General features: G+C 53.3%; 1 long non-coding RNA gene across 1 annotated transcript; it reads right to left on the bottom strand.

The window, feature by feature from the left end:
* Positions 1 to 54,185: 54,185 nt before the first annotated feature.
* LOC119947558 lies at positions 54,186 to 57,316 on the bottom strand. Its single transcript, XR_005456505.1, has 3 exons — positions 57,238 to 57,316; positions 56,718 to 56,767; positions 54,186 to 54,240 (listed from the first exon to the last, which is right to left on the bottom strand). It is a non-coding gene; the product is annotated as an uncharacterized LOC119947558 (long non-coding RNA).
* Between the last annotated feature and the right edge of the window lie 13,455 nt (positions 57,317 to 70,771).

Below are 70,771 nucleotides of genomic sequence, written 5' to 3'. Positions count from 1 at the left end.
ATCTCCAGTGGCTACCAATCAATCTGCGCATCAGGCAGAAACTCCTCACCCTGGGCTTCAAGGTTCTCCATCACCTCGCCCCCTCCTACCTCACCTCCCTTCTCTCCTTCTACAGCCCAGTCCGCACCCTCCGTTCCTCGACCGCTGACCTCCTCACTGTACCTCGCTCTCGCCTGTCCCGCCATCGACCCCCGGCCCACGTCATCCCCCGGGCCTGGAAGGCCCTCCCTCTGCCCATCCGCCAAGCTAGCTCTCTTCCTCCCTTCAAGGCCCTGCTGAGAGCTCACCTCCTCCGGGAGGCCTTCCCAGACTGAGCCCCTTCCTTCCTCTCCCCCTCGTCCCCCTCTCCATCCCCCCCGTCTTACCTCCTTCCCTTCCCCACAGCACCTGTATATATGTATATATGTTTGTACATATTTTTTTACTCTATTTATTTATTTATTTTATTTGTACATATCTATTGTATTTATTTTATTTTGTTAGTATGTTTGGTTTTGTTCTCTGTCTCCCCCTTTTAGACTGTGAGCCCACTGTTGGGTAGGGACTGTCTCTATATGTTGCCAATTTGTACTTCCCAAGCGCTTAGTACAGTGCTCTGCACATAGTAAGCGCTCAATAAATACGATTGATGATGATGAGGAGGAGGAGGAGGAGGAAGAGGGCTAGGACCACGCTAAAGGCGAGAACCAAGACCAAACAGAGGATGAGGGCCAGCTCCAGGTGGAGGAGCCAGATGGGGAAGGGGAGCCAGGACCAGGCAGAGGAGGATGGCCAAGACCAGGTCTGTGACGAGGGTCAAGACCATGTGGAGGAGGAGTGCCAGGCCTAGGCGTAGGAGGGGAGTGAAGATCAGACAGAGGAGGTGGGAAAAAGATCATTGGGAGGAGGAGAACCAGGAGCAGGTGGAGGAGGAGGCCAAAGACCAGACGGAAGAAGGTGGGCCAGGACCAGGCAGAAGAAGAAGAAGAAGAGGATCAGCAGAAGAAGGAGGTCCACGATCTGGAGGAGAAGGAAGTCCAGGATGAGGCAGATGAAGAGGACCAGGATCGAGGGAGGAGGAGGGCCAAACCTAGGAGGAGGAGGAGGCGAGGTAGATTTACGAGGAAGGCAAGTACCAGGTGGAGGTCCCAGGAGATCCAGGATCTGGCCGAGGACGAAGGCCAAGACCAGGAGGAGCTGGTGGGCCAGTGTTTGGTGGAGGAGGATTACCAGTACCTGGAAGAGTTGGAGGGCCAGGAAAAGAACGAGTAGGAGGCCAAGACCAAGAGAAGGAGAAGGCACAGTATCTAGCCGAGGTGGAAGGCCAGGACCGGGCAGAGGAGGAACTGGATCATGAGGAGGAAAAGGTTAAGACCAGCCTGAAGGCTAGAACCAAGACCAAGCAGAGGATGAGGGCAAGTGCCCGGTGGAAGAGCCAGATGCGGTAGGAGGGCAAAGACCAGGCAGTGGAGAATGGCCAGGACCAGGTGGGTGAGAACGGTCGGAACTATGTGGAGGATGGGTGCCAGGCCCAGGCGAAGGAGGGGAGTGAAGATCAGACAGAGGAGGAGGCAAAAATATCATTTGCAGGACTTGAGCTAGGAGCAGATGGAGGAGGAGGCCCAGGACCAGATGTAAGGAGGTGGGCCAGGACCAGGTAGAAGAAGAGGACGAGGATCTGGAGAAGGAAGAGGGCCAGGATCTGGAGGAGGAGGAAGACGAGGATGAGGCAGTGGAAGAAGGCCTGGACCGAGGGAGGTGGAGGTCCAAGACTAGGAGGAGGAGTGCCAAGACTAGGAGGAGAAGGAGGCGACCTAGACGGACGAGGAAGGCAAATACTAGGTGGAGGACCGAAGGGAGCCAGGATCTGGCCGAGGACGAAGGCCAGGACAAGGCGGAGATAAAGGACCAGTGTGTAGTTCAGGAGGATTACTAGTACCAGGAAGAGTTGGAGGGCCAGGAAAAGAACAAGAAGGAGGCCAAGACCAATATAAGGAGGAGGCGCAGAATCTAGCAGAGGAGGAGGACCAGGACCAGGCAGGGGAGGAACTGGATCATGAAGAGGAAGAGGGTTAAGACCAGGCTGAAGGCGAGAACCAAGACGAAGCAGAGGTTGTGGGCCAGGGTCAGGTGGAGGAGCCAGATGGGGTAGGAGGGCCAGGACCAGGCAGAGGAGGATGGCCAAGACCAGGTGGGTGAGGAGGGTAAGGACCATGTGGAGGAGGGGTGCCAGGCCCAGGCGAAGGAGCGGAGTGAAGATCAGAAAGAGGAGGTGGGAAAAACGTCATTGGGAGGAGGAAAGCCAGAAGCAGGAGGAGGAGGAGGCCCAGGACCAGACGAATAGGGGTGTGTCAGGACTAGGCAGAAGACGAAGAAGAGGATCAGCAGAAGGAGGAGGGAAAGGGTATGGGGGAGAAGGAAGGCCAGGATGAGGCAGAGGAAGAGGACGTGGAACGAAGGAGGAAGAAGGCCAAACCTAGGAGGAGGAGGAGGCGACCTAGATGGAGGAGGAAAGCAAGTACTAGGTGGAGGTCCCAGAAGAGCCAGGATCTGCCCGAGGACGGAGGCCAGGGCAAGGCGGAGCTGAAGGAGCAGTGCTTGGTTCAGGAGGATTACTAGTACCAGGAAGAGTTGGAAGGCCAGGAAAAGAACACGAAGGAGGCCAAGACCAAGAAAACGAGGAGGCGCAGGATCTAGCAAAGGAGGAGGGCCAGGACCAGGCAGAGGAGGAACTGGATCATGAGGTGGAAGAGGGTTAAGACCAGGCTGAAGGCAAGAACCAAGACCAAGCAGAGGATGAGGGCCAGTGCCCGGTGGAAGAGCCAGATGGGGTAGGAGGGCCAGGACCAGGCTGTGGAGAATGTCCAAGACCAGGTGGGTGAGGACGTTCAAAACGATGTGAAGGAGGAGTACCAACACCAGGTAGGTGAGGAGGGTCAGGACCAGGTGGAGGAGGAGTGCCAGGCTCAGGCGATGGAAGGGAGTGAAGATCAGACAGCGGAGATGGGAAAAAGATCATTGCGAGGAGGAAAGCCAGGATCAGGTGGAGGAGGAGGCCCAGGACCAGACAGAAGGGGGTGGGCCAGGACCAGGCAGAAGAAGAAGACGAGGATCAGCAGAAGGAGGAGTGATAGGGTATGGGGGAGAAGAAAGGCTAGCATGAGGCAGAGGAAGAGGACGTGGAACGAAGGAGGAGGTGGGCCAACTAGGAGTAGTAGGAGGCGACCTAGAAGGAGGAGGAAGGCAAGTACTGGGTAGAGGTCCCAGAAGAGCCAGGATCTTGCCGAGGACGGAGGGCAGGACAAGGCGGAGCTGAAGGGGCAGTGTTTGGTTCAGGAGGATTATTAGTACCAGGGAGAGTTGGAGGGCCAGGAAAAGTACAGGAAGGAGGCCAAGAACAAGAAAAGGAGGAGGCGCAGAATCTAGCAGAGGAGGCGGGCCAGGACCAGGCAGGGGAGGAACGGGATCATGAAGAGGAAGAAGGGTAAGACCAGGCTGAAGGCGAGAACCAAGTCCAAGAAGAGGATGAGGGCCAGTGTCAGGTGGAAGTGCCAGATGGGGTAGGAGGGCCAGGACCAGGCAGTGGAGAGTGTCCAAAACCAGGTGGGTGAGGACGTTCAAAAGGATGTGAAGGAGGAGTACCAGGCCCAGGCAAAGGAGGGGAGTGAAGATCAGACAGAGGAGGAGGCAAAAAGATCATTTGGAGGAGGAGAGCTAGGAGCAGGTGGAGGAGGAGGCCCAGGACCAGACGGAAGGGGGTGGGCCAGGACCAGGCAGAAGAAGACGGAGAGTATCAGCAGAAGTAGGAGGTCCACGATCTGGAGGAGAAGGAAGGCCAGGATGAGGCAGACGAAGAGGACCAAGATCGAGGGAGGAAGAGGGCCAAAACCAGGAGGAGGAGGAGGCGAGGTAGATTTACGAGGAAGCCAAGTGCCAGGTGGAAGTCCCAGTAAATCCAGGATCTGGCCGAGGACGAAGGCCAGGACAAGGCAGAGCTGATGGGCCAGTGTTCGGCGGAGGAGGATTGCCAGTACCAGGAAGAGTTGGAGGGCCAGGAAAAGAATTAGAAGGAGGCCAAGATCAAGAGAAGGAGGAAAGGACCAGGCAGAGGAGGAACAGGATCATGAGGAGGAAGAAGGTTAAGACCAGGCTGAAGGCGAGAACCAAGACCAAGCAGAGGATGAGGGTCAGTGCCAGGCGGAGGTGCCAGATGGGGTAGGAGGGCCAGGACCAGGCAGAGGGGGATGGCCAGGACCAGGTAGGTGAGGAGGGTAAGGAACATGTGGAGGAGCAGTGCCAGGCCCAGGCGAAGGAGGGGAGTGAAGATCAGACAGAGGAGATGGGAAAAGGTTCACTGGGACGTGCAGAGCCAGGAGCAGGTGGAGGCGGAGGCCCAGGACCAGACGGATGGGGGTGGGCCAGTACAAGGCTGAAGAAGAAGAAGAGGACCAGAAGAAGGAGGAGGGCCAGACTCTGGAGGTGAAAGAAGGCCAGGATGAGGCAGAGGAATAGGACCTGTACCGAGGGAGGAGGAGGGCAAGACTAGGAGGAAGAGGAGGCGGCCTAGATGGACAAGGAAGGCAAGTACCAGGTGGAGGTCAAAGGTGAGCCAGGATCTGGCCGAGGACAAAGGTCAGGACTAGCCGGAGAAGGAGGGCCAGTGTTTGGTGGAGGAGGATTTCCAGAATCAGGAAGAGTTGGAGTGCCAGGAAGAGAAAAAGAAGGACGGCCAGGACCCAGAGAAAGAGGAGGCGCAGGATCTTGCAGAGGAGGAGGGCCAGGACCAGGCAGAGGAGGAACTGGATCATGAGGAGGAAGAGGGTTAAGACCAGGCTGGAGGCAAGCACCAAGTCCAAGCAGATGATGAGGGCCTGGGTCAGGTGGAGGAGACAGATGGGGTAGGAGGTCTAGGACCAGGCGGTGGAGAATGACCAAGTGCAGGTGGGTGAGGGGGTTCAGGACCATGTGGTGGAGGAGGGCGAGGACCAGGCCAAGAAGCAGAGAGTAAAGATGAGACAGAGGAGGTCGGGAAATGATCACTGGGAGGAGGAGATCCAGGAGCAGGTGGAGGAGGAGGCCCAGGACCAGACGGAAGAGGGTGGGCCAGGACCAGGCAGAAGAAGAGGATCAACAGAAGTCGGAGTTCCACGATCTGGAGTAGATGGAAGGCCGGGATAAGGCAGACGAAGAGGACCCGGATCGAGGGAGGAGGAGGGCCAAAACGTGGAGGAGGAGGAGGCGAGATAGATTTACGAAGAAGGCAATTACCAGGTGGAGGTCCCAGGAGATCTCGAGGACGAAGGCCAGGACAAGGCGGAGCTGGAGGTTCAGTGTTTGGTGGAGGAGGATTACCAGTACCAGGAAGAGTTGGAGGGCCAGGAAAAGAACGAGAAGAAGGCCAAGACAAAGAGAAGGAGGAGGCGCAGGATCTAGCTGAGGAGGAGGGCCAGGACCAGGCAGAGGAGGAACTGGATCACGAGGAGGAAGAAGGGTACGTCCACGCTGAAGGCGGGAACCAAGACCATGCAGAGGATGATGGCAAGTGCCCGGTGGAAGGTCCAGATGGGGTAGGGGGGCCAGGACCAGGCAGAGGAGGAAGGTCAAGTCCAAGTGGATGAGGAGGGTCAGTGCCATGTGGAGGAGGAGTGCCAGGCCCAGGCGAAGGAGTGGAGTGAAGATCAGACGGAGGAGGTGGGAAAAAGATCATTGGGAGGAGGAAAGCCAGGAGCTGGTGGAGGAGGAGGCCCAGGACCGGACAGATGGAGGTGGGCCAGGACCAGGCAGGAGAAGAAGAAGAGGATCAGCAGAAGGAGGAGGGATAGGATATGGGGGAGAAGGAAGACCAGGATGAGTTAGAGGAAGAGGACGTGGAACGAAGGAGGAGGAGGGCCAAAACTAGGAGGAGGAGGAGGAGACCTAGATGGAGGACGAAGGCAAGTACTAGGTGGAGGTCCCAGGAGAGCCAGGATCTGGCCGAGAACGAAGGCCAGGACAATGCGGAGCAGAAGGGCCAGTGTTTGCTTCAGGAGGATTACTAGTACAAGGAAGAGTTGGCGGGCCAGGAAAAGAACAAGAAGGAGGCCAAGACCAAGAGAAGAAGGCGCAGGATCTAGCAGAGGAGGAGGGCTAGGACCAGGCAGAAGACAACTGGATCATGAAGAGGAAGAGGGTTAAGACCAGGCTGAAGGCGAGAACCAAGACCAAGCATATGATCAGTGCCAATTCCAGGTGGAGGAGCCAGATGGGGTAGGAGGGCCAGGACCAGGCAGTGGAGGATGGCCAACGCCAGGGGGGTGAGGAAGGTCAGGACCATGTGGAGGAAGAGTGCCCAGCCCAGGCGACGAAGGAGAGTAAAAATGAGAGAGAGGAGGTAGGAAAAATATCAACGGGAGGAGAAGGGCCAGAACTAGCCGGAGAAGGAGGGTCAGTGTTTGGTAGAAGGGGATTACCAGTACCAGGAAGAGTTGGAGGGCCAGGAAGGTGAAAGAGAACGACGGCCAAGACCTAGAGAAAGAGGAGGCTAGGATCTGGCAGAGGAGGATGGCCAAGACCAGGCAGAGGAGGAACTCTATCATGAGGAGGAAGAGGGCTAAGACCGGGCTGAAGGCAAGAACCAAGACCAAGCAGAGGATGAGGGCCAGTGTCAGGGGGAGGAGCCAGACGGGGTAGGAGGGCCAGGACCAGGCAGTGGAGAATGGCCAAGAACAGGTTGGTGAGGACGTTCAGGACAATGTAGTGGAGGAGGGCCAGGCCCAGGCGAAGGAGGAGAGTAAAGATGAGACAGAGGAGGTGGGGAAAAGACCATTGGGAGAAGGAGCACCAGAAGTAGGTGGAAGAGTAGGCCCAGGACCAAACGGAATAGGGTGGGCCAGGACCAGGCAGAAGAAGAAAAAGAGGATCAGCAGAAGTAGGAGGTCCACGATCTGGAGGAGAAGGAAGGCAGGATGAGGCAGACGAAGAGGACCAGGATCGATGGAGAAGGAGGGCCAAAACTAGGAGGAGGAGGAGGCGAGGTAGATTTACGAGGAAGGCAATTAACAGGTGGAGGTCCCTGGAGATCCAGGATTTGGCCGAGGACGAAGGTCAGGAGAAGGCGAAGCTGGTGGGCCAGTGTTTGGTGTAGGAGGATTACCAGTACTAGGAAGAGTTGCAGGGCCAGGAAAATAGTTAGAAGGAGGCCAAGACCAAGAGAAGGAGGAGGCGCAGGATCTAGCTGAGGAGGTGGGACAGGACCAGGCAGAGGAGGAACAGGATCATGAGGAGGAAGAAGGTGAAGACCAGGCTGAAGGCGAGAACCAAGACCAAGCAGAGGATGAGGGCCACTGCCCGGTGGAGGAGCCAGATGGGGTAGTAGGGCCAGGACCAGGCAGTGGAGAATGGCCAGGACCAGGTGGGTGAGGACGTTCAGAACGATGTGGAGGAGGTGTGCCAGGCCCAGGCGAAGGAGAGGAGTGAAGATCAGACAGAGGACGAGGCAAAAAGATCGTTTGGAGGAGGAGAGCTAGGAGCAGGTGGAGGAGGAGGCCCAGGACCAGACGGAATATGGTGGGCCAGGACCAGGTAGAAGAAGAGGAAGAGGATCAGCAGATGGAGGAGGGCCAGGATCTGGAGGAGGAGGAAGGCCAGGATGAGGCAGAGGAAGAGGACCTGGACCGAGGGAGGAGGAGGGCCAAGACTAGGAGGAGGAGGAGGCGACCGATATGGATGAGGAAGGCAAATACCAGTTGGAGGTCCCAGGAGGGCCAGGATCTGGCCGAGGACGAAGACCAGGAGTAACCGGAGTAGGAAGGCCAGTGTTTGGTAGAGGAGGTTTACCAGTACCAGGAAGAGTTGGAGGGCCTTGAGAAGAACGGGAAGGACAGCCAAGACCAAGAGAAAGAGGAGGCGCAGGACCTAGCAAAGGAGGAGGGCCAGGACGAGGCAGAGGAGGAACTGGATCATGAGGAGGAAGAGGGTTAAGACCAGGCTAAAGGTGAGAACCAAACCAAGCAGAGGATGAGGGCCAGGGTCTGGTGGAGGAGGCAGATGGGGTAGGAGGGCCAGGACCAGGCATTGGAGAATGGCCAAGCCCAGGTCTGCGAGGAGTGTCATGACCAGGTGGTAGAGGGGGGCCAGGCCCTAGCGACGAAGGAGAGTAAAGATGAGAAATAGGAGGTGTGGAAAAGATCACTGGGAGGAGGAGAGCCAGGAGCAAGCGGTGGAGGAGGCCCAGGACCAGACGGAAGATGGTGAGCCAGGACCAGACATTAGAAAAAGAAGAGGATCAGCAGAAGTAGGAGGTCCACGATCTGGAGGAGAAGGAAGGCCAGGTTAAGGCAGACGAAGATTACCTGGATCAAGGGAGGAGGAGTGCTAAAGCTAGGAGGAGGAGAAGGCGAGCTAGATGGACGAGGAAGGTAAGTCCCAGGTGGAGGTCCCAGGAGATCAAGGATCAGGCCGACGAAGAAGGCCAGGACAAAGCGGAGCTGGAGGGCCAGTGTTTGGTGGAGGAGGATTACCAGTACCAGGAAGAGTTGGAGGGCCAGGAAAAGAACGTGAAGGACGCCAAGACCAAGAGAAGGAGGAGGCGCAGGATTTGGCTGAGGAGAAGGGCCAGGACCAGGCAGAAGAGGAACTGGACCATTAGGAGGAAGAGGGTTCAGACGGGGATGAAGGCGAGAACCAGGTCCAAGCAGAGGATGAGGGCCAGGGTCAGGTGGAGGAGCCAGATGGGGTAGGAGTGCCAGGACCAGGCAGTGGAGGATGGCCACGTCCAGGTGGGTGAGGAAGGTCAGGACCATGTGGAGGAGGTGTGCCAGACCCAGGCGAGGGAGGGGAGTGAAAATCAGACAAAGGAGGTGGGAAAAAGATCATTGGGAGGAGGAGAGCCAGGAGCAGGTGGAGGAGGAGGCCCAGGACAAGACGGATAGGGGTAGGCCAGGACCAGGCAGAAGAAGAAGAAGAAGAGGTACAGCAGAAGGAGGAGGGCCAGGATCTGCAGGAGAAGGAAGGCCAGAACGAGGCAGGGGAAGAGGACCTGGATCGAGGGAGGAGGAGTGCAAAGACTAGGAGGTAGAGCTTGCCACCTAAATGGGCGAGGAAGGCAAGTACCAGGTAGAGGTACCAGGAGAGCCAGGATCTGGCCGAGGACGAAGGCCAGGAGTAGCCGGTGTAGAAGGGCCAGTGTTTGGTGGAGGAAGATTACCCGTACCAGGAAGAGTTGGAGGGCCAGGATAAGAACGAGAAGGAGGGACAAGACCTAGAGAAGGAGGAGGCGCAGGACCTAGCAGAGGAGTAGGGCTAGCACCAGGCAGAGGAGGAATTGGATCATGAGAAGGAAGAGGGTTAAGACCGGGCTGAAGGCCATAACCAGGACCAAGCATTGGATGAGGGCCAGGGTCAGGTGGAGGAGCCAGATGGGGTAGGAGTGCCAGGACCAGGCAGTGGAGAATGGCCATGACCAGGTGGGTGAGGAGTGTCAGGACCATGTGGAGAAGGGGTGCCAGGCCCAGGCGAAGGAGGGGAGTGAAGATCAGACAGAGGAGGAGGGAAAAGGTACATTGGGAGGAGGGGAGCCAGGAGCAGGTGGAGGAGGAGACCTAGGACCAGACGGAAGGGGGCGGGCAAGGACCAGGCAGAAGAAGAAGAAGAGGATCAGCAGAAGGAGGAGGGCCAGGTTCTGGAGGAGAAGAAAGGCCAGGATGAGGCAGAGGAAGAGGAGCTGGATCGAGAGAGGAGGAGGGCCAAAACTAGGAGGAGAAAGAGGCGATTTAGATGGACGAGGAAGGCATGTAGCAGGTGGAGGTCCCAGGAGAGCCAGGATCTGGCCGAGGACGAAGGCCAGGAGTAGCCGGAGTAGGACGGCCAGTGTTTGGTCGAGGAGGATTACCAGTACCAGGAAGAGTTGTAGGCTCTGAAAAGAACGATAAGGAGGTCAAGAGAAAGGAGTTCAGAGAAATCCCTCTCTCTGATCATAATCTTCTCACCTGCCTCCTCACTCACACTCCTTTCCCCTGTAAATCCATATTACTCCCTCACAGAGATCTCCGGTCTGGTGACCCCATCCATCTTTCTGAGCGCCTCACACCCCACCTCGCCTCCCTCTCCTCTCTACCCAGTCTTGTTGATCAGATTACTGCTCTCAACTCTACCCGTTCTACTCAGCTAGATTCACTCGCTCCCCTTTCCCTTCGCCGCTCTCGTACCACTAACCCACAGCCCTGGATCACTGCCATGGCCCGCCTCCTTCGCTCTTATGCTCGAGCTGCCGAACGCTGCTGGCGAAAGTCTAAACCCCATGCCAACCTCGTTAACTTCAAGTTTATCCTCTCCTGCCTTACCTCAGCCATCTCCTCTGCCAGACAAAACTATTTCTCCTCCCTTATTGACACCCATGCCCATCATCCCCGTCAGCTCTTCCGTACATTCCTCTCCCTTCTCAGGCCCCCAGTTCCTCCCCCTCCTCCTTCCCTCACCCCCAACGATCTGGCCTCCTACTTCATTAATAAAACTAAATTAATAAGGTCCGACCTCCCCAAAGTCACTCCCCGCCCCCCTTCTCCAAGCCCCCGGCACTCAACACTCTCTGCTACTCTCCCATCCTTCCCAGCAGTATCCTCAGAGAAGCTCTCCTTCCACCTCTCAAGGGCTACTCCGGCCACCTGTGCTTCTGACCCCATTCCCTCTCATCTTAAGAAATCTCTCGCTCCGTCCCTTCTCCCCTCCTTAACTTCCATCTTCAACTGCTCACTCTCCACTGGTTCCTTCCCCTCTGCCTTTAAACATACCCATGTCTCTCCCATCCTAACAAAACCCTCTCTTGACCCCACCTCACCTTCTAGTTATCGCCCCATCTCCCTCCTACCATTCCTTTCCAAACTGCTTGAACGAGTCGTCTACACGCGCTCCCTCGAATTCCTCAACACCAACGTTCTCCTCGACCCCCTGCAGTATGGCCTCCGACCCCTACATTCCACGGAATCCGCCCTCTCAAAGGTCACCAATGACCACTTGCTTGCCAAATCCAACGGCTCATACTCTATCCTAATCCTCCTCGACCTCTCAGCTGCCTTCGACACTGTGGACCACCCCCTTCTCCTCAACACGCTATCCAACCTTGGCTTCACAGACTCTGTCCTCACCTGGTTCTACTCATATCTCTCTGGTCGTTCATTCTCAGTCTTTTTTGCAGGCTTCTCCTCCCCCTCCCATCCCCTTACTGTGGGGGTACCCCAAGGTTCAGTTCTTGGTCCCCTTCTGTTCTCGAGCTACGCTCACTCCCTTGGTGACCTCATTCGCTCCCACGGCCTCAACTATCATCTCTACGCTGATGACACCCAGATCTACATCTCTGCCCCTGCTCTCTCCCCCTCCCTCCAGGCTCGCATCTCATCCATCATTCAGGACATCTCCATCTAGATGTCTGCCCGCCACCTAAAACTCAACATGTCCAAGACTGAACTCCTTGTCTTCCCTCCCAAACCCTGCCCTCTCCCTGACTTTCCCATCACTGTTGACGGCACTAGCATCCTTCCCGTCTCACAAGCCCGCAACCTTGGTGTCATCCTCGACTTCTCTCTCCCATTTACCCCTCACATCCAAGCCGTCACCAAAACCTGCCGGTCTCAGCTCCTCAACATTGCCAAGATCCGCCCTTTCCTCTCCATCCAAACCGCTGCCCTGCTCGTTCAAGCTCTCATCCTAGCCTGTCTGGACTACTTCATCAGCCTCCTCTATGATCTCCCATCATCGTGTCTCTCTCTACTTCAATCCATACTTCATGCTTCTTGCCCGGATTTTCTTTGTTCAGAAACGTTCTTGGCATGCTACTCTCCTCCTCAAAAATCTCCAGTGGCTACCAATCAATCTGCGCATCAGGAAGAACCTCCTCACCCTGGGCTTCAAGGCTCTCCATCACCTCGCCCCCTCCTACCTCATCTCCCTTCTCACCTTCTACAGCCCAGGACGCACCCCCCGCTCCTCTGCCGCTAATCACCTCCCCGTGCCTCGTTCTCACCTGTCCCGTTGTCGGCCCCCGGCCCACGTCATCCCCCTGGCCGGCAATGCCCTCCCTCCCAACATTCGCCAAGCTAGCTCTCTTCCTCCCTTCAAGGCCCTACTGAGAGCTCACCTCCTCCAGGAGGCCTTCCCAGACCGAGCCCCCTCCTTCCTCTCCTCCTCGTCCCCCTCTCCATCCCCCCCTTCTTACCTCCTTCCCTTCGCCACACCGCCTGTATATATGTATATATGTTTGAACATATTTATTACTGTATTTATTTATTTATTTTACTTGTACATATCTATTCTATTTATTTTATTTTGTTAATAAGTTTGGTTTTGTTCTCTGTCTCCCCCTTCTAAACTGTGAGAGCACTGTTGGGTTGGACTGTCTCTATATGTTGCCAACTTGTACTTCCCAACCGCTTAGTACAGTGCTCTGCACACAGTAAGCGCTCAATAAATAGGATTGATTGATTGATTGATTCAAGACCAAGATAAGGAGGAGGCGCAGAATCCTGCAGAGGAGGAGGGTCAGGACCAGGCAGAGGAGGAACTGGATCATGACGAGGAAGTGGGTTAGGACCAGGCTGAAGGCGAAAACCAAGACCAAGCAGAGGATGAGGGCCAGTGGAGGAGGCCGATGGGGTCGGAGGACCAGGACCACGCAGTGGAGAATGGCTAAGACCGGGTGGGTGAGGAGGGTCAGGACCATGTGGAGAAGGAGTGCCAGACCCAGGCGAAGGAGGTGACTGAAGATCAGACAGAGGAGGTGGGAAAAAGATCATTGGGAGGAAGAGAGCCAGGAGCAGGGGGAGGAGGCGGCCCAGGAACAGAGGGAAGAGGGTGGACAAGGACCAGGCAGAAGAAGAAGAAGAAGAGGATCAGCAGAAGGAGGAGGGCTAGGATCTGGAGGAGATGGAAGGCCAGGCAGTACAGGATGGGGCAAGACCAGGTGGGTGAGGAGAGTCAGGACCATGTGGAGGAGGAATGCCCGGCCTAGGCGAAGGCGTGGAGTGAAGATCAGACAGAGGAGGAGACAAAAAGGCCATTTGAAGGGAGAGATCTAGGAGCAGGTGGAGGAGGAGGCCCAGGACCAGACGGAAGGGGGTGGGCCAGGACCCGGTAGAAGAAGAAGAAGAGGATCAGGAGAAGGAGGAGGGCCAGGTTCTGGAGGAGAAGGAAGGCCAGGATGAGGCCGAGGTCTTCCTCGAGGGAGGATGAGGGCCAAAACTAGGAGGACAAAGAGGTGATTTGGATGGACGAGGAAGGCATGTAGCAGGTGGAGGTCCCAGGAGAGCCAGGAGCTGGCCGAGGACGAAGCCGGAGTAGGAGGGCCAGTGTTTGGTCGAGGAGGATTACCAGTACCAGGAAGAGTTGGAGGTTCTGAAAAGAACGATAAGGAGGTCAAGAGAAAGGAGTTCAGAGAAATCCCTCTCTCTGATCATAATCTTCTCACCTTCCTCTTCACTCACACTCCTTTCCCCTGTAAATCCATATTACTCCCTCACAGAGATCTCCGGTCTGGTGACCCCATCCATCTATCTGAGCGCCTCACACCCCACCTCGCCTCCCTCTCCTCTCTACCCAGTCTTGATGATCAGATTACTGCTCTCAACCCTACCCGTTCTACTCAGCTAGACTCACTCGCTCCCCCTTCCCTTCGCTGCTCTCGTACCACTAACCCACAGCCCTGGATCACTGCCACTGCCCGCCTCCGTCGCTCTTATACTCGAGCTGCAGAACGCTGTTGGCGAAAATCTAAACAGCATGCCAACCTCGTTCACTTCACGTTTATCCTCTCCTGCCTTACCCCAGCCCTCTCCTCTGCCAGACAAAACTATTTCTCCTCCCTTATTGACACCCACGCCCATCATCCCCGTCAGCTTTTCCGTACATTCCTCTCCCTTCCCAGGCCCCTGGTTCCTCCCCCTCCTCCTTCCCTCACCCCCAAAGATCTGGCCTCCTACTTCATTAATGAAATTAAATTAATAAGGTCCGACCTCCCCAAAGTCATTCCCCGCCCGCCTTCACCAGCCCCCCGGCTCTCACCACTCTCCGCTACTCTCCCATCCTTCCCAGCAGTATCCTCGGAGGAGCTCTCCTTCCTCTTCTCAAAGGCTACTCCGACCACCTGTGCTTCTGACCCTATTCCCTCTCATCTCATGAAATCTCTCGCTCCGTCCCTTCTCCCCTCCTTAACTTTCATCTTCAACTGCACACTCTCCACTGGTTCCTTTCCCTCTGCTTTCAAACATGCCCATGTCTCTCCCATCCTAAAAAAACCCTCTCTTGACCCCACATCACCTTCTAGTTATCGCCCCATCTCCCTCCTACCATTCCGTTTCAAACTGCTTGAACGAGTCGTCTACAAGCGCTGCCTCGACTTCCTCAACACCAACTCTCTCCTCGACCCCCTGCAGTCTGGCTTCCGACCCCTACATTCCACGGAATCCGCCCTCTCAAAGGTCCCCAGTGACCTCCTGTTTGACAAATCCAACGGCTCATACTCTATCCTAATCCTCCTCGACCTCTCAGCTGCCTTCGACACTGTGGACCACCCCCTTCTCCTCCACACGCTATCCAACCTTGGCTTCACAGACTCTGACCTCACCTGATTCTCCTCTTATCTCTCTGGTCGTTCATTCACAGTCTCTTTTGCAGGCTATCCTCCCCCTCCCATCCCCTTACTGTGGGGTTACCCAAAGGTTCAGTTCTTGGTCCCCTTCGGTTCTCGATCTACGCTCACTCCCTTGGTGACCTCATTCGCTCCCACGGCTTCAGCTATCGTCTCTACGCTGATGACACCCAGATCTACATCTCTGCCCTTGCTCTCTCCCCCTCCCTCCAGGCTTGCATCTCATCCATCATTCAGGACATCTCCATCTAGATGTCTGCCCGCCACCTAAAACTCAACATGTCCAAGACTGAACTCCTTGTCTTCCCTCCCAAACCCTGCCCTCTCCCTGACTTTCCCATCACTGTTGACGGCACTAGCATCCTTCCCGTCTCACAAGCCCGCAACCTTGGTGTCATCCTCGACTCCGCTCTCCCATTCACCCCTCACATCCAAGCCGTCACCAAAACCTGCCGGTCTCCGCTCCGCAACATTGCCAAGATCCGCCCTTTCCTCTCCATCCAAACCGCTACCCTGCTCGTTCAAGCTCTCATCCTATCGCACCTGGACTACTGCATCAGCTTCCTCTCTGATCTCCCATCCTCGTGTCTCTCCCCACTTCAATCCATACTTCATGCCGCTGCCCGGATTGTCTCTGTCCAGAAACGCTCTGGGCATTTTACTCCCTTCCTCAAAAATCTCCAGTGGCTACCAATCAATCTGCGTATCAGGCAGAAACTCCTCACCCTCGGCTTCAAGTCTCTCCATCACCTCGCCCCCTCCTACCTCACCTCCCTTCTCTCCTTCTCCAGCCCAGCCGGCACCCTCCGCTCCTCTGTCGCTAATCTGCTCACCGTACCTCGTTCTCGCCTGTCCCGCTGTTGACCCTCGGACCACGTCATCCCCCTGGCCATGAATGCCCTCGCTCCCAACATCCGCCAAGCTATCTCTCTTCCTCCCTTCAAGGCCCTACTGAGAGCTCACGTCCTCCAGGAGGCCTTCCCAGAACGAGCCCCCTCCTTCCTCTCCCCCTTGTCCCCCTCTCTAACCCCCCCGTCTTACCTCTCTCCCTTCGCCACAGCACCTGTATATATGTATATATGTTTGAACATATTTATTACTCTATTTAGTTTACTTCTGCATATCTATTCTATTAATTTTATTTTGTTAATATGTTTGGTTTGGTTCTCTGTCTCCCCTTTCTAGACTGTGAGCCCACTGTTGGGTAGGGACTGTCTCATTATGTTGCCAACTTGTACTTCCCAAGGGCTTCGTACAGTGCTCTGCACACAGTAAGCGCTCAATAAATAGGATTGAATGATTGATTGATTGATTCAAGACCAAATAAGGAGGAGGCGCAGGATCTTGCAGAGGAGGAGGGCCTGGACCAGGCAGAGGAGGAAATGGATCATGAGGAGAAAGAGGGTTAAGACCGGGCTGAAGGCGAGAACCAAGACCAAGCAGAGGATGAGGGCCAGTGACAGGTGGAGGCAAAAACTCCTCACCCTGGGCTTCATGGCTCTCCATCACCTCGCCCACTCCTACCTCACCTCCCTTCTCTCCTTCTACAGCCCACCCCGAACCCTCCGCTCCTCTGCTGCTAATCTCCTCACCGTACCTCGTTCTCGCCTGTCCCGCCATCGACCCCCAGCCCACGTCATATCCCGGGCCTGGAATGCCTTCCCTCTGCCCATCCGTCAAGCTAGCTCTCTTCCTTCCTTCAAGGCCCTACTGGGAGCTCACCTCCTCCAGGTGGCCTTCCCAGACTGAGCCCCTTCCTTCCTCTCCCCCTCGTCCCCCTCTCCACCCCCACATCTTACCTCCTTCCCTTCCCCACAGCACCTGCATATATGTACATATGTTTGTATATATTTATTACTCTATTTATTTTTTTATTTATTTTACTTGTACATATCTATTCTATTTATTTTATTTTGTTAGTACGTTTGGTTTTGTTCTCCTTCTCCCCCTTTTAGACTGTGAGCCCACTGTTGGGTAGGGACTGTCTCAATATGTTTCCAACGTGTACTTCCCAAGCACTTTGTACAGTGCTCTGCACACAGTAAGCGCTCAAGAAATACGATTGATTAATTGATTGATTGATTGGAGGTGCCACATGGGGTAGAAGGGCCAGGACCTGGCAGTAGAGGATGGCCAAGACCAGGGGGGTGACGAGGGTCAGGACCAAGTGGAGGAGGAGTGCCAGGCCCAGGCGAAGGAGGAGAGTGAACATCAGACAGTGGAGGAGGGAAAAGGATTATTGGGAGGAGGAGAGCCAAGAGCAGGTGGAGGAGGAAGCCCAGGACCAGACGGAAGGGGCTGGGCCAGGACCAGGCTGAAGAAGAAGAAGAGGATCAACAGAAGGAGGAGGGCCATGACCTGGAGGAGGAGGAAGGCCAGGATGAGGCAGAGGAAGAGGACCTGGACCGAGGGAGGAAGAGGGCAAAGACTAGGAGGAGGAGGAGGCGACCTAGATGGATGAGGAAGGCAAGTACAAGGTGGAAGTCCCAGGAGAGCCAGGATCTGGCCGAGGACAAAAGCCAGGACTAGCCGGAGAAGGAGGGCCAGTGTTTGGTGGAGGAGGATTACCAGTAATAAGAAGAGTTGTAGGGTCAAGAAAATAACGAGAAGGAGGGCGAAGACCAAGGGAAGGAGGAGGCACTCGATCTAGCAGTGGAGGAGGGCTAGGAACAGGCAGAGGAGGAACTGGATTATGAGGAGGAAGAGGGTTCAGACCAGGCTGAAGGATAGAATCAAGACCAAGGGTGAGGATGAGGGCCAGGGACAGGTGGAGGAGCCAGATGGGGTAGGAGGTCCAGGACCAGGCAGTGGAGAATGGCCATGACCAGGTGGGTGAGGAAGGTCAGGACCATGTGGAGAAGGGGTGGCAGGCCCAGGCGAAGGAGGGGAATGAAGATCAGACAGAGGAGGAGGGAAAAGGTTCATTGGGAGGAGGGGAGCCAGGAGCAGGTGGAGGGGGAGGCCCAGGATAAGACGGAAGGGGGTGGGCAAGGAGCAGGCAGAAGAAGAAGAAGAGGAATAGCAGAAGTAGGAGGGCCAGGATCTGGAGGAGAAGGAAGGCCAGGATGAGGCATAGGAAGAGGACCTGGATAGAGGGAGGAGGAGGGCCAAAACTATGAGGAGGAAGAGGAGACCTAGATGGACAAGGAAGGCGTGTAGCAGGTGGATGTCCCAGGATAGCCAGGAGCTGGCCGAGGACGAAGGCCAGGAGTAGCCGGAGTAGGAGGGCCAGTGTTTGGTCGAGGAGGATTACCAGTACCAGGAAGAGTTGGAGGTTCTGAAAAGAACGAAAAGGTGTTCAAGAGAAAGGAGTTCAGAGAAATCCCTCTCTCTGATCGTACTCTTCTCACCTGCCTCCTCACTCACACTCCTTTCCCCTGTAAATCCATATTACTCCATCACAGAGATCTCCGATCTCTTGACCCCATCCATCTTTCTGAGCGCCTCACACCCCCCTCGCCTCCCTCTCCGCTCTACCCATTCTTGATGATCAGATAACTGCTCTCAACTCTACCCTTTCTACTCAGCTAGACTTACTCGCTCCCCTTTCCCTTCACCGCTCTCGTACCACTAACCCACAGCCGTGGATCACTGCCACTGTCCGCTTCCTTCGCTCTTATGCTCGAGCTGCCGAACGCTGCTGGTGAAAGTCTAAACACCATGCCAACCTCGTTCACTTCAGGTTTATCCTTTCCTGACTTAACTCAGCCCTCTCCTCTGCCAGACGAAACTATTTCTCCTCCCTTATTGACACCCGTGCCCATCATCCCCGTCAGCTCTTCAGTACATTCCTCTCCCTTCCCAGGCCCCCGGTTCCTCCCCCTCCTCCTTCCCTCACCCCCAACGATCTGGCCTCCTACTTCATTAATAAAACTAAATCCATCAGGTCCGACCTCCCCAAAGTCACTCCCCCCACTTCTCCAACCCCCCGGCTCTTAACACTCTCTGCTACTCTCCCATCCTTCCCAGCCGTACCTTCAGAGGAGCACTCCTCCCTCCTCTCAATTGCTACTACGGCCACCTGTGCTTCTGACCCCATTCCCTCTCAACTCATGAAATCTCTCGCTCCGTCCCTTCTCCTCTCCTTAACTTCCATCTTCAATTGCTCACTCTCCACTGGTTCCTTCTCCTCTGCCTTCAAAAATGCCCATGTCTCTCCGACTCTAAAAAACCCCTCTCTGTACCCCGCCTCACCTTCTAGTTATCGCCCCATCTCCCTCCTACCATTCCTTTCCAAACTGCTTGAATGAGTCGTCTACACGCGCTGCCTATAATTCCTCAACACCACCTCTCTCCTCGACCCCCTGCAGTCTGGCTTCCGACCCCTACATTCCACGGAAACTACCCTCTCAAAGGTCACCAGTGACCTCCTGCTTGACAAATCCAACGGCTGATACTCTATCCTAATCCTCCTCGACCTCTCAGTTACCTTCGACACTCTGGACCACCCCCTTCTCCTCAACACGCTATCCAACGTTGGCTTCACATACTCCATCCTCTCCTGATTCTCCTCTTATCTCTCCGGTCGTTCATTCTCAGTCACTTTTGCAGGCTCCTCCTCCCCCTTCCAACCCCCTACTGTGGGAGTACCCCAAGATTCTGTTCTTGGTCCCCTTCTGTTCTCGATCTACACTCATTCCCTTGGTGACCTCATTTGCTCCCACGGCTTCAACTATCATCTCTACGCTGATGACACCCAGATCTACATCTCTGCCCCTGCTCTCTCCCCCTCCCTTCAGGCTCGCATCTCATCCTGCCTTCAGGACATCTCCATCTGGATGTCTGCCCGCCACGTAAAGCTCAACATGTCCAAGACTGAACTCCTTGTCTTCCCTCCCAAACCCTGCCCTCTCCCTGACTTTCCCATCACTGTTGACGGCACTAGCATCCTTCCCGTCTCACAAGCCCGCAACCTTGGTGTCATCCTCGACTTCTCTCTCTCATTCACCCCTCACATCCAAGCCGTCACCAAAACCTGCCGGTCTCCACTCCGCAACATTGCCAAGATCCGCCCTTTCCTCTCCATCCAAACCGCTACCCTGCTCGTTCAAGCTCTCATCCTATCGCACCTGGACTACTGCATCATCATCCTCTCTGATCTCCCATCCTCGTGTCTCTCCCCACTTCAATCCATACTTCATGCCGCTGCCCAGATTGTCTTTGTCCAGAAACGCTCTGGGCATGTTACACCCCTCCTCAAAAATCTCCAGTGGCAACCAATCAATCTGAGCATCAGGCAGAAACTCCTCACCCTCGGCTTCAAGGCTCTCCATCACCTCGCCCTCTCCTACCTCACCTCCTTTCTCTCCTTCTACACCCTAGCCCGCACCCTCCGCTCCTCTGCCGCTAATCCTCTCCCCTTGCCTCGTTCTCACCTGTCCCGCCCTCGACCCCCGGCCCACGTCATCCCCCTGACCTGGAATGCCCTCGCTCCCAACATCCGCCAAGCTAGCACTCTTCCTCCCGTCAAGGCCCTACTGAGAGATCACCTCCTCCAGGAGGCCTTCCCAGACCGAGCCACCTCCTTCCTCTTCTCTCGTCCCCCTCTACATCTCCCCGTCTTACCTCCTTCCCTTCGCCACAGCACCTGTATATATGTATATATGTTTGAACATATTTCTTACTCTATTCATTTATTTATTTTACTTGTACATATCTATTCTATTTATTTTATTTTGTTAATAAGTTTGGTTTTGTTCTCTGTCTCCCCCTTCTAAACTGTGAGAGCACTGTTGGGTTGGACTGTCTCTATATGTTGCCAACTTTTACTTCCCAACTGCTTAGTACAGTGCTCTGCACACGGTAAGCGCCCAATAAATAGGATTGATTGATTGATTGATTCAAGACCAAGATAAGAGGAGGCGCAGAATCCTGCAGAGGAGGAGGGCCAGGACCAGGCAGAGGAGGAATTGGATCATGAGGAGGAAGAGGGCTGAGACCAGGCTGAAGGCCAGAACCAAGACAAAGCAGAGGATGAGGGCCCGTGCCAGGTGGAGGGGCCAGATGGGGTAGGAGGGACAGGAACAGGCAGTGGAGGATGGCCAAGACCAGGAGGGTGACGAGGGTCAGGACCATGTGGAAGAGGAGTGCCAGGCCCCGGCGAAGGAGAAGAATGGAGATCAGACTGTGGAGGAGGGAAAAGGATCACTGGGAGGAGGAGAGCCAAGAGCAGGTTGAGGAGGAGGCCCAGGACCAGACGGAAGGGGCTGGGCCAGGACCAGGCAGAAGAAGAAGAAGAGGATCAGCAGAAGGAGGGGGGCCATGGTCTGGAGGAGGAGGAAGGCCAGGATGAGGCAGAGGAAGAGGACCTGGACCGAGGGAGGTTGAGGGCCAAGACTAGGAGGAGGAGGAGGCGACCTAGATGGATGAGGAAGGCAAGTACCAGGTGTTGGTCCCAGGAGAGCCAGGATCTGGCCTAGGACAACGGCCAGGACTAGCCGGAGAAGGAGGGCCAGTGTTTGGTGGAGGAGGATTACTAGTAACAGGAAGAGTTGGAGGGCCAAGAAAAGAACGAGAAGGAGGACCAATATCAAGGGAAGGAGGAAGCGCAGGATCTAGCAGAGGAGGAAGGCCAGGAACAGGCAGAGGAGTAATTGGATCATGAGGAGGAAGAGGGTTCAGACCTGGCTTAAGGCTAGAATCAAGACCAAGGATGAGGATGAGGGCCAGGGACAGGTGGAGGAACCAGATGTGGTAGGAGGGCCCGGTCAGGCAGTGGAGAATGGCCATTGCCAGGTGGGTGAGGAGGGTCAGGACCTTGTGGAGAAGGGGTGCCAGGCCCAGGCGATGGAGGGGAGTGAAGATCAGACAGAGGAGGTCGGAAAAAGATCATTGGGAGGAAGGGAGCCAGTAGCAGGTAGAAGAGGAGGCCCAGGACCAGACGGAAGGGGGTTTGCAAGGACGAGGCAGAAGAAGAAGAAAAGGATCAACAGAAGGAAGTGTAGGCCATCTAGAGGTACGAGGAAGGCAAGTACCAGGTGGAGGTCCCAGGAGAGCCAGGATCTGGCCGAGGACGAAGGTCAGGACTAGCCGGAGAAGGAGGGCCAGTGTTTGGTGGAGGAGGATTACCAGTACCAGGAAGAGTTGGAGGGCCTCGAAAAGAACGAAAAGGAGGGCCAAGACCAAGAGACGGAGGAGGCGCAGGATCTAGCAGAGGATGAGGGCCAGGATCAGGTTGAGGAGGAACTGGATCCTGAGGAGGAACAGGGTTCAGACCAGGCGTAAGGCGAGAACCAAGACCAAGTAGAGGATGAGGGTCAATGCCAGGTGGAGGAGCCAAATGGAGTAGGAGGGCCAGGACCAGGCAATGGAGAATGGCCAGGACCAGGTGGGTGAGGAGGGTCAGGACCATATGTAGGAGGAGTGCCAGGCCCAGGCGAAGGAGGAGAGTGAACATCAGACAGTGGAGGAGGGAAAAAGATCATTGGGCGGAGGAGAGCAAAGAGCAGGTGGAGGAGTAGTCCCACGACGAGACTGCTGGGGGTAGGCCAGGACAAGGGAGAAGAAGACGAAGAGGACCAGCAGAAGGAGGAGGGCCAGGATCTGAAGGAGAAGGAAGGCCAGGATGAGGCAGAGGAAGAGGATCTGGATCGAGGGAGGAGGAGAGCAAAGACTAGGAGGAAGAGTAGGCTACCTAGATGGACGAGGAAGGCAAGTACCAGGTGGAGGTCCAAGGAGAGCCAGGATCTGGCCGAGGACGAAGTCCAGGAGTAGCCAGAGTAGGAGGTCCAGTGTTTGGTGGAGGAGGATTACCAGGACCAGGAAGAGTTTGAGGGCCAGGAAAAGAACGAGAAGGAGGGCCAAGATCAAGAGAAGGAGGAGGCGCAATCTCCAGTGGTTTCCAATTTACCTGCGCATCAGGCAGAAACTCCTCACCCTCGGCTTCAAGGCTCTCCATCACCTCGCCCCCTCCTACCTCACCTCCCTTCTCTCCTTCTACAGGCCAGCCCGCACCCTCCGCTCCTCTGCCGCTAAGCTCCTCACCGTGCCTCGTAATCGCATGTCCCGCCGTCCACCCCCGGCCCACGTCATCCCCCTGGCCTGGGAGGAGATGGGCAGATGCCCTCCCTCTGACAATCCGCCAAGCTGGCTCTCTTCCTCCTTTCAAGGCCCCACTGAGAGCTCATCTCCTCCAAGAGGCCTTCCCAGACTGAGCCCCCTCCTTCCTCTCCCCCTCGTCCCCCTTTCTATCCCCCCGTCTTACCTCCTTCCCTTCCCCACAGCACCTGTATATATGTATATATGTTTGTACATATTCATTACTCTATTTATTTATTTATTTTACTTGTACATATCTATTCTACTTATTTTATTTTGTTAATATGTTTGGTTTTGTTCTCTTTCTCCCCCTTCTAGACTGTGAGCCCACTGTTGGGTAGGGACTGTCTCTATATGTTGCCAACTTGTACTTCCCAACCGCTTAGTACAGTGCTCTGCACACAGTAAGCGCTCAATAAATACGATTGATTGATTGAATTAGCTGAGGAGGATGGCCAGGTCCAGGTAGAGGAGGCACTGGATCATGAGGAGGAAGAGAGTTCTGAACGGGCTGAAGGCGAGAACCAGGTCCAAGAGGAGGATGAGGGCCAGTGCCAGGTGGGGAGTAGGGCGAGTGCCAAATGGGCCAGGACCAGGCCATAGAGAATGGCCAGGACTAGGTGGCTGAGGAGGGTCAGGACCATGTCGAAGAGGAGTGCCAGGCCCAGGCGAAGGAAGAGAATGAGGACCACGCAGACGACGAGGGCAAAAGATCAATTGGAAGAGGAGAGACAGGACTAGGTGGAGGAGGAGGCCCAGGAGCCGGAGCAGGAGAAGGCCCTGGACCAGGGAGAAGAAGAAGAAGAGATTCAACAGGAGGAGGAGGGCCAGGATCTGGTGGAGGAGGAGTGCCAGGACGCGGCGGAGGAAGAGGACATGGATCAGAGGGAAGAGGAAGGCCAGAACCAGGAGGAGGAGGCGAGCTAGATGGACGAGGAAGGCTAGTAGCAGGTGGTGGAGATGAGCCAGGATCCGGCCAAGGAAGAAGTCCAGGCCTAGGTGGAGGAGAGCCAGTGCCATGTGGAGTTGGCCAGGTCTAGGCATCGGAGGAGGCCCAAGATCCTCTCGAGAAGGAGGGACAGGACCCGGTGAAGGAGGAGGGCAAGAGTGAGGTGTAGGAGGAAGGCCGGTACCAGGCAGAGGTGGAGGACTAGGACTAGGTGGAGGAGGTGGGCCAGAACTAGGCGAAGTAGTACAAAGAGCTGGTGAAGGAGGAGGAGGACCAGGACCAGGCTGAAGAGGAGGGCCAGGACCAGGCTGAGAAGGAGGAGTGGCAAGCTCAGGTATAAGAGGAAGACCGGTACCAGGTGGAGTAGGAAAGAACAGGATGATTAGGAGGTGGAGGTGGTCAGAACAAGGCAGATGGGGGATGTCCAGGAGCAGGCGGAAGAGGAGAGCCAGGTCCAGGCAGAGGGAGAAGGCCAGGGTTTGGAGTAGGAAGGCCAGGACCAGGACGAGGAGGAGGGTCAGGACTAGGACTAGGGGCAGGAGGAGTTAAGTAAGGGTTTTCAAAGCGAGTTGCTTTACAGGATAGCGAGAAACAAGCATGTTTCTTTCTTAACAAGTTAGAAGAAAAATGGTACGTGCGATAAATTAGACTCCCGATGAGCTGCATACTGCAGTGCAAGGATAGGTATTGCTTTCTTCGATTACTCTAAGACATCTTCCTTTACAATATTACTATTGTAGAGGGAGCTGAATTTGTTTTTTCAGAAGAGTTCATATAGTATTTCCTCCCACACCCGTTTCAAAGCAAGTTGCTTGGTAGAATTGTGAGAAACAAACAGACTCCCGATAGGCTGCATGCTGCAGTGCAAGGATTGGCATTGGTTACTTCGATTCTTCTAAGACATCGTCTGTTACAGTATTACTATTGTAGAATAACCTGAATTTATATTTCAAGAAGAGTGCATATAGTATTTCATTCCACACCCATTTCACAGGAAGTGGCTTTGTAAGATTGCGAGAAACAAACAGCTTTCTTTCTTAAAAAGTTAGAAAAAAATGGTAGGTGCGGTAAATTAGACTCCCGATGAGCTGCATACTGCAGTGCAAGGATTGGCGTTGGTTTCTTCGATTCCTCTACCACTATTTGACATGAGACGACAGTTGAATTTTATGATGCTCCCAGTTAAGGGTTTGTGCTACTGGGGTTTCAACGTAACTGAACCTCAGAGAACGGAGAAATCAGCTACTCACACCTCATATTCACTCTTATTTCTCAGTCTAGAGGAAGGTTGACTCATGTGCTGAGCAAGGCGAGACAAGGAACAATGTAGGTCTTTTCTGTTACTATAAGGCTTTATAACATTTATATAGTTCGTTAGGTTGGGGCAAGGTTAGGGTTAGCGTTAGGGCTATGTTTTGGCCTAGGGTTAGGGTTTGGTTTAAGGTTAGTGGTAGGATTAGGGCTAGGATAAGGGTTAGGGCTAGGGATAGATTTAAATTTAGTGGTTTGATTAGTAATAGACTTAAGGCTAGGCCTTAAACTAGGATAATGGTTAGGGTTTGAGCTAGGACTGTGGCTTGCTTTAAGATAAGGTGCAGAGATAGGTTTAGCGTTGAGGTGAGGTTTAGGTTTATGGTGAGGTTTAGTGTTATGGTTAGAGTTAGCAGTTGGGCTCGGGCTAAATTTAGGCAGAGGGTTAGCATTAGGTCTAGGCTTGGGCCTAGGATTAGGGTTATGATTTGGGTTAGAGGTCGGGCTAATGTTACGGTTAGATATACGCTTAGACTTAATGATAGCCTTAGGGCCAGGGTAATGGCAAGAGTTAGAGATAAGGGTGAAGTTAATGTTAAATTTGGGGTTACGGCTGAGCTAGGATTGGGTTATGGATAGGATTGGGGTTAAGGTTAGGACTGGCATTAGGGCTAAGCAGTAGTGTTTGAGCTAGTGTTAGATTTATGGTTAAGTTTATGGCTAGTGCTGGGGTTAGGGTTAGGAATATTGTTAGGGTTAGGCCTGGGGCAAGGGTTAAAGTTAAGGTTAGGGCTAGGCTTAGGGCTTTTTTTAGCATTAGGTGTAGAGATCGGATTAGGATAGGTGTTTGGCTGACGGTAAGGTTTAGAAGCAGTATGGCTCAGTGGAAAGACCCCAAGCACGGGCTTGGAAGTCAGAGATCATGGGTTCTAATCCCTGCTCTGCCATTTGTCAGCTATGTGACTTTGGGCAAGTCACTTCACTTCTCTGTGCCTCAGTTACCTCACCTGTACAATGGGGATTAAGACTGTGAGCCCCACGTGGGACAACCTGATTACCTTGCATCCCTCACTATCGCTTCGAAAAGTGCTTCGCACATAGTGAGCGCTTAAGAAATGCCATCATTTTATTTATTTATTCATTTTTAGTTAAGATTAGCAGTTGGGCAAGGGCTAGGGGTAGGGATAGCGTCAGATCTAGGTTTGGGTCTAGGGTTAGGGTCAAGGTTAGGATTAGGGTTAGTATTAGGTATAGAGTTAGCTTTATTGTTAGCATTAGGGCTAGGTTTTGGCCTAGGGATAGAGTTTGGTTGAGAGTTAGGGGTAGTATTAGAGTTAGGGTAAAGGCTGGGGATAGTTTTAAGGATAGTGTTTTGATTAGGAAGTAGACTTAAAGCTAGGCCTTAGGCTAGGGTAATGGTTAGTTTTGGGGATAGGCCTAGGGCTAGCTTTATGATAACTTGTAGAGATAAGGTTAGGATTGAGGTTTGGCTAGGGCTAGGTTTGGACTAGAGGTTTGGCTAGAGGTTTGGACTAGGGCCAGGTTTATGGAGAGAGTTAGTGATTGGTCTGGGTTAGGGTTAAGGTTAGGGTTCGGGTTTGGGCTAGGAATAGTTTTAAGGTTAGCTTTATGATTGTAGTAGACTGAAGGCGAGGCCTAAGGCTAGGGTAATGGTTAGGGATAGGGTTAGGATTAGGTATACGGATGGGTTTAATGTTAGCATTTCGGCTGGGGCCAGGGCAATGGCTAGCATTAGAGCTAAGGGTAGAGTTAGTGTTAAGGTTGGGTTTAGGAATGATATAGGATTAGGGTTATGGATAAGACTGGGGTTAGGGTTAGGGCTGGGGTTTGTGTTAGGGGTAAGGCTAGCAGTAGTGTTAGAGCTAGTGTTAGTTTTGTGGTTATGTTTATGGCTAGGGATAGGGTCAGGGTTAGGGATAGTGTTAGGGTTAGGCCTGGAGCTAGGGTATTGGTAAGAGTCAGGGTTAGGGATAGTGTTAGGGTTAGGCCTGGAGCTAGGGTATTGGTAAGAGTTAGGGATAGTGTTAAGGTTAGGCCTGGGGTTTGCATTATGGTTAGGGTTAGGGCTAGGGCTTTAGGTGTAGAGATAAGTTTACGGTTGGGTCATGGCTTCTGGTAAGGCTTAGTCTTATGGTTAGGATTCACAGTTGGACTAGGGAAAGGTTTGGGATACGGTGAGCGTTAGACCTAGGTTGGGCCTAGGGTTAGGTTTTTGGTAGGGTTAGGGTTAGGATTAGACCTAGAGTTAGTGTTAGGGTTAGGACTAGGAAAGGTGTTAAGGTTAGTGTTATGATTAGTAGTAGACTGAAGGTTAGGCCTAAGGCTTGGGTAATCGTTAGGATTCGAGCTAGGTTATAGGGCTGGCTTTAGGATAAGGTGTAATGATAGGGTTAGAGTTGAGGTTTGGTTTATGGTGAGGTTTAGTGTTATGGTTAGGGTTAGAAATTGGGCTAGGGCCAGGGTTAGGGAGAGGGTTAGCTTTAGCTCTAGGTTTGGGCCTAGGGTTAGGGTTAAGATTAGGGTTAGAGCTAGGGTTGGGGTTAGGGTTAGGTATACAGTGAGTCTTATTGTTACCATTAGAATTGAGGCCAGGGCAATGGCTAGTGTTAGAGATAAGGGTAGAGTTACAGTTAAGGTTGGAGTTACGACTGAGTTAGGGTTAGGGTTATGGATAGGACTGCGGTTAGTGAAAGGATTAGTGATGAGGGGGGTTAATGAAAGGATTAGGTTTAGGTCTAGGCTTGGGCCTAGGGGTAGGGTCAAAGTAAGAGTTATAGCTAGGTTTACAATTAGGTTTAGGTATACAGTTCGCCCTATTGTTAGCGTTAGGGTTAGGGCTAGGGCAGTGGCTGGTGTTATAGATAAGGGTAGAGTGAATGTTAAGGTAGGGGTTAGAGCTGAGCTAGGATTAGGGTTATGGATAGGATTGGGGTTAGGATTTGGGCTGGGGTATGTGTTACGGCTTAGAGCTAGCAGTAGTGTTAGGGCTAGTGTTAGAGTTATGGTTAAATTCACGGCTAGTGCTAGGGCTAGGCTTAGGTATAATGTCAGTATTAGGACCAGGGTAATGGCTAGCATTAGAGAAAGGAGTAGATTTAGTGTTTAGGATGGGGTTAGGGATTAGCAAGGTTTAGGGTTATGGGTAGGATTGGATTTAGGGTTTGGATTAGTGTTAGGGTTAGGCCTAGCAGAATTATTAGGGCTAGTGATAGTTTTATGGTTAAGGTCACGGCTAGGGCTAGGGCCAGGGTTAGGGTTAGGTTCAGAGCTAGGGCTAGGGTTTGGGTTAGGGCTAGGAATAGTGTTAAGGTAAGTGTTTTGATTAGTAGTAGATTTAATGTGAGGCCTTAGGCGAGGGTAATGGTTAGGGTTAGGGCTAGGCCTAGCACTAGCTTTAGGAAAAGGTGTAGAGATAGGGTTAGGGTTAAGGTTTGGCTTATGATGCAGTTACAGTAAGGGCTAGCAATTTGTCTAGGGCTAGGGTTAGAGTGAATGGGTCTAGGTTTGGGCATAAGGTTAGAATTAAATCTAGGGTTTGAGTTGGACTTGCGCTTAGAGCTTAGCATAAGGTTAGGCTTATTGTTAGCCTTAGGGCAAGGTCCAGAGCAATTGCTAGCACTAGAGTTAGGGGTAGAGTTAGCATTGAGGAAGGTGTCAGGGCTGCGTTAGGGTTAGGGTTATGGATAGGATTAGATTTAGGATTAGGGTTGGGGTTAGTGTTGGGGCTAGAGCTAGCAGTAGTGTTAGTGCTAGTGTTAGTTTTATGGTTAAGTGTATGGCTAGGGCCAGGGCTAGGATCCGGGTTAGGGTGAGGGATATGGTTAGGTATAGGGATAGGCCTGGGGCTAGGGTGATGGTTAGGGTTAGGGCTAGGCCTAGGGCTTTTTTAGCATTAGGTGTAGAGATAGGTTTAGGACTGGTGTACAGGGTGGTGCTGATGGTAAGGCTTAGTATTATGGTTAGGATCAGCAGTTGGACTAGAGCAAGGGGTAGGAATAGGGTTAGCCTTAGGTCTAGGTTTAGGAATAAGTTTTGGGTTAGGGTTAGGGTCAGGGCTAGGGATTGTTTGAAGGTTAGCATTATGATTAATACTAGACCTAAGGCTAGGCCCAAGGCTGTGGTAATGGTTAGGGTTAGGGCTAAACCTAGGCCTAGCTTTAGAATAAGCTATTGAAATAGGGCTAGGGTTGAAGTTAGGCTTATGCTGAGGTTTAGTGTTACGGTTAGGGTTACATATTGGGCTGGGGGTAAGGTGTGGGAGATTGTGATTGTTCTAGGTTTGGGCCTAGTGTCAGGGTCAAGGTTAGGGTTAGAGGAAGGGTTAGGGTTAGGTATACCGTTAGGATTACTGTTAGCCTAAGGACTAAGGCCAGGGCAAAGGTTAGTGTAAGAGTTAGGGGTAGAGGTAGTGTTAAGGCAGGTTAGGTCTGAGCTATGGTTAGGGTTATGGATAGCACTGGGTTTAGGGTTATGGTAAAGGTTTGCGTTAGGGCTAGAATGAGCAGTACTGTTAGTTTTATTGTTAAGTTTATGGTTAGAGTTAGGGTTATATATAGGGTTATTGTTAGGCTTGAGTCTAGGGTGATGTCTAGGTTTAGGGCTAAGGTCTAGGTTTGGGTCTAGCATTAAGGTTGGGGTTAGGGTTGGGGTTCAGGTTTAGGCTATGGATAATTTTAAGGTCAGTGTTGTGATTGGTATTAGACTGAAGGCTATCCCTTAGGGTAGGGTTATAGGATCAGGGCTAGTCCTAGGTCTATCTTTAGGACTAGGATTAGAGATAGGGTTAAAGTTGAGGTTTGGCTTAAGATGCAGTTTAGCGTTCTGGTTAGGATGATGTCTAGGTTTAGGGCTAGGTCTAGGACTAGGTATGGGTCTAGGGTTAAGGTTTGGGTTAGGGTTGGGGTTTGGGTTTAGGTTAAGGATAGTTTTAAGGTTAACCTTATGATTAGTAGTATCTAAGGCTCAGACCTAGATACTTAGATAGTATCTAAGATACTATCTAAGATAAGTATAGATACTTAGGTAGTATCGAAGGCTCAGCCAAATGCTAGGGTAATGTTTAAGGTTAAGGCTAGTCCTAGGTCTAGCTTTAGGAAAAAGTATTGAGATTGGGTTAGGGTTGAGGTTTAGCTTCTGATATAGTTTAGCGTTATGGTTAGGGTTAAAAATCGGACTAAGGCTAGGGTTAGGGAGAGATTTAGAAATGGATCTAGGTTTGGGCCTAGGATTAGAGTTAAGTGGAGGGTTAGAACTAGAATTATGGTTAGGCCTAGGTATTAGGTTGGAATTATTGTTAACATTAGGGCTAGGGCCAGGGCAATGGCTAGTGTTAGAGATAGGGTTAGAGCTAACATTAAGGTTTGGGTTAGGGCTGCCTTAGTGTTAGGTTTATGGATAGGATTGGATCTAGGATTAGTGTTTGGGTTAGTGTTAGGGCCTAGTGTTAGTGTTAGATTTATGATTAAGGGAATGGCTAGGGCCAAGGCTGGGGCTAGGGTCAGGATTAGGGTTAGGATTAGTCCTGGGGCTAGGGTAATGGTTGGGATTAGGGTTAGGGCTCAGCCCAGGGCTTGTTTTAGGATTAGGTAAAGAGATAGGGTTAGGTTTATCTTAAGGTTTAGTGTTCTGGTTAGGATTAGCCGTTAGACTTGGGCTAGGGCAAGGACAGTGTTAGTGTTAGGTTTTGGTTGGGCCTAGGGTTAGGTTTTGGGTCAGGGTTAGGGTTAGGATTAGAGCTAGGTCATGGTTATGGTTAGGACTAGGGTAAGGGTTAGAATTAAGGTTAGGACTAGGCCTGGGGCTTCTTTTAGGATTTGGTATAGAGATAGGGTTAAGGTTGGATTGGCGTTTGGTAAGGTTTAGTGTTATTTTTAGGATTAGCAGTTGGGGTAGGGCTAAGGTGTATAGCTAGTGTTAGGTTGAGGTTTGGCTTTTGGTGAGGCTTAGTGTTATGTTTACGGTTAGCAATTGGATTGGGGCTAGGGTTAGGGAGAGGGTTAGCCTTAGGTCTAGGTTGGCCCTAGGGTTACGGTCAAGGTTAGGGTTAGAACTGGGGTTAGGGTTAGCATTAGGTTTATGGTCAGGCTTATTGGTAGCGTTAGGGCCAGGGCTATGGCAGTGGCTAGCATTGGAGATAATGGTAGAGTAAACGTTAAGGTTGGGGTTAGTGTTGAGCTAGGATTAGGGTTATGGATAAAACTGAGGTTTGGGTTTAATCTTAGGTTTGAGCCTAGGTTTATGGTCAGGTTTAGGTATATGGTTAGCATTATTGTTAGCGTTAGTGCTAGGGGTAGGGTAGTGGCTAGCGCTAGAGATAAAGGTAGAGTTAATGTTTAGATTGGAGATAGGGCTGAGCTAGGATTAGAGTCGAGGGTAGGACTGGGGTTAGTATTTGGGCTGGGGTTAGTGTTAAGGCTTAGAACTAGCGGTAGTGTTCGAGCTAGTGTTAGTTTTATGGTGAAGGGTATGGCTAGGGCTAGGCCTAGGAACAGGGTTAGGGCTCGGGCTAGAGTAGGGTTAGGTCTGAGTCTAGGGTGATGGCTAGGGTTAGGACTAGGTCTAGGGCATATTGTAGCAGTTAGTGAAGAGCTAGGGTTAGGTCTGGTGTTTGGCTGAGATAAGGTTTAGTTTTATGGTTAGGATTAGCATTTGGGTTAGGACTAATGGTAGGGAAAGGGTTAGCATTTGGTCTGGGTTTGGGACTACGTTTTGGGTTAGGGTTAGGGGTAGGGATTATTTCAAAGTTAGCATCAAGATTAATACTAGACTTAAGGCTAGGCCCAAGGCTAGGGTAATGGTTAGGGTTAGGGCTAAACCTAGGGCTAGCTTTGGAATAAGGTGTTGATATAGGGCTAAGGTTGAAGTTTGGCTTATTTTGAAATTTAGTGTTATGGTTAGGGCTAGGGAGATCGTGTTAGTTCTAGGTTTGGGCCTAGGGTTAGGGTCAAGGTTAGGGTTAGAGGTAGGACCAGGCTTGGGCATACAGTTTTGCTTACTGTTAGCGTTAGGGCTAAGGCCAGGGCAAAGCTTAGCGTTAGAGATAGGAGTTGAGTTAGTGTGTTAAGGTAGGTTAAGTCTGAGCTATGGTTTAGGTTATGGATAGCACTGGGTTATGGTTAGGTCTAGGGTGAGCAGTAGTGTTAGGGCTAAGGTGAGCAGTGTTAGTTTTACAGTTTAGTTTATGGGTAGTGTTAGGGTTATAGATAGGGTTATTGTTAGGCTTGGGCCTAGGGTGATTGCTATGTTTAGAGCTAGGTCTAGGTTTAGGTCAAGGGCTAAAGTTGGGATTCGGATTTGGGCTAAGGATAGTTTTAAGGTCAGTGTTATGATTAGTAGTAGACTGAAGGCTAGGCCTAAGGCCAGGGTCATGTTTAGGGTCAGAGTTAGTCCTAGGTTTAACTTTGGGAAATGCTGTAGAAATAAGGTTAGGGTTGAGGTTTGGCTTATGATGTAGTTTAGTGTTATGGTTAGGGTTAGCAATCAGACCAGGGCTAAAGTTAGGGAGAGGGTTAGTGATGGGTCTAGGGTTAGACTTAAGTGGAGGGTTAGAGTTATGGTTAGGCTTAGGTATAAGGTTGGATTTATCGTTAGCGTTAGGGCTAGGGCCAGGGCAATGGTAGCATTAGAGATAGGGGTAGAATTAGTGTAAGGTTTGGGTTAGGGCTGATTTAGGGTTAGGTTTGTAGATAGGATTGGGTTTAGTAGTAGGGTTGGGGCTAGGGCCGGCAGTATTGTTAGTGCTAGTGTTAGATTTATGGTTAAGGGTATGGATAGGGCCAAGGCTAGGGCTAAGGTCAGGGCTAGGGTTATTGTTCGGGTTAGGGCTCAGCCTAGGGCTCGTTTTAGGGTTAGATATAGAGGTAAGGCTAGTGTTCGGGTTTGTCGTATTTTAAGGTTCAGTGTTAGGGCTAGGATTAGCAGTTGGATTCGGTCTAGGGTCAAGGATAGGGTTAGTGTTAGGTCTCGGTTGGTCCTAGGGTTAGGTTTTTGGGTGAGGGTTAGGGTTAGGATTAGAGCTAGGTTAGGGTTATGGTTAGGGCTAGGGCAAGGGTTAAGATTAGGGTCAGAATAGGCTAGGGACTTCTTTTGGGATTTGGTGTAGAGATAGTGTTAGGGTTGGGTTTCAGTTGTTCGTAAGGTTTAGTGCTTTGGTTAGGTGTCGCATTTGGATTAAGGATAGGGGTAGTGATAGGGTTAGTGTTAGGTCTCGGTTTGGGCCTCGGGTTAAGGTTTGCGTTAGTGTTAGAGTTCAGGTTTGGGGTAAGGATAGTTTTAGGTTAGTGTTATGATTAGTCGTATACAGAAGGCTAGGCCTAAGGCTAGGGAAAGGGTTAGGGTTATGACTAGTCATAACACAGAGAAGCAGCGTGGCTCAGTGGAGAGAACGGGTTTAGGAGTCAGAGGTCATGGGTTCTAATCCCGACGCTGCTACTTGTCAGCTGTGTGATTTAGGGCAAGCCACTTAACTTCTCTGGGCCTCAGTTACCTCATCTGCAAAATGGGGATTAAGATTGTGAGCCCCACGTGGGACAACCTGATTACCTTGTATCCCCCCCAGCGCTTATAACAGTGCCTGGCACATAATAAGCGCTTAACAAATACCATCAGTGTTATTATTATTATTAGCTTTAAGGATAAGTTGTAGAACTAGTGTTAGTATTGTGTGTTGGCTCCTGATGAGCCTTAGTGTTACATTGAGGGTTAGCAATTGGATTGGGGCTAGGGTTAGGGAGAGGGTTAGCGCTAGGTCCAGGTTTGGGTTTAGGGTTTGGGTCAAGGTTGCGATTAGAGCTAGGGTTAGGTATATGGTTAGCGTTATTGTTAGCGTTAGGGCCAGGGCTAGGGTAGTGGCTAGCGTAGATAAGGGTAGATTGAATGTTAAAGTTGGGGTTAGGGTTGAGCTAGGATTAGGGTTATGGATATGATTGGGGTTAGGGTTGTTGAGAGGATTGTGTTTAGGTCTAGGTTTGGGCTTAGCTTTAGGGTCAAGGTTAGAGCTTGGTTTACCTTTACCCCAGTGTTTACCACAGTGCTGGGCACATAGTAAGTGTATGATATCTGCCATCATTATTATTAGAAGAAAATGGTGAAAACTTTAATTTTTTTGTCCCAAGCCATGCAGAGACTCCAAGCCCCACTGTTCCCAGCCCATTTGCCTTTCCTCCATTTTCAGAGTTGGGTCTGGTTTGGAAGGAGCAGATTCCCAGGCTCTGCTCCCTGCAGCTGAATGTGACCTCCAGCAGGAGAAAGGGAAAGGGGAGAGAGAGGTCACCAGGTGCCTTGTTTCCTTCTTGTTGTTTTCTTTGGGGATGACCTAGGTGCTGAGGCTGGAGTAAACCAAGGAAGAAATGAAGATATTCCCCTGGCTCTGTCAGAAATGAAATGTGTTTTAGAGGAATGTTAGTGAGAAAAAGAACTGCGGTATTTATTATTATTATTATTATCAATAATAATAATAGTATTTGTGAAGCAGTTACTATGTGCCAAGCTCTGTTATAAGCAGTGGGGGAGATACAAGGTTATCAGGTTGTCCCAGGTGGGGCTCACAGTCTTAATCCCCATTTTACAGATGAGGTAACTGAGGCACTGAGAAGTTATAAAAAGAATAAGGTCAGTTACAGTCTCTGTCCCACACATGGGCTCACAGTCTAGGAGTGAAGGAAAAGTTATTTTATCCCTATTTTACAGAAAAGGAAACAGAGGCCCACAAACGTTGTGACAGTACCCAAGATCTCCCAGCTGGCCATTGGCAGAGCCAAGACTAGGACCCAGGTCACCTGATGTCCAGTTCCCTGCTCTTTTGTTAGACCACAGAAGAGCCACCAAAAGCCCAACGAATTCCCATTCCCCTTTGTTGTGTCAGTCCTTCAACCACCTTAGCAGTTTTATGGAAAGTGGTTATTACATTTATTCATTTACAGCTTCAGAATAGTCTTTTCTGAAGTCTGGAGAAGCAGCCTAGCTCAGAGGAAAGAGCTCGGGTTTGGGTGTCAGAGGCCATGGGTTCGAATCCCAGCTCCGCCCCTTGTCAGCTGTGTGACTTTGGGCCAATCACTTAACTTCTCTGGGCCTCAGTTCCCTCATCTGGAAAATGGGGATTAAGACTGTGAGTCCCATGTGGGAAAATCTGATTACCTTGTATCTCCCCAGCACTTAGAACAGTGCTTGGCACATAGTAAGCGCTTAACAAATGCAATTATTATTATTATTATTATTATTATTATTATTTTCCTTCATTGTATATGCCAATAACTGGAATCTGCCCCCTCCCATTATTTTTCATCTAATAGTAATAATGTTAGTAACTGTGGTATTTGTTAAACACTATTTGCCAGGCACTGTACTAAGTGCTGGGGTGGATACAAATAGGGTTGGACACAGACGCTGTCCCATTTGGGGCTCACAATCTCAATCCCCATTTTATAGATGAGGTAACTGAGGCACAGAGAAGTGCAGTGACATGCCCAAGACCACACAGCAGATAAGTGGTGGAGTTGGGATTAGACCCACATGACCTTCTGACACCCAGGCCCATGCTCTATCCCCTATGCCATGCCTCCTCTCTTCCACCCCATCCCTTCTGTCGCACATTGTTTCTTTTTCCTCAGTTGTTGGGGTTGCTGATCATTTCTCCTCTCCTTCCACCTCACCTCCTGAAGTTCCTATAACTTTTTTATGATATTTGTTAAGGGTTTACTATGTTCCAGTCATTGTACTGAGATTTCATTCATTCATTCGATTGTATTAACAGAGCACTGTACTAAGCCTCGGGAAAGTACAATACAACAATAAAGTGGCATTCCCTGCCCATAACAAGCTCACAGTCTAGAGGCAGGGAGACAGACATCAGTACAAATAAATAAAATTGCAGATATTTACATAAGTGCTGTGGGGCTGGGAGTGGGAAGAGCAAAGGGATTAAGTCAGGGCGATGCAGAAGGGAGTGGGACATGAGACTGTGAGCCCACTGTTGGGTACGGACTGTCTCTATATGTTGCCAATTTGTACTTCCCAAGCGCTTAGTACAGTGCTCTGCACATAGTAAGCGCTCAATAAATACGATTGATGATGATAATGAGGAAAAGTGGGGCCTAGGCTGGGAAGACCTCTTGGAGGAGATTTGCCTTCAATAAGGCTTTGAAGTGGGGAAGAGTGGTTGTCTGTCGGATTAGAGGCGGGAGTGCGATTGAGGCCAGAGGCAGGACGTGGGCTAGGGGCCGGCAGCAAGGCTGGCAAGAGTGGGGCACAGTGAAAACGTTAGCACTAAAGAAGCAAAACATGCGGGCTGGGCTGTAGAAGGAGAGACACGAGGAGAAATAGGAGGGTTCAAGGTGGTGGAGTGCTTTAAAGTCAATGGTGAGGAGTTTTTGTTTGATACAGAGGTGGATGGGCAACCACTGGAGTGTTTTGAGGAATGAGGGTACATGTCCAGAACGTTTTTATAGGAAAATGACCCAGGCAGCAGCATGAAGTATGGACTGGAGTGGGGAGAGGCAGAAGGTTGGGAGGTCAACAAAGAGGCTGATGCAGTAATCCAGGTGAGATAGGATGAGTGATTGTATTAATGTGGTGGCAGTTTGGATGGAGAGGAAAGGTCAGATTTTAGTGAATTTTGTGAATGAGTTCTCTAAGTGGAGTGAGTGTAGATTGAGAATGGAAGGAGGCCCAGAAATGAACCCTGAGGGACTCCCACAGTTAGGGGATGGAAGTAAGAGGAGGAGCCTGTAAAGGAGAATGAGAATGAATGGCTACGGAGATAAACTCTGGGTTAGATATAAGAATATAAGTCTGGACTCAGTCCATGTCCCACATAGTGATTGGTCTTAATCCCTATTTTACAGATGAGGTAACTGAGACTCACAGAAAAGAACTGACTTGCCCAAGGTCACAGCAGAGCTGGGATTAGAAAACCCAGGTCCTTCTGATTTACAGGTCCGGACTCTTTCCACTAGGCCATGCTGCTTCTCTCCTCTCTGCAGTCTCAAATTTCCTCCTGCTTTCAGGACATCTCTATTTGGGTGTCCCCCCCCAACACCTTCAGCTCAAACATGTACTAAACAGCACTCCTCATCTCCCCTCCCAAATATTCTCCTCCACTCAACGTTCCCATCACAGATGACAATACCACCATCCTTACAATCTCTTAAACCCAAAACATTGTCATTGACTTAATCAATCAATCAATGGTATTTATTGAGCACTTTCTGTGTGCACTTGGGAGAGTACAATAGAGGGTGTAGATTCAATCCCTGCACTCTAGGGATTTGTAGTCTATTGGGGGAGACAGCCAATGAAATACAAACAACTACCCCAAAGGTTAATTCCCCTCAGGTTTAATCAATTAAAGCTTGCTTAATGTGAATGTTTAATGTGTGCAGAACACTACACAAAGCACTTGAGAGGGTACAGTACAATAGATATGGTAGAAACATTGCCTACCCAATATGGGCTTACAGTCTAGAAAGTTTAGCTACTTCTTCTGTCTCATTCTGGTCTTTCTTCCTGATAACCTCATGGTCTGGCAAAAACGCCTCACCCTCGGCTTCAGTGCTCTCCATCACCTCGCCCTCTCCTACCTCATCTCCCTTCTTTCCTACTACAGCCCAGAACGCACCCTCCACTCCTCTGCCGTTAATCTCCTCACCTTGCCTCGTTCTCGCCTGTCCCACCGTCGAGCCCCGGCCCACGTCATCCCCCTGGCCTGGAATGCCCTCCTTCCGCACATCCGCCAAGCTAGATCTCTTCCTCCCTTCAAGGCCCTACTGAGAGCTCACCTCCTCCAGGAGGCCTTCCCAGACTGATCCCCCTCCTTCCTCTCACCCTCCTCCCCTTCCCAATAGCCCCGCCTTACCTCCGTCCCCTCCCCACAGCACCTGTATATATGTATATAGGTTTGTACGTATTTATTACTCTATTTATTTTATCTGTATATATTTATTCTATTTATTTTATTTTGTTAATATGTTTTGTTTTGTTCTCTGTCTCCCCCTCCTAGACTGTGTGCCGACTGTTGGGTAGGGACCGTCTCTATATGTTGCCAATTTGTACTTCCCAAGCGCTTAGTACAGTGCTCTGCACACAGTACGTGCTCAATAAATACGATTAAAGGAATGAATGAATGAATCGTATTACATCCCAGCCTACACACTTAGCTCCTCTATTGCCGACCTAATCACTCTACCTCACCTTCGTTTACTTTGCCGCTGAACTCATGCCGATGTGCTACCTGGATCGAGGAAGGAGGAGGGCCAAGTCTAGGAGGAGGAGGCGATATAGATGGACAAGGAAGGCAAGTACCAGGTGGAGGTCCAAGGAGAGCCACGATCTGGCCGAGGACGAAGGTCAGAACTAGGTGGAGTAGGAGGGCCAGTGTTAGGTGGAGGAGGATTACCAGTACCAGGAAGAGTTGGAGGGCCAGGAAAAGAACGAGAAGGAGGGCCAAGACCAGGAGAAGGGGGAGGCACAGGATCTAGCAGAGGAGGAGGACCAGGACCAGGCAGAGGAGGAACTGGATCATGAGGAGGAAGAGGGTTAAGACCAGGCTGAAGGCGAGAATCAAGACAAGCAGAGGATGAGGGCCAGGGTCAGGTGGAGGAGCCAGATGGGGTAGGAGGGCCAGGACCAGGCAGTGGAGGATGGCCAAGACCAGGTGGGCAAGGAGGGTCAGGACCATGTGGAGGAGACGTGCCAGGCCCAGGCGAAGGAGGAAAGTGAAGATCAGACAGTGGAGGAGGGAAAAAGATCATTGGGAGGAGGAGATCCAGGAGCAGGTGGAGGAGGCGGCCCAGGACCAGATGGATGGGGGTGGGCCAGGACCAGGCAGAAGAAGAGAACCAGCAGAAGGAGGAGGGCCAGGATCTGGAGGAGAAGGAAGGCCAGGATTAGGCAGAGGAAGTGGACCTGGATCGAGGGAGGAGGAGGGCAAAGACTAGGAGGAAGAGGCGACCTAGATGGACGAGGAAGGCAAGTACCAGGTGGAGGTCCCAGGAGAGCCAGCATATGGCTGAGGACGAAGGACAGGACAAGGCAGAGCTGGAGGGCCCGTGTTCGGTTCATGAGGATTACCAATACTAGGAAGAGTTGGAGGGCCAGAAAAAGAACGAGAAGGAGGCCAAGACCAAGAGAAGGAGGAGACGCAGGATCTAGCAGAGGAGGAGGGCCAGGAACAGGCAGAGGAGGAACTGAATCATGAGGAAGAAGAGTGTTAAGACCGGGCTGAAGGCGAGAACCAAGACCAAGCAGAGGATGAGGGCCAGTGCCAGGTGGAAGAGCCAGATGGGGTAGGAGGGGAGGACCAGGCAGTGGAGGATGGCCAAAACCAGGTGGGTGAGGAGGGTCAGGATCACGTGGAGGAGGAGTGCCAGGCCCAGGCGAAGGAGGAGAGTGAAGATCAGACAGTGGGGGAGGGAAAACGATCATTTGGAGGAGGAGAGCCAGGGGCAGGTGGAGGAGGAGGCCCAGGACCAGACGGAAGCGGGTGGGCCAGGACCAGGCTGAAAAAGACGAAGAGGATCAGCAGAAGGTGGAGGGCCAGGATCTGGAGGAGAAGGAAGTCCAGGATGAGGCAGAGGAAGAGGACTGAGAGCTCACCTCCTCTAGGAGGCCTTCCCAGTCTGAGCCCCCGCCTTCCTCTCCCCCTCCTCCCCCTCTCCGTCCCCCCCGCCTTACCTCCTTCCCTTCCCCACAGCACCTGTATATATGTATATATGTTTGTACGTATTTATTTATTTATTTTACTTGTACATATTTATTTTATTTATTTTATTCTGTTAATATGTTTTGTTTTGTTCTCTGTCTCCCCCTTCTAGTCTGTGAGCTCACTGTTGGGTAGGCATCGTCTCTATATGTTGCCTACTTGTACTTCCCAAGCGCTTAGTACAGTGCTCTGCACACAGTAAGCACTCAATAAATACGATTGAATGAAGAATGAAAGAGGACCTGGATCGAGGGAGGAGGAGGGCAAAGACTAGGAGGAAGAGGAGGCGACCTAGATGAATGAGGAAGGCAAGTACCAGGTGGAGGTCCCAGGAGAGCCAGGATCTGGCCGAGGACTAATGCCAGGACTAGCCGGAGAATGAGGGCCAGTGTTTGGTGGAGGAGGATTACCAGTACCAAGAAGAGTTGGAGGGCCAGGAAAAGAACGAGAAGGACGGCCAAGACCAAGAGAAGGAGGAGTCACAGTATCTAGCAGAGGAGGAAGGCCAGGACCAGGCAGAGGAGGAATTGGATCATGGGGTTGGAAGAGGGGTAAGACCAGGCTGAAGGCGAGAACCAAGACCAAGCAGAGGATGCGTACCAGTGCCAGGTGGAGGAGCCGAATGGGGTAAGAGGGCCAGGATTAGGCAGTGGAGATTGGGAAAGACCGGGTGGGTGAGGAGGTTCAGGACCATGTGGAGGAGGAGTGCCAGGCCCAGGCGAAGGAGGGGAGTGAAGATCAGACAGAGGAGGTGGGAAAAAGATCACTGTGAGGAGGAGAGCCAGGAGCATGTGGAGGAGGCGGCCCAGGACCAGACGGAAAGGGGTGGGCCAGGACCAGGCAGAAGAAGAAGAAGAGGATCAGCAGAAGGAGGAGGGCCAGGACATGGATGAGAAGGAAGGCCAGGATGAGGCAGAGGAAGAGGACCTGGATCGAGGGAGGAGGAGAGCCAAAACTAGGAGGAGGAGGCGACCTAGATGGACAAGGAAGGCAAGTACCAGGTGGAGGTCCCAGGAGAGCCAGGATCTGACCGAGGTGGAAGGCCAGGACAAGGCGGAGCTGGAGGGCCAGTGCTTGGTTCAGGAGGATTACCAGTACCAGGAAGAGTTGGAGGGCCAGGAAAAGAACGATAAGGAGGCCAAGACCAAGAGAAGGAGGAGGTACAGGTTCTAGCTGAGGAGGAGGGCCAGGACCAGGCTGAGGAGGAACTGGATCATGATAGCACTAGGCGGGGCGGGGGGCAACAGCCCAAGTCGGGGCAGGGGGGATAGCACTAGGCAGAGCAGGGTGGGAAATGGCTCTAGGCAGAGCCGGGTGGATAGCACTAGGCAAAGCAGGGGGGCGACACCTCTAGGCGGAGCTGGGGAGGATAGCACTAGGTGGAGCTGGGGTGGATAGGACTAGGCGGAGCGGAGGGATAGCACTAGGCGGAGCGAGGGGGGGATAGCACTAGGCGGGGCCGGAGGCAGCGACAGCCCCAGGCGGGACCGGGGGTGGTGACAGCCCCAGGCGCGGCGGGGGGCGGCGACAGCACTAGGCGCGGTTGAGGGGCGACAGCACTAGGCAGAGCGGGGGGGATAGTGCTAGGTGGAGCAGGGGGGCAGCACTAGATGGGGGACAACAGCACTAGGCGGGGCGGGGGGCGACAGCACTAGGCAGAGCTGGGGGGATAGCACTAGGCAGAGCTGGGGGGGATAGCACTAGGCAGAGAAGTGGGGGATAGCACTAGGCAGAGAAGTGGGGGATAGCACTAGGCAGAGAAGTGGGGGATAGGACTAGGCGGAGCAGGGGGATAGCACTAAAAGGAACGGGGGGGCGACAGCCCTAGGCGGGGGAGGGGGATAACAACAGACGGAGCGGGGTATAGCACTAGATGGAGTGGGGGAATAGCGCTAGGCGGAGCGGGGGGGGTTAGAACTAGGCGGGGCGGGGGGGCGACAGCCCTAGGTGGGGCAAGGGGATAGCACCAGACGGAGCGGGGTATAGCACTAGATGGAGCGGGGGAATAGCACTAGGCGGAGCGGGGGGATAGCACTAGGCAGGGTAGGGGGGCGACAGCCCTAGGTGGGGCAGGGGGGCAACAGCCCTAGGCAGAGCTGGTGTGAATAACACTAGGCAGAGCAGGGGGGATAGCACTGGGCGGAGCGTGGACGGGGCGACAACCCTAGGCGGGGCGGGGGTCGACAGCCCTATGCGGAGTGTGGGGATAGCACTAGGTGGAGCGGGGGGATAGCACTAGGCGGAGCTGGGGGGATAGCAGTAGGTGGGGCGGGGAGGCAACAGCAGTAGACAGGGTGTGGGGGGCAACAGCCCTAGGCAGGGCAGGGGGGAATCGCACTAGACGGAGCGGGGGGATAGCACTTGGTGTGCAGGGCGATAGCACAAGACGGAGCAGGGGGGTAGCACTAGGCAGAGTGGGGGAAATAGCACTAGGCGGGTCGGGGGGGCCACAGCCTTAGGCGGGGCGAGGGGCGACAGCTCCCGGCGGAGCGGGGGGGCGGGGCGACAGCACCAGGCGGAGCGGGGGGGGGCGACAGCACCAGGCGGAGCGGGGGGGGGCGACAGCACCAGGCGGAGCGGGGGGGGGGGGGGCGACAGCACCAGGCGGAGCGGGGCGACAGCACCAGGCGGAGCGGGTGGCGACAGCACCAGGCGGAGCGGGGGGGCGACAGCAGTAGGTGGAGCGGGGGGCGACAGCAGTAGGTGGAGCGGGGGGCGACAGCAGTAGGCGGAGCGGGGGGCGATAGCAGTGGGCGGAGCGGGGGGCGACAGCAGTAGGCGGAGTGGGGGGCTACAGAACTAAGCGAAGCTGGGGGAAACAGCAGTAGGCGGGGCAGGGGGATAGCACTAGGTGGGGGGATAGCACTAGGCGGAAAGGATAGCACGAGGCGGGAAGGATAGCACTAGGCAGAGCAGAGGGGGGTAGAACTAGGCGGAGCGGGGGGGTAGCAATAGGCAGAGCGGGGGGGATAGCACTAGGAGGGGGGCAACAGCCCTAGGCGGGGTAGGGGGGATAGCACTAGGCAGAGCAGGAGGCGGATAGCACTAGGTAGAGCGGTGCGGGGGGAGAGCACTAGGCAGAGCAGGGGAATAGCACTAGGTGGAGCGGGGAGATAGCACTAGGTGAGCAGGGGCGATAAAACTAGGCAGAGCAGTGGGGGATAGCACTAGTCGGAGCAGGGGGGGATAGCACTAGTCGGAGCAGGGGGGGGATAGCACTAGGCAGAGCAGTGGGGGATAGCACTAGTCGGAGCAGGGGGGGATAGCACTAGTCGGAGCAGGGGGGGATAGCACTAGGCGGAGCAGGGGGGGATAACACTAGGTGGAGCGAGGGGGATAGCAGTAGGTGGAGCGGGGGGGGGCGACAGCCCTAGGCGGGGCCGGGGGGCAACAGCCCTAGGTTGAGCGGGGGTCGACAGCAGTAGGCGGAGCGGGGGGCGACAGCAGTAGGCAGGGTGGGGGATAGCACTAGACAGGGAGGATAGCACGAGGCGGGGAGGATAGCACGATGCGGGGCAGGGGAGTGAGAGCACTAGGTGGGGCGGGGGGGCGACAGAACTGTGGGGCGGGGTGATAGCACTCGGTGGAGCGTGGGGAACAGCGCTAGGCGGGGGGGTGAGCGGGGGGCGACAGCCCTAGGCGGGGCGGCGGGTGACAGCAGTAGGCGGGGGAGGGTTAACACTAGACAGGGAGGATAGCACGAGGCGGGGCATGGGGGTGACAGCACTAGGCGGGGCGGTGGGGTCGACAGCACTGGGGGGGGCGGGGGGATAGCACTCGGTGGAGCGGGGGGGTGAGCGGGGGGCGACAGCCCTAGGCGGGATGTTGGGGGTGACAGCACTAGGTACGGTGGAGGGGTGACAACACTAGGCAGAGCGGGGGGACAGCACTAGGCAGAGCGGGGGGGACAGCACTAGGCAGAGCTGGGGGGGGACAACACTAGGCAGAGCTCGGGGCGAGGGATAGCACTAGGCAGAGTGGGGGGATAGCACTAGACGGAGCTGGGGGGCGACAGCCCTAGGCGGGGCAGGGGGGATAGCACTAGGCGGAGCCGGGGGATAGCACTAGGCGGAGCTGGGGGGATAGCACTAGGTGGAGCTGGGGGGATAGCACTAGGCGGGACGGGGGGGCGACAGCCCTAGGCGGGACGGGGGGGCGACAGCCCTAGGCGGGACGGGGGGGCGACAGCCCTAGGCAGAGCTGGTGGGAATAACACTAGGCAGAGAAGGGGGGATAGCACTAGGCAGAGCCGGGGGATAGCACTAGGCAGAGCGGGGGCGGCGACAACCCTAGGCGGTATGGGGGGCAACAGCCCTAGGCGGGACGGGGGGCAACAGAAGTAGGCAGAGCTGTTGGGAATAACACTAGGCAGAGTAGGGGGGATAGCACTAGACGACGCGGCGGGATAGCACTAGGCAGAGCGGGGGAAATAGCACTAGGCGGGTCGGGGGGGCCACAAACCTAGGCGGGGTGGGGGGCGACAGCACTAGACAGAGTGGGGGGGCGACAACCATAGGCGGAGCGGGGGGGTCACAGCCCCAGGCGGGGTGGGGGGCGACAGCACTAGGCAGAGCTGGGGGCGAAAACCCTAGGCAGAGCAAGGGGGAATAGCACTAGACGGAGCGGGGGGGATAGCACTAGACGGAGTGGGGGGGGTCGTAGCCCTAGGCGGGGCGGGGGGTGACAGCCCTCGGCGGGGCGGGGGGCGACAACCCCAGGCGAGGTGGGGGGCGACAACCCCAGGCCGGGTGGGGGGGCGACAGGCCCAGGCGGGGCATGGAGGGGGGAGATATCTCCAGGAGGGACGGGGGGGGGCGACATCCCCAGGCAGGCTGGGGGGGGGTGGCAACATCCCCAGGCTGGGCAAGGGAGGGCGACACCCCCAGGCTTGGCAGGGGAGGGCGACATCCCCAGGCTGGGCAGGGGAGGGCGCCAGCCCACGCTGGGCAGGGGGGCGACAGCACTAGGCAGAGCTGGGGGGGATAGCACTAGACGGAGCGGGGGGGGCGACAGGCCTAGACGGGGTGGGGGGATAGCATTAGGCAGAGCTGGGGGATAGTACTAGGCGGAGCAGGAGGGGCGACAACCCTAGGCGGGGCGGGGGGCGGCAGCCCTAGGCGGAGCAGGGGGATAGTGCTAGGCGGGGTGGGTGGGCGACAGCCATAGGCGGGGTGTGGGGCAACAGCGCCAGGCGGGGAAGGTGGGCGACAGCCCCAGTAGGGGCACGGGGGCAACAGCACGACAGCCCTAGGCGGGGTGGGGGGCAGCAGAACTAGGTGGTGTGGGAGACAGCACTAGGCGGGGCGGGGGGCGACAGCACTAGGCGGGGCGGGGGGTGACAGCACTAGTCGGGGCGGGGTCCAACAGCACTAGGCCGGGCGGGGCGGGGGCAGCACTAGGCAGAGCTGGGGGATCCCAATAGACGGAGCCAGAGGATCCCACTAGATGAAGCAGTGGGGCGACAGCCCTAGGCGGGCTGCGGGGGCCACAGCCCTAGGCGGAGCGGGAGGATAGTACTAGACGGAGCCGGGGGATAGCACTAGACGGAGTGGGGGCATAGCAGTAGGCAGTGCGGGGGGACTAGCACTAGGCGGGACGGGGGGCAACAGCCCTAGGCAGGGCAGGGGGCCACAGCTGTAGGCAGAGCTGGTGGGAATAACAGTATGCAGAGCAGGGGGAATAGCACTAGGCAGAGACGGGGGATAGCACCAGACAGAGCGGGGGGGCGACAACCTTAGGCGGGGAGGGGGAGTGACAGCACTAGGCGGGGCGCCGACAGCACTAGCCGGGGCGGGCGGCCACAGCACGAGGCGGGGCGACAGCACTAGGCGGGGCGTGGGGGTCCCAGCAGTAGGCAGGGCAGGTGGGGCGACAGCAGTAGGCGGGGCGACAGCACTAGGCGGGGCGGAGGGGGCGACAGCAGTAGGCGGAATGGGGGGGATAGCACTAGGGGGAGCTTGGGGGGATAGCACTAGGTAGAGCGGGGGGGATAGCACTGGGCGGAGCGGGGGAGAATAGCACTAGGCGGAGCGGCGGGGGGGGGAATAGCACTAGGTGGAGCCGGGGGGGATAGCACTAGGCGGAGCCGGGGTGATAGCACTAGGCGGAGCCGGGGTGATAGCAATAGGCGGAGCCGGGGTGATAGCAATAGGCGGAGCGGGGGGGGGGATAGCACTAGCCGGAGCCGCGGGGATAGCACTAGGCGGAGCCGGGGGGGATAGCACTAGGCGGAGCCGGGGGGGGATAGCACTAGGCGGAGCCGGGGAGGGATAGCACTAGGCGGAGCCGGGGGGGGGATAGCACTAGGCGGAGCCGGGGGGGATAGCACTAGGCGGAGCCGGGGGGGGGGTAGCACTAGGCGGAGCCGGGGGGGGATAGCACTAGGCGGAGCCGGGGGGGGGATAGCACTAGGCGGAGCCGGGGGGGGATAGCACTAGGCGGAGCCGGGGGGGGGGATAGCACTAGGCGGAGCCGGGGGGGGATAGCACTAGGCGGAGCCGGGGGGGGGATAGCACTAGGCGGAGCCGGGGGGGGATAGCACTAGGCGGAGCCGGGGGGGGGATAGCACTAGGCGGAGCCGGGGGGGGGATAGCACTAGGCGGAGCCGGGGGGGATAGCACTAGGCGGAGCCGGGGGGGTGGATAGCACTAGGCGGAGCCGGGGGGGGATAGCACTAGGCGGAGCCGGGGGGGATAGCACTAGGTGGAGCCGGGGGGGGGATAGCACTAGGCGGAGCCGGGGGGGGATAGCACTAGGCGGAGCCGGGGGGGGGATAGCACTAGGCGGAGCCGGGGGGGGGGCTAGCACTAGGCGGAGCCGGGGGGGGCTAGCACTAGGCGGAGCCGGGGGGGGCTAGCACTAGGCGGAGCCGGGGGGGCTAGCACTAGGCGGAGCCGGGGGGGCTAGCACTAGGCGGAGCCGGGGGGGCTAGCACTAGGCGGAGCCGGGGGGGCTAGCACTAGGCGGAGCCGGGGGGGCTAGCACTAGGCAGAGCCGGGGGGGGCTAGCACTAGGCAGAGCCGGGGGGGGGCTAGCACTAGGCAGAGCCGGGGGGGGCTAGCACTAGGCAGAGCCGGGGGGGGGCTAGCACTAGGCAGAGCCGGGGGGGAGGCTAGCACTAGGCGGAGCCGGGGGGGCTAGCACTAGGCGGAGCCGGGGGGGCTAGCACTAGGCGGAGCCGGGGGGGGGCTAGCACTAGGCGGAGCCGGGGGGGCTAGCACGAGGGGGAGCAGGGGGGATAGCACGAGGGGGAGCGGGATGGATAGCACGAGGGGGAAGGGGACGGATAGCACGAGGGGGAGCGGGACGGATAGCACGAGGGGGAGCGGGACGGATAGCACGAGGGGGAGCGGGACGGATAGCACGAGGGGGGAGCGGGACGGATAGCACGAGGGGGGAGCGGGACGGATAGCACGAGGGGGAGCGGGACGGATAGCACGAGGGGGAGCGGGACGGATAGCACGAGGGGGAGCGGGACGGATAGCACGAGGGGGAGCGGGACGGATAACACTAGGGGGAGCGTGGGGATAGCCCTAGACGGAGCGGGGGGGGGGGGGAGGCAACAGCCCTAGGCGGAGCGGGGTGGGGGGCGACAGCCCTAGGCGGAGCGGGTGGGGGGCCGACAGCACCAGGCAGGGCGGGGGGCCAGAACACGAGGCCGGGCGGGGGGGGGACAGCACTAGGGAGAACTTGGGGGATAGCACTAGGCGGGGCAGGGGGGATAGCACTAGGCGTGGTGGTGGGGATAGCACTATTTGGGGGACATAGCTCTAAGCGGGGGGTCATAGCACTAGGTGGTACGGGGGGGAATAGCACTAGAAGGAGTGGGGGTATAGCACTAGGCAGAGCTGGGGGGATAGCACTAGGCGCTAGGCGGGGTGGGGGGATAGCATTAGGTGGGGGGACATAGCACTAGACGGAGCGGGGGGGGGATAGCACTAGACGGAGGGGGGGGAGAATAGCACTAGACGAAGCGGGGGAGAATAGCACTAGACGGAGCGGGGGGAGAATAGCACTAGACGGAGCGGGGGAGAATAGCACTAGACGGAGCGGGGGAGAATAGCACTAGACGGAGCGGGGGAGAATAGCACTAGACGGAGCGGGGGGGGAATAGCACTAGACGGAGCGGGGGGGGGAATAGCACTAGACGGAGCGGGGGGGGGAATAGCACTAGACGGAGCGGGGGGGGAATAGCACTAGACGGAGCGGGGGGGGAATAGCACTAGACGGAGCGGGGGGTATAGCACTAGATGGAGTCGGGGGGATAGCACTAGACGGAGCGGGGGGGGGGATAGCACCAGACGGAGCGGGGGGGGGGATAGCACCAGACGGGGTGGGGGGATAGCACCAGACGGAGCGGGGGGGGATAGCACTAGGCGCTAGGCAGGGTGGGGGGGCCACAACCACAGGCAGGACGGGGTGGGCGCGACAGCCCCAGGCGGTTCGGTGGGGGCGACAGCACCACGTGGGGCGGGGGACAACAGCACTAGGCAGGGTGGGGAGTGACAGCAGTAGGCGGGGTGGGGGGGCGACAGCAGTAGGCAAGTAGGGGGGTGACAGCACTAGGCGGGGGGGCATAGGACTAGGCGGAGCTGGGGGGATATCACTAGGCGGAGCGGAGTGGGGATAGCACTAGGCGGAGCGGGGTGGGGATAGCACTAGGCGGAGCGTGGTGGGGATAGCACTAGGCGGAGCGGGGTGGGGATAGCACTAGGCGGAGTAGGGCGGGGGGGCTAGCACTAGGCGGAGCGGGGCGGGGGGGCTAGCACTAGGCGGAGCGGGGCGGGGGGGCTAGCACTAGGCGGAGCGGGGCGGGGGGGTTAGCACTAGGCGGAGCGGGGCGGGGGGGTTAGCACTAGGCGGAGCGGGGCGGGGGGGATAGCACTAGGCGGAGCGGGGGGTGTAGCACTAGGCGGAGCGGTATGGATAGCACTAGGGGGAGCGGGATGGATAGCACTAGGGGGAGCGGGATGGATAGCACTAGGGGGAGCGGGATGGATAGCACTAGGGGGAGCGGGATGGATAGCACTAGGGGAGCAGGGGATGACAGCACTAGGCGGAGCGGGGGGCAACAGCAGTAGGCGGAGTGGGGGCCGACAGCACCAGGCGGGACGCGGGGCCACAACACGAGGCCGGGCAGGGGGGCACAGCACTAGGGAGAACTTGGGGGATAGCACTATGTGGGGGACATAGCTCTAGGCGGGGGGGCATAGCACTAGGTGGTGCGGGGGGGAATAGCACTAGACAGAGTTGGGGGATAGCACTATGGGGAGCGGGGGGGATAGCACTAGGGGGTGCGTGGGGGGGGGGATAACCCTAGACAGAGCTAGGGGGTATAGCACTAGGGGGAGCGGGGGGGATAGCTCTAGGTGCTAGGCGGGGTGGGGGGGGCCACAACCACAGGCAGGGTGGGGGGAAAAGTACATGATGGAGCCGGGGGATAGCACTAGGCGACGCGGGGGGGCGACAGCAGTAGGCGGGGCGGGCGACAGCAATAGGCGGGGCGGGCGACAGGAGTGGGCGGGGCGGGCGACAGGAGTGGGCGGGGCGGGCGACAGGAGTGGGCGGGGCGGGGGAAATAGCACTGGACGGAGCGTGGATATAGCGGTAGGCGGAGCGGGGGGGATAGCACTAGGCGGAGCCGGGGGGATAGCACTAGGCGGAGCGGGGTGGGGGGGGATAGTACTAGGCGGAACGGCGTGGGGGGCATAGCACTAGGCGGAGCGGGGGGAATCGCAAAAGAGGGAGCTGGGGGATAGCACTAGACGAAGCAGGGGGGCGACAGCACTAGGCAGGGCGAGGGGGAATTAGCGCTAGGCGGAGCGAAGGGATAGTGCTAGGCGGAGTGGGGGAATAGCGCTAGGGGCAGCGGGGGGGATAGCGCTAGGTGGAGTTGGGGGGATAGTGCTAGGTGGAGCTGGGGGGTGGGGGGTGCGTTACCACCAGTCTGATCCATGGAGTGGTGCGGGGGTGGGGGTTATAGGACCAGTCCGAGCAGTAGGGAAAGGATCAGATGGTGAATGAGGGATAGATTTAGACAAAGCAGTGGGGGGATAAAGTTTGACAGAGGTGGGGTTTGGAACTAGACGGAGTAGGGGGGGGCAGCACTAGGCCGAGCCGGGGGGCGTGGGGGACAGCAGTAGGCCGAGCCGGGGGAATTGAACTAGACGGAGCCGGGGGGATGGCGCTTGACGGAGCCGGGGGATAGAACTTGAAGGAGCGGGGAGGATAGAAACAGACCTAGGGCGGGGTGTGCTAGGACCAGTCGGAGCAGTGGGGAAAGGACCTGATGGAGCACGGGAGATAGATTTAGACGAGGGTGGGGGTAAAATCTGACAGTGCGGGGGGATAACACTCGATGAAGCAGGGGGGGACAGCACAAGACCGAGTGGGGGGGGGGGCAGCACTAGACCAAGTGGGGGGACAGAAACTGACGGAGCAGGGAGGATAGAAAGAGCGGGGGTGGGGGGGGTAGGACCAGTCGGGAAAGGACCTGACGGAGCACGGGAGATAGATTTGGATGGGGGTGGGGGGGTAAAATTTGATAGTGCGGGGGGGGGACGACAGCACTAGACGATAGAACTTGGGGGGCAGCACGATAGTGGGGGCAATAGGACCAGTCAGAGCCCCGGGGGGGGATAGAATCTGAAGGAGGGTGGGGGATAGAACTAGTCGAAGCTGGGGACGATAGGACCAGTGGGAGCAGGAGGGTGGCGGTAAGACCAGTCGGAGCGGGGGGATAGATCTCGACTGAGCAGCAGGGATAGAACTTGAGAAGTGGGGGGAAACAGAACTAGAATGAGCAGGGAGGATAGAACAAGACCAGGGGCAATAAGACCAGTCGGAGCTGGCGGGGGGTGAGGGGGAGGCCATAGAACCAGTCCAAGCAAGGGAGGGAGCGATAGGACCCTCCGCACCCTCCACTCCTCCACCGCTGATCTCCTCACCGTACCTCGCTCTCGCCTGTCCCACCATCGACCCCCGGCCCACGTCATCCCCCGGGCCTGGAATGCCCTCCCTCTGCCCATCCGCCAAGCTAGCTCTCTTCCTCCCTTCAAGGCCCTACTGAGAGCTCACCTCCTCCAGGAGGCCTTCCCAGACTGAGCCCCTTCCTTCCTCTCCCCCTCTCCATCCCCCCATCTTACCTCCCTCCCTTCCCCACAGCACCTGTATATATGTATATGTTTGTACATATTTTTTTACTCTATTTATTTATTTAATTTATTTGTACATATCTATTCTATTTATTTCATTTTGTTAGTATGTTAGGTTTTGTTCTCTGTCTCCCCCTTCTAGACTGTGAGCCCACTGTTGGGTAGGGACTGTCTCTATATGTTGCCAATTTGTACTTCCCAAGCGCTTAGTACAGTGCTCTGCACATAGTAAGCGCTCAATAAATACGATTGATGATGATAGGACCAGTCAGAGCCAGGGGGAATAGAACTAGATAGAGCAGAGGTGGGGGGGGGGGTGGCGATGGGCCCAGACAGAGCAAGGGGGAAAAGGACTAGACAGAGCACAGGGAATACATCTAGATGGAATAGGGAAGATAAAAAGAACCAGACCGGTTTTGTGGGGGGGAATGGGATCAATCAATCAATCGTATTTATTGAGCGCTTACTGTGTGGAGAGCACTGTACTAAGCGCTTGGGAAGTACAAGTTGGCAACATATAGAGACAGTCCCTACCCAACAGTGGGCTCACAGTCTAGAAGACAGAGCAGGGGGGTGCTACAGGACCAGATGGAGCCGGGGGTGGTAGTAATAGGACAAGATGGAGCGGAGCGGGGTGGGGGGCGCATAGGACCAGTCAGATAGTAGTGAAAGTATTGATTATGCTGAGTAAATTAAGCCCCGGAAGTTGCCTCCTTTAAATCTAGAACAGACGGTCACGGAAATAGGCATTGGAGTCAGTGAGAGAAGGGAATTATTGTTGCGGAGCAGATGACAGACCAAGTTAAATTACTTCTCAACGGCTATGATAACGTTGAGGCGGTTCTATTTCCAATATTTTCCCCAGCACACTGTGTGGAGTGATTGGTCTGATGGTCTGGGATTGTCTTTGTCCAGAAACGCTCTGGGCATGTTACTCCTCTCCTCAAAAATCTCCAGTGGCTACCAATCAATCTGCGCATCAGGCAGAAACTCCTCACCCTGGGCTTCAAGGCTCTCCATCACCTCGCCCCCTCCTACCTCACCTCCCTTCTCTCCTTCTACAGCCCACCCCGCACCCTCCGCTCCTCTGCTGCTAATCTCCTCACCGTACCTCTTTATTGCCTGTCCCGCCATCGACCCCCGGCCCACGTCATCCCCCGGGCCTGGAATGCTCTCCCTCTGCCCATCCGCCAAGCTAGCTCTCTTCCTCCCTTCAAGGCCCTACGGAGAGCTCACCTCCTCCAGGAGGCCTTTCCAGACTGAGCCCCTTCCTTCGTCTCCCCCTCGTCCCCCTCTCCACCCCCACCATCTTACCTCCTTCCCTTCCCCACAGCACCTGTATATATGTATATATGTTTTTACATATTTATTACTCTATTTATTTATCTTACTTGTACATATCCATTCTATTTATTTTATTTTGTTAGTATGTTTGGATTTGTTCTCTGTCTCCCCCTTCTAGACTGTGAGCCCACTGTTGGGTAGGGACTGTCTCTATATGTTGCCAACTTGTACTTCCCAAGCTCTTAGTACAGTGCTCTGCACACAGTAAGCGCTCAATAAATACGATTGATGATTGGTCTGATAGTGCTCCTGCAAGTTGAGAAGAAACTCAAATGATGCAGTTTCTCCAGAGACATTTCTCCAACATCCTGCAAATCAGTCTGGTTTTCAACAGGCATGAGAGAACAGCCACAGAATCCTGAATTCTACACTCTTCCCTACCCCTGCCATTGGATCCCCACACTCCGAGGATGGGAGAGGCCTGGACCTAAACAACAAGTCTCCAGTACAAAGGCAGACTAAACAAGAGGAGTGGTAAGACTTGCAGTACTCCATACCAAAGCCTTCTATGCTCCCTACAAAGATACAAGTTGGAGGCTACAGAACTCCACAGGAGAATAGGATGGGTGGACACACACACACACACACACACACACACACTCAATTTTTCCTTCCAACTCACCCATGCATTTAGTCCCACCCACCAAGCAATGAAGCATTCACCCCACAGAAATTAGGTACATATACTCAGCTCTTTCTCTCATTTGTATTGTCAGCTGGGACTCTTCAGTAAAGTGATGCTGGACCTATAATGTTGAAAAGGAATTATGTTACAATATGTAAGACATACCTAACAAAGTCTCAGGAAAGGAAACACCATAATGAGGAGACAAGTGAGGACAGATGTGCTGTGGTGTCAGGGCTATAGGGAACACACCTTGTAATTCCCCTGCACTGTACTATCCCCAAACACTTAGGTTAGTGCTCTGCATGTAGTACACATTCCAGTATCATTCATTCAATCGTATTTGAGTGCTTACTGTGTGCAGAGCACTGTACTAAGCACTTGGGAAGTCCAAGTTGGCAACATATAGAGACAGTCCCTACCCAACAGAGGGCTCACGTCAATTGACTGCAGGAGCGTAGTGTCTATTAGAACTAATGTAGCCACAGCAAGAAGCTGAAGAACGGAGAGGTGGCCAGGAAGCCTTCCGATATGGAGTGCTAGGCCCGTCACCCCTCCACCCACCCCTGACCCCCAACACAGGCATGAATGAGATCAGTATAGGTGAGGGATGATATTCCCCATAAACAGCCCTGGGGAAAATTGGGGAAATTTCCTGGCCTAGAAGACCTCACGGCTAGCAAGCCAGAAAGCACCTAGCCAGCTACACTCTTAAAAACTATACTCTCCCCTCCTCCCATCCCCCATCCCTCGACATCCCCCCCAACTCCCTCAGAGGCATTCACTGTCATGCACAGAGGGGTTCCAACTCTGGAAGGACTGAGGATGTGGCAGGGTGACCCTGTGGACAGGGCTGTGGGTTCAGGTAGGATTCATTGACCCATCTAAAGAATTGAGGACACTGGGTCTCCTCAGGTCCACCATCACCTTCCCTTAGCGACGGAAACTCAGTTCATTCTTCCTCACCATGGAAATCAGCTCATCTGGGTCCTCACTGAAGGGGACACTTGGACTACATCCATCCACAATCCACACATCCCCCCCCCCCCCCGGAACTCCCACCGCCTACCCACACAGTGGACACATCAGCACTCTCCCAAATCTTTACAAGCCCTACTGAAATTGTTTCTTCTCCAACAAGCCCTCCCTGACTAAGGCTATCATCTCTCCACCCCCGAGACACAAACACACACTTGATTTTCCCTTCCAGCTCACCCATGCACTTACTCTCACCCACTAAGCCCTGAAGCATTAACTCCCCCCCCGTCCCCATTAAGTACGTATCCTTTTACTCAAATCCTTCCCTTACCTGTATTGTACTGTCTGGAAACACCCCCAACCTTCCCCCACTGGACCTATAAAACTGAAAGGGAAAACTCTTAGAATTGCAGACAAGTGGGGACAGCTGTGCTGAGGTGGGTGAGGGAGGGTGGCAACAGGTGTGATAGTTCTGTTGCATTGTATTCCCCTAAACACTTAGTACAGTGCTCTGCATATACTTAGCACTCACACACCGTTGGTGGATTGCAGGAGCCAAGTGTCCTTTAGAACTTCCCCAGCCACAGCGAGAAGCTGGAGAACAAAGAAAGAGCAAGTTTGAGTGGACAGGAAGCCTTAGGCCCTTCAACCTACTACCCTCCCTCCACCCCCAGCGAGAGAATGAGTAAGGTCAACACCCATGAGAATGAAACCCCCAGATAATAGTTCTGCAGGTAGGGCCTTGGGGACATTTTCAAGCCTGGAAGAGCAAGCCAAAAAACACCTGGTCAGCTTTACTGTTAACACTAGGCTTTCCCCCCACGCCCCCATTCCCCCACACTCTCTTAACTCCCTCAGAGGCAGTCACTGTCAAGCACACAGGGGTTCAACTTCTAGAGGAGCTGAGGATTTGCAGGGTGACCCTGTAGACAGGACTGTGGGTTCAGGGAGAAATGACCCTTCTATAGAATTAAGGACCTTATTCTATCCTAATCCTCCTCGACCTCTCATCTGCCTTCGACACTGTGGACCACCCCCTTCTCCTCAACACGCTATCCGACCTTGGCTTCACAAACTCCATCCTCTCCTGGATCTCCTCTTATCTCTCCGGTCGTTCATTCTCAGTCTCTTTTGCAGGCTCCTCCTCCCCCTCCCATCCCCTTACTGTGGGGGTTCCCCAAGGTTCAGTGCTTGGTCCCCTTCTGTTCTCGATCTACACTTACTCCCTTGGTGACCTCATTCACTCCCAGGGCTTCAACTATCATCTCTACGTTGATGACACCCAGATCTACATCTCTGCCCCTGCTCTCTCCCCCTCCCTCCAGGCTCGCATCTCCTCCTGCCTTCAGGACATCTCCATCTGGATGTCTGCCCGCCACTTAAAACTCAACATGTCCAAGACTGAACTCCTTGCCTTCCCTCCCAAACCCTGCCCTCTCCCTGACTTTCCCATCACTGTTGACGGCACTACCATCCTTCCCGTCTCACAAGCCCGCAACCTTGGTGTCATCCTCGACTCCGCTCTCTCATTCATCCCTCACATCCAAGCCGTCACCAAAACCTACCGGTCTCAGCTCCACAACATTGCCAAGATCCGCCCTTTCCTCTCCATCTAAACCGCTACCCTGCTCGTTCAAGCTCTCATCCTATCCCGTCTGGACTACTGCATCAGCCTCCTTTCTGATCTCCCATCATCGTGTCTCTCCCCACTTCAATCCATACTTCATACTGCCGCCCGGATTGTCTTTGTCCAGGAACGCTCTGGGCATGTTACTCCCCTCCTTAAAAATCTCCAGTGGCTACCAATCAATCTGCGCATCAGGCAGAAACTCCTCACCCTGGGCTTCAAGGCTGTCCATCACCTCGCCCCCTCCTACCTCACCTCCCTTCTCTCCTTCTCCAGCCCAGCCGGCACCCTCCGCTCCTCTGCTGCTAATCTCCTCACCGTACCTCTTTCTTGCCTGTCCCGCCATCGACCCCCGGCCCACGTCATCCCCCCGGGCCTGGAATGCTCTCCCTCTGCCCATCCGCCAAGCTAGCTCTCTTCCTCCCTTCAAGGCCCTACTGAGAGCTCACCTCCTCCAGGAGGCCTTCCCAGACTGAGCCCCTTCCTTCCTCTCCCCCTCGTCCCCCTCTCCATCCCCCATCTTACCTCCTTCCCTTCCCCACAGCACCTGCATATATGTTTGTACATATTTATTACTCTATTTATTTTACTTGTACATATCTATTCTATTTATTTTCTTTTGTTAGTATGTTTGGTTTTGTTCTCTGTCTCCCCCTTCTAGACAGGGAGCCCACTGTTGGGTAGGGACTGTCTCTATATGTTGCCAACTTGTACTTCCCAAGCGCTTAGTACAGTGCTCTGCACACAGTAAGCGCTCAATAAATACAATTGATTGATTGATCCTGGATTTTTTCAGTCCCACAGTCAAGTCACAGAACCAGTTCCCTATGCAGAGCCTTAGCCCCAGTTGGTAGAACCAGCCACAGTACTAAGAGTAACACACCCCTCTGTACACCTTGCCCTCCTCCTGCAGTAACCCCTAGTCATGCCCCCATCACCTTCCCTTAGGAATGGAAGCTGAGCTCTTGATTCCTCATCTCCATGGGGATCAGCTGCTCTGGGTTCTCACTGAAGGGGCAACAGTCCTCATGACCAGGAAGGGTGGTGAGAAGCTTCTAGTAGGAGAAATAAATTGGTCCTTCTCATCTACTCATCAGGACTTCTTTGACATCCACCTGGGATTAGGAAAATCCTGAAAGCTCCAGCCAGCTCCTTATGCCTCACCTGGACCAAATCCACCCTCAACCCATCTCAAACATCCTTCCAGCAGGCACTCCCCCCCCCCACCTACCCTATTGACACACAAGGAGTCTTCCACCTCTATGAAAGGCCTTCTGAAATTGTTTCTTCTCTAACAGGCCTTCTCTTAAGTTCTCATCTCCCCATCCCCTCCCTGCAAAACACACTTAATCGTCCCTTCCAGCTCACCAATGCACTTAATCCCACCCTCTAAGCACTGAAGCATTCACCCCACATCAATTAAGTACCCAGAATCTCCCCTTACCTGTATTGTATCATCTGGATCCCAATCCCCTGATTATTCCAATACTGGACCTATAAATTTAAAAGGTAACTATGTCAACATGCACAAGACAGGCCTATCTGAAGGTTTAAGGGAAAGCATCACCGTAATGAGAGCAGAGAAGAGGAGACTGGTGTGTTGAGGTGGTGAGGCAAGGCTGCAAGAAACATGTCTGCTTAATCTGTTCTATTAGACTCCCCCAAACAGTTAGTACAGTGCTCCTCCTGAAGGAAGCTCTCAAATGCTGTTGATTGATTGCAGTAGCAAAGTGTCCCTTAGAAATTCCACAGCCATGGAGAGAAGTGGGAGAACAAAGAGGCAGTTTGAGTGATCAGGAAGCCTGCTAAGATGGAGTAGTAAGCCCCTTAGCCCACTAACCACCCCTGCCCCCTAATGCAGGAATGAATGAGGTCAGAATAGCATAAAAATACCCTCTCAGTCCAGCCCTACAGACCAGATCTTGGGGTAATTAAGTAACCTCAAAAAAATCCCAGCTACTAACCCAGTAAGCAGATCAAAGCCTCCTTCCAAAATCCACCCTTAGTTTCCTAATCCCAGCCATTACTATGATTCAAAGGCAACCAGCCTTAGAGGATGTGGGGCCCTGCAGTCTTATATAGGGCAGGGAGAGTGTGGGGGCGGGGCGTGCGTGCCTTAGTCACTAATTCCCCTGATTGGAAGCAGCTGGGGTAGAGATCAGTTGTCCCTGAGGGAAGGCCAGCTGCATCATTGGATTAGGGTACGGCTGCCAAAAAGATAGAGTAGGATAGGTAGGCCTTTCCAGACTGAGCCCCCCTTTTCCTCTGCTCCTCCTCTTCTCCCCATCGCCCCTACTCCCTCCCTCTGTGCTACCCTGCCCACTTCCCTGCCCCACAGCTCTTGTGTATATCTGTACGTAGTTATTATTCTATTTATTTTATTAACGATGTGTATTTATCTATTCTGATGCTAGTGATGCCTGTCTAGTTGTTTTGTTTTGTTGTCTGTCTCCCCTTCTAGACTGTGAGCCCATTGTTGGGTAGGGATTGTCTCTATCTGCTGCCAAATTGTACTTTCCAAGTGCTTAGTACAGTGCTCTGCACATAGTAAGTGCTCAATAAATACAATTGAATGAATGATTAGGATAGGATGAAAGGGTCTGTCCAGAAAAACACTAATTCCAAACACTTCTCCAGTCAGTCTCATCTCCGGCCCGACCCCCACCCCCCTTTCCTGTCCCGTCTCAGTTCCCTCCTCACAACCCCCATGTCCAGGCTGCTGACACCGGACCCAAGGAATGGCCAGAAAAGCCTGGCCCTTCAAATCAAACAGCCAACCACTCTCCCCACCTTCGGAGCCCTCTTAAAATCACATTTACACAGCACGGATTAGTGGAGAGAGCACAGGCTTGGGAGGCCGAGGACGTGGGTTCTAATCCCGGCTCCTCCACTTGTCTGCTGTGTGACGTTGGGGAAGCCACTTAACTTCTCTGTGCATCAGTTACCTCATTAATAAAGTGGGGATTTAGGTTAAGATTGTGAGCCCCATGTGGGACAACCCTCATACCTTGTATTTACCTCAGCGCTTAGAACAGTGACTGACACATAGTAAGCACTTAACAAATGCCAGAATTATTATCATTATTATTATATCCTCCAAAAGGTCTTCCACAACTAAGTTCTCATTTCCCCCAATTTTTCTCCCTTCTACGTGGCCTGTGCACTTGGATGGTATCCCTCTAAGCACTTGCCAGTCCCACGTGGCCGTTTCCTCTCTTTCTAATTTATTTCAGTGTCTGTCTTCCCCTGTAGACTGCAGGCTCCTTAGGGATCGGGATTATGTCCATCAACTCTATTGCACTGTACTTTCCCAAGCACTCAGTACAGTGCTCTGCACAGAATAAACGCTCAATAGATACGATCGACCGATAACCGATCAATGGTGGCTCGGGCTGCGGGAGGCCAGCGGGGCGACCCCCATATTGCGACTGGCTCCGGTGGCTCGGTCTAGGGTGTGGCAGGGGGTTAGCAAAGGAAACCCCAGGCCTATGGTCTGGACCCAGCCTTCCTGCTCCTGCCTGCCTTCCCTCTTTTCTGGCCTCGAATCGGGGAAGTGTCATCGTCACAATCCCGTGACAATGAAATGTTTTTCCATGAAAAACACAGACCCGGGTCCGGGAGTCAGAAGGTCATGGGTTCTAATCCCAGCTCTGCCACTTGTCTTCTGTTTGACCTTGGGCAAGTCACTTCACTTCTATGTGCCTCAGTTCCCTAATCCATAAAATGGGGATGAAGACTGTGGGCCCCAAGTGGGACAGAGACTGTGTCCAATGTGATCAGCTAGTTTCTGCCCGAGCAATTGGTACAGGGCCTGGTGCATAATAATGACAAAAAATTCCTATGAGTCACAGTGTCTGACCAGGTGCGCCGGAATCCCGGATAGGTGGGCCGAACACAGTTTGACACAGTTCTCATCTGCCCATCGACGGTCTCGGAGACTATATGTGGCAAGGCCTAGTGGATAGAGCTCAGGCCTACGAGTCAGAAGGACCTGTGTTCTAATCCTTGTTCCGCTACTTGTCAACTATGTGTCCTCGGGCAAGTTGCTTCACTTCTCTGGGCTCAGTGACCTCGCTTGTAAAATGGGGATTAAGACTGTGAGCCCCATGGGGGACAGGGACTCTGTCCAACCCAATTATCTCGTATCAACCCTAGCACTTAGAACAGTGCCTCGCACATAGTAAGTGCTTAACAAATACCATTCAAAAAACAAAGTCAAGAAAAAGTCTTTCACCAGTTCCTCTTCTCCCCCCATCCCTTAACCTGTGTGGATCGCTTGAGGGTCTCTTCTGAGACCCTTTCTGTCTGACTTTACACTCACTCCCTCGGGGAGCTCATTCACTTCCATGGCTTTTAACTATTGCTGTTCCAGGTGAGATTTTTGGAAAATACCCTGGGCGATAGAGAGATCGGAGGCAGAGGGACAAGCGAGAAGACGGATACAGCAGTCAAGGTGGGACGGGACAATATTCACCGGACTTTGTGGGCTGTCAGGAGATGACATTTGCAAAATGTTTTGAGCTTCTCATCAGAAGGCCATAAAATACAGCCAAAGCTTGAATACCCATATTAATGGTGAGAAGCAGAGTAGCCGAGAGGATAGAGCCTGAGAGTCAGAAGGACCTGGGTTCTAATCCTAGCTCTGTCACCTGTCTGCTGTGGGTCCTTGGGCAAGTCACTTCCTTCTCTGGGCTTAGGTTCCATCTTCTGGAAAATGAGGATTAAGGCCATTAGCCCCATGTGGGACATGAACTGCATCCAACCGGAGTAGCGTCTATCTACCCCAGGACTTAGTACAGTGCCTGGCACATAAGCGCTTAACAAACACCATAACAAAAAAAGACAAGGCTATCCTGACTTTTGTAAACTCGTTGTTGAGAGCAAATGTGTCCGTTTGTTGTTGTTTTGTACTGTCCCAAATGCTTAGTGCAGTGCTCTACACACAGTAAGCACTCAATAAATTCGATTGAATAAATGACTGAATAAATGAACACGAATCAATAATCCCATTAGGTTCCATTCCTTCTCCCTCTGCCTCCTAAAATCTTTCTAACCAGTGGAAACATGGACTAATTTGATTTTCCCCACGTCTACCTACCCCAGGGCACTTTATCCTTCTAGAGATCCTGCATCATTAGGCCATAAGATCCTAAAAGACCAGGAGGTGTCAGGTCTTATAAGTTTTTTATGCTCCCAGCCATCTAGTAGAGTGCTCTTGCAAAAAGCAGGCATTCAATAAATACTGCTGAGGATGATGATGGATAAGCCTCACTTTTCTTCATCTCCTTCTGCATCGCCCTAACTTGCTCCCTTTGCTTTTCCCTGCCCGCCCCCTCCCACACAGCAGTTATGTATATATCTGTATTTTATCTATTTATATTGATACCCGTCTCCCCTCCACCCCACACCAGACTTTGAGCTCACTGTGGACAGGGATTGTCACTGTTGATTGTTGTATTGTTCCTACCCAAGCACTTAGTACAAGTGCTCTGCACACAGTAAGCACTTAATAAATACGATTGAATGAACGAATTGCTCAAAGGCATTTAATGAGTGCTTACTGTGCGTGCAGGGCACTGGACTAAAAACCTGGGAAAGTACAGTAAAGCAGAGTTGGCAGACATCTTCCCTGTCCACAAGGAGTGTACAGTCTACAATTAAAAGAACAACAAACTGCAATATTTACTAGTGAGTACTTGGCACTATTCTCAGTATTTCAAGCAGGAGAATCAGGATGGCCTAGTGGGTATGGCAGAGACCTGGGAGGCTGAAGGGCCTGAGTTCTAATCCTGTCTCTACAACTTGTCTGTTGTGTGACCTTGAGCAAGTCACTTCACTTCTCTGGGCCTTAGTGACCTTATCTGTAAAATGGAGATTAAGACTGTGAGCCCCATGTGGGACAGGGACTGTGTCCAATCTGACTTGCATCTACCCCAGTGCTTAGTACAGTGTCTGGCACATAGTAAGTAGGTGCTTAACGAATTTCATTAAAAAAAGTAAGAAAATGGTTTGAATGCAGGCAGCCAGGAGGAAACTGATGAGCTCTCAGGTGACAGGGATAAAAATGGAGGTAAAACAATCCTCTTTCCACAGTTCTTATCTTACAGTATAATTACCACGGTATACCATTCGATTCGCAGTGTCGTGAACACCACAAGTATTGAGAATACAAAGGTGCAGATAGGGTCATCAATCTCGTATTCTGGCTAAAAGGAAACAAATCAAGTTTTTTATTATTTTTTTTAATGGGACAGAAACAGAACTTTGGCTCAAGACAAACACTTAAAACACATGAAAAATGAATACAAAATTCCCTCCCTGGTATCTCCAGGGAGCTGTAATTAAGGGAATATATCTATACTGAGTTGGGTACACCCCTACTCAAATTTGCCATATGGTCCAATAAGAGGCCTGGAGGGAACTTTGAGAGGTTGTCTAGAATATTACCCTGCTTCCTGGCAAGGTTACTTTTAAACCATCCCAGACAAACAACATTGAACCCTTCTTTTAAAGATCTCCAAAGGCTCCTCCACTGGGTTCTTGGCTGATGCTTCAATAATTATTGTGGCATTTGTTAAGCCCTTACTATGTGCCAGGCATACTAAACAAAGGGCTGGGACAGAGGACGCCTTGCTGACGGACGAATGGGGCATGAGGGCCGAGTGTCAGGTGATGCATGCTCACTGTCTGTCGGTTTGTCTACACCTCTGTGTGTCTGAACGCTGGTCTGTCTGCCCCACTCTCTGTAATAATAATAATAATAATAATAATAATAATAATAATAATAATAATAATAATAAATTTGTGAAGCACTTACCGTGGGTCAAGCACCGTTCTAAGTGCTAGGGGAGAGACAAAGTAATCAAGTGGTCCCACGAGGAGCTCACAGTCTTCACCCCCATTTTACAGGTGAGGTCACTGAGAAATGACTTGCCCAGAGTCACACAGCTGATAGGTGGCAAAGCTGGGGTTAGAACCCACAACCTCTGACTCCCAAGCCCGGGCTCTTTCTACTAAAGCCGTGCTGATTTTCTAATAAGAGGGTTGGGACACTGTCCTCTCTATACATGAGAAGCAGCATGGCTTGGTGGGTGGAGCATGGGCTTGGGAGTTAGAAAGACCTGTATTCTAATCCCAAACTAGCCACTTGTCTTCTGTGTGACCATGGGTGAAGGGATTCACTTCTCTGTGCTTCAGTTACCTCATCTGTAAAAGGGGGATTAAGATTGGGAGTCCCATGTGGGACATGATCTAATAATAATAGTATGTGTCAAGCACCGTTCTAAGCTAAGGAGAAGCTACAAGATAATCAGGTTGGACACAGTCCGAGAAGCTTGTATCTATCCTTCTGCTTAGTGGACAGCCTGACACACAGGAAACATTGAACAGGTACTGTAAAAAGAAGAACCCAGAACTCAAAATGGTGGCAGATGCCCCTGCCATGGCTGTGGTATTGGGCTCTCCTCCCTTCAAAGCCCTACTGAGAGCTCACCTCCTCCAGGAGGCCTTCCCAGACTGAACCCCCTCCTTCCTCTCCCCCTCCTCCCCCTCCCCATCCCCCACCTTACCTCCTTCCCCTCCCCACAGCACCTGTATATATGTTTGTACGTATTTATTCCTCTATTTATACATATTTATTCTATTTATTTTATTTTGTTAATGTGTCTTGTTTTGTTGTCTGTCTCCCCCTTCTACACTGTGAGCCCACTGTTGGGTAGGGACCGTCTCTATATGTTGCCAACTTGTACTTCCCAAGCGCTTAGTACAGTGCTCTGCACACAGTAAGCGCTCAATAAATGTGATTGAATGAATGAATAAATGCTGGGGTAGATACAAGCTAATCTGATTGGACAGAGTCCCTGTACCCACATGGGACACATAATCCTAATCCCCATTTTCCAGTTGAGGTCACAGAGGTCCAGAGAAGTGAAGTGACTTGCCCAAGGTCAGGGAAGTAGCATGGGAATCAGAAATCATGGGTTCTAATCCTGGTTCCACCACATGTCAGCTATGTGACTTTGGGCAAGTCACTTAACTTCTCTGGGTATCAGTTACCTCTTCTTGAAAATGGGGATTAAGACTGTGAGCACCATGTGAGACAACCCGATTACCTTGTATCTACCCCAGTGTTTAGAACAGTGCTTGGCACATAGTAAGCGCTTAACAAAAAACAAAAAAAAAGGTCACACTGTGGACAAGCAGCCGAGCCTGGATCGGAACCCAGGTACTTTGATTCCTAAGCCCGTATACTTTCTGCTAGATCATGCGCTTCACTGTATCTCTACCCAGCCCAGAATCTTCCTAATGGCTTCAATTTTGAACAGTGTTTGACACATAAGAAGTGCTGAACAAATACCACAATTATTAATTTTTTCACTTTCAATCAAATACTGACTATGAAATGCTCCGGATCATTGTTGCGGTTTTTCGGTTCATTTTTCTTTTTTTTAAAATAGTATTTGTTAAGCACTTATTATGTGTTCTAAGCATTGAGAGTTATCAGGTTGGGCATAATCCTCGTCCCACGTGGGGCTCAAAGTCTAAGTAGGAGGGAGTAGGGTTCAATTCCCATTTTACAGCTGAGGAAACTGAGGCCCAAAGAAGTGAAGTGACTTGCACAAGGTCACATAGCAGGCAACGGACAGAGCAACTGACAGACGAAACCGGTGGAGACGGTTATCGGGTGTCTAGAACAACGGCTTACCATCACTCATATGATATCCATTCATTCCATCATATTTATTGAGCGCTTACTGTGTGCAGAGCACTGTACTAAGTGCTTGGGAAGTACAATTCAACAACAGATAGAGACAATCCCTACCCAACAACGGGCTCACAGTCTAGAAGATATCTAGAAGATATGCTATTCCTTCACACCCTTGGGTTTCGTGATTAAGGCCTCTCACGTTCTCCAAGCAGGGAAACCCGTTTTTAATCTTGCTTCTAATCTTTCTTTCATTTAACCTTACAGTGCTATTTTAAACATTTCTATCATTCTCTTTTGGTTCCTCCAAATAGTCCATATCGCGCTTCAGCTTTGGGGTTCCTCAGAGAACTACATTCCCAGATAGAGGCATGATCGATGCCGATTATAAAGGGGAAAGGAAGATTAGCAGGAGAAGCAACGTGGCTAGTCGATTGAGTGCGGGCCTGGGAGTCTGAAGGACCTGGGTTCTAAATTGGGCTCTGCTGCTTGTCTGCTGGATGACCTTAGGCAACTCACTTCAAATCTCTGGGTCTCAGGGAACTCATCCGTAAACTGGGGATTAAAACTGTGAGCTGTGGAAGCACAGTGGTCAAGGTCATGCTTTGGTCCACCCTTCTCTCTGACCTTTCCCTCTGCCTAGACCGACTTCACCACGCCGGGTGTGGCTGATGGGTCGATTGACTCCAGGCTTGGTTAATTGAGTCAAGCCAGTCAAGCCCAGTAGTTTGATTAAGTCATACTACCTGGTGACTTGATTTACTCAAAGCCAAGCCCAATCATTTGATTGACTCAAATAACTTGGCCATTTGATTGACTCAAATAACTTGGCTATTTGATTGACTCAAATATCTTGGTTTCATGATTTACTCAAATTGAGGAGCCAAGCTTGATCTGAGTCAAGCACATTACATTACTAGATAAGGGGACTGAGGCAGGTTGGCCTAGTGGATAGACTAGCATGAGCCTCGGCATCAGCAGGGCCTGGGTTCATTCATTCATTCATTCAATCGTATTTATTGAGCGCTTACTGTGTGCAGAGCACTGTACTAAGCACTTGGGAAGAACAAGTTGGCAACATATAGAGACGGTCCCTACCCAACAGTGGGCTCACAGTCTAGAAGGGGGAGACAGAGAACAAAACAAAACATATTAACAAAATACAATAAGTAGAATAAATATGTACAAGTAAAATAAATAGAGTAATAAATATGTACAAACATATATACAGGTGCTGTGGGGAAGGGAAGGAGGTAAGGCGGGGGGATGGAGAGGGGGAGGAGGGGGAGAGGAATGAGGGGGCTCAGTCTGGGAAGGCCTCCTGGAGGAGGTGAGCTCTCAGTAGGGCCTTGAAGGGAGGAAGAGAGCTAGCTTGGCGGATGTGTGGAGGGAGGGCATTCCAGTCCAGGGGGATGGCGTGGGCCGGGGACCGACTGTGGGACCGGCGAGAACGAGGCACCGTGAGGAGATTAGCGGCAGAGGAGCGGAGGGTGCGGGCTGGGCTGTAGAAGGAGAGAAGGGAGGTGAGGTAGGAGGGGGAGAGGTGACCGAGAGCCTTGAAGCCGAGTGTGACGAGTTTCTGCCCGACGTATAGGTTGATCGGTAGCCACTGGAGATTTTTGAAGAGGGGAGTAACATGCCCGGAGCGTTTCTGGACAAAGACAATCTGGGCAGCGGCCTGAAGTATGGATTGAAGTGGGGAGAGACAGGAGGATGGGAGATCGGAGAGGAGGCTGATACAGTAATCCAGACGGGATAGCATGAGAGCTTGAACGAGCAGGGTAGCGGTTTGGATGGAGAGGAAAGGGCGGATCTTGGCAACGTTGCGGAGGTGAGACCGGCAGGTTTTGGTGACGGCTTGGAGTGAGGGGTGAACGAGAGAGCGGAGTCGAGGATGACACCAAGGTTGCGGGCTTGTGAGACGCGAAGGATGGTAGTGCCGTCAACAGCGCTGGGGGTTCAAATCCCAACTTTGCCACTTGTCTGCTGTGTGAGCTTGGGCGAGTCACTTCACTTCTCTGGGCTTCGGTTCCCTCATCTGGAAAATGGGGGTGAAGACTGAGTGCCCCAGGTGGGACAAGGAACTGTGTCCAACCTGACAACAGTGCATCTACCCCAGCATAAGCTCTTAACAAATACTATTATTATTTATTATTATTATTACAGTGCCTGGCACATAAGTGCTTTAACAAATACCATTTAAAAAAGGGAAGTGACTTGCCCAATTTCCCCTAAGAGTTGGTTTTAGAATCCAGCTCTTTCCGACTCCCAGGCCCAGACTCTAACTGCTAGGCCATGCTGACTCCTCCAACTCTCTCCAAGCACTCCTTGAATGGAAGTGAGAGGATCAGCTGCACCCAGTTCATTCCCACCGCTCCCCCCCACCTCCTCCACACTCAGGAAAATGCCCTCTCCCCTCACCGCCACCAGGGAGCCAGGGACTGCCAGTGGCTTGAGGGCACGTCCATTACTGTAGGCAGAGGAGGAGAGATACAATTTTGGTCACCCTAAGACTCCCACGGGCTTTCAATCTGGAGCAAGGAGCGACGGAAGTGGTCACAGTCCTGGAATACTCTTTTTTCTGGTATTTGTTAATCACTTAGTATGTGTTAAACATTATTCTAAGCACTGGGTTGGCACAGGTCAATTAGGTCGGACACAATCCCTGTCCCTCATGGGTCTCACGGTCTAAGTAAGAGGGAGACCAGTTATCGAATCCCCGTTTTGCTATTTAAGAAACTGAGGTCCAGAGAAGTCAAGCCATTACCCAAGGTCACACAGCAAGCGAGTGGTGGAACCGGAATGAGAACCCAGGCCCTCTGACTCCACGGCCCGTGTTCTTTCCACTGGTTTTTTGGGGATCGCTGGAAATTTCACAGTGCTTGAAGAGCAGTCTGCCAATATTTGGGGAATCCGTGTGAGTCGACCTCAGTGTGGCCAGCCGAGGAAGGGTCTAACCACCTGGTCTTCCGTGATCTGGCCTGAACTTCCAGGTAGGACCCAACCCGGCCCAAATGTCCTCACTCTGGCCCGATTCCTCATCATCTGGGAAGGTTCGTGGGATCGGGTTTTGATGACGCTTGTCTCATTGTCTCCCCCTTTAGTTTCAGGCCCTTAATGTATGAGCCCTTCTCTGGGGATTGTCTCCCCTTTCAATTCAAGTGCACAAGGTAGGACCCTGTCAAAGGGGAATCGTCTCCCCTTCAGTTTGAGGCGCTCAGAAACAAGTTCAGAAGTGAAACCGAGCCACCACAATATGCAGCAGAACAGTGTATCCCACGCTTGGCCGAATTGATAGGGGGATAGATGCCTACAGACACTCACACATTCACAATTATGGCAAAAAAAGCTACCAGTCTGACTGGCTTCCCCAAGGTTTTTGAAGATAGTCCCATGTCAGAGGAGTTTCAAGGAAGCCGGAGGTAGGATGTGAGGGATAGGTCGGCGGTGAGATAGATGCGATCGAGGTACAGTGAGAAGGTGAGCACCAGAGGAGCCAAGCGTGTGGACTGGGTTACAGTAGGAGAACAGCGAGGTGAGGTAGGAGGGGCAAGGCAGTTAAGTGGTTTAAAGCGAATGGTGAGGAGTTTTTGCTATAGTCACAGGGAAGCCTGACCCGTCTATCGAATTAAGGGCCCTGGGTCTTCTCAGTCCCAATCAAGTCAGACAGAACTAGCTTCCTGCACAGAGCCCCAGCCCCTGTTCTGCTATGAGTGGCAGCCACCTCAACATTCTTCCTCCCCACTATTATTCACACACACACACACACACACACACACACACACACACACACACACACACACACACACACACACACACTTCCACTCAGTAATGGGCTATATCTGAGAGTTGAATGTGCCCACAGTGTAAGAGGCCAAGAAGAAGCACTGAGCAGCAGCTTTGGAGAAGATTCCTCTGGCCCCTGGAACCAGAACCATCCTCTGTGCTGATAGCCGCAGCCTGCCCCCTGGTGGCACCCAATCGTTATTCTGGGAGGCCGTGCCTCTCTATTAACCCTGGTGACACCAGGCTAGTTCAGGGAGGCTGTGCCTGGTGGCAGTGTAGTATGGAATAGTACAGTATAGCAGGAGGCTTCTTCTGGGAGGCTGCTCCTTTCTACCACCCCATGGTGGCACTAGGCATTGTTCTTTGAAGGTGCACCTCTCCATCACCCACTTGCGGCATCAGGAGTTGGTCCCCTTCTGTTCTCTATCTACACTCACTCCCTTGGTGAACTCACTATCCTCTCTACGCTGATGACCCCCAAGTCTACATCTCTGTGCCTGCTCTCTCCCTCTCCCTTCAGGCTCGGGTTTCTGCCTGCCTTCAGGACATCTCCATCTGGATGTCTGCCCGCCATCTAAAACTCAATGTGTCCATGACTGAACTCCTTATCTTCCCTCCCAAACCCTACCCTCTCCCTGACTTTCCCATCACTGTAGACGGCACTACCAACCTTCCCGTCTCACAAGCCCGCAACCTTGGTGTCATCCTCGACTCCGCTCTCTTGTTCACCACTAACATCCAATCCTTCACCAAAACCTGCCGGTCTCACCTCCGCAACATCGCCAAGATCCGCCCTTTCCTCTCCATCCAAACCTCTATCTTGCCAGTTCAATCTCTCATTCTATCCTGATTGGATTACTGCATCAGCCTCCTTTCTGATCTCCCATCGTCCTGTCTCTCCCCACTTCAGTCTATACTTCACGCCGCTTTGTTTCTTTGTGCAGAAACGCTCTGGGCATGTTACTCCCCTCCTCAAAAATCTCCAGTGGCTACCAGTCAACCTATGCATCAGGCAAAAACTCCTCACTCTTGGCTTCAAGGCTTTCCATCACCTCCCCCCCTCCTACCACCCCTCCCTTCTCTCCTTCTACAGCCCAGTCCGCACCCTCCGCTCCTCTGCCGCTAACCTCCTCACAGTACCTCGTTCTCACCTGTCCCTCCGTCGACCCCCGGCCCACGTCCTCCCCCTGGCCCAGAATACCCTCCTTCCGCACATCCGCCAAGCTAGCTCTCTTCCTCCCTTCAAAGCCCCACTGAGAACTCACCTCCTCTAGGAAGCCTTCCCAGACTGAGCCCCCTTTTTCCTCTCCTCCTCCCCATCCCGCCCGCCCTACCTCCTTCCCCTCCCCACAGCACCTGTATATATGTTTGTACAGATTTATTACTCTATTTATTTTACTTGTACATATTTACTATTCTATTTATTTTGTTAACGGTATGCATCTAGCCTTATTTCTATTTATTCTGATGACTTGACACCTGTCCACATGTTTTGTTTTGTTGTCTGTCTCCCCCTTCTAGACTGTGAGCCCGTTGTTGGGTAAGGACCATCTCTTTATATTGCCAACTTGTACTTCCCAAGCGCTTAGTACAGTGCTGTGCACACAGTAAGCACTCAATAAATACGATTGAATGAATGAATGAATGAATGAATGAATGGGAGGCTGCCCTCCTCTATCACCCCAAGGAGGTAGTAGGGCATGGTTTGGTGAGGCTGCGACTCTCTATCACCCTCCAGTAGCATGATCTTTTTTTTCTACTCTGTATTTGTAAAGCACTTACTATGTACCAGGTACTGAACTAAGTGCTGGGATAGAGATAAACTCATCAGGTTGGACACAGTCCAGATTCCACATGGGGCTCACAATCTTAATCTCCATTTTAGGATTAAAGGGGAGTTGTAGCATGGCCTAGTGGAAAGATCAAGGACCTGGAAGTCAGAGGACGTGGGTTTTAATTCCAGCTCCGCCACGTCACTTCTCTTCCCTGCGTCTCAGTTACTTCATCTGTAAAATGGGGAATAAAGACTGTGAGCCCCATGTGGGACAGGGACTGTGTCTGGCCTGATTACCAAGTTTCTACCCCAGTGATTAGAACAGTGACTGTCACATAGTAAGCGCTTAACAAATACCTCAATTATCATCATCATCATCATTATTATTATTCTGAGTTTAAAGACCAGGACAGGCTGAGCCTGCGGGTCATCACGGAAGAGGGAAGCTGCTGCCATGGCGATGGCCCCACACCACCGAGAACCGCCGCTGTTGCCGAGAACCGCCGCCGGTCCCGACCTGCACACCTGGAGGAGACGCTCACCAAAGCAGCATGGCTTAGTGGAAAGAGCCCGGGCCTAGGAGTCAGAAGGTTCATAGGTTCTAATCTCCACCACTTGTCTGCTGTGTGACCTTGGGCAAGTCACTTCATTTCTCTGTGCTTCAGTTCCCTCATCTGTAAAATGGGGATTGAGACTGGGAGCCCCACGTGGGACAGTGCCTGGGTCCAACCCAATTTGCTTGTACCCACCCCACATAGTAAGCACTTAACAAATGCTATCATTATTATTATTATTATTACCACCGTAAACAGCGGCACACTTTATCCCATGCTTAGTCTAATTAAAACAGGGGTAGATAGGGACACACTCACACACCCACACACAATTATGACCAAAGAGAGCTACCAATCCTACTGGCTTCCCCAAATTTCCTGAAGATAGTCTCACATCAGAAGAGTTTCAAGGAGTCTGGCCGCCCGCCGCATACCATCCTGGTAAAGTCTTAGGTGCTTTGGCCTCGGCCCCAATAGGTTGTCTCAGCGCAGGTCTTAGATATTTGTTTTCTTTGTTCTGCGGCCCCAGAAGAACCAGTTCTTTCCCTCTTTTATCGGTTGTGGTTTTTTTTGGGGGGTCTGGAAGGGGGAGTTGTGGCAGAAGTTCCTTTTGCTGCTCCAATTCCCTGCTGCCTGCAGCTCAGGTGGTTCATTACCAGGAGAAGCCAGGGAGGACCACG

Source organism: Tachyglossus aculeatus, chromosome X5, assembly GCF_015852505.1.
Source record: "Tachyglossus aculeatus isolate mTacAcu1 chromosome X5, mTacAcu1.pri, whole genome shotgun sequence".
Taxonomy (NCBI): domain Eukaryota; kingdom Metazoa; phylum Chordata; class Mammalia; order Monotremata; family Tachyglossidae; genus Tachyglossus; species Tachyglossus aculeatus.
Note: the sequence above shows the minus strand (reverse complement) of the source record. Positions and strands in the feature narration are given on the sequence as shown.